The sequence below is a fragment of the Sorex araneus genome, chromosome 1 (assembly GCF_027595985.1).
Source record: "Sorex araneus isolate mSorAra2 chromosome 1, mSorAra2.pri, whole genome shotgun sequence".
NCBI classification, from domain to species: Eukaryota; Metazoa; Chordata; class Mammalia; order Eulipotyphla; family Soricidae; genus Sorex; species Sorex araneus.
Window position 1 is genome coordinate 386821857 of NC_073302.1, and position 72089 is coordinate 386893945.

General features: G+C 37.6%; 1 protein-coding gene and 1 pseudogene across 1 annotated transcript; one reads left to right on the forward strand and one right to left on the reverse strand.

Annotated features, from left to right (window-relative positions):
- Positions 1 to 21698: 21698 nt before the first annotated feature.
- On the reverse strand, positions 21699 to 22131 carry LOC129400837 (pre-mRNA-splicing regulator WTAP-like; annotated as a pseudogene).
- Positions 22132 to 27727: 5596 nt separating this feature from the next.
- On the forward strand, positions 27728 to 39355 carry BET1 (Bet1 golgi vesicular membrane trafficking protein). The gene is made up of 4 exons (XM_004602186.3): positions 27728 to 27891; positions 33694 to 33818; positions 37302 to 37358; positions 39012 to 39355. The coding sequence occupies exons 1-4, from the start codon at positions 27873 to 27875 to the stop codon at positions 39165 to 39167; spliced, it is 357 nt and encodes a 118-aa protein (XP_004602243.1). The 5' UTR covers positions 27728 to 27872; the 3' UTR covers positions 39168 to 39355.
- The last annotated feature ends 32734 nt before the right edge of the window (positions 39356 to 72089 follow it).

The window sequence follows — 72089 nt, forward strand, 5'->3', positions numbered from 1 at the left end:
GAAATACCCACTGACAGGGAAGGAATTAGGAAGCTGGCTGATCACACAGCCCAGCATCCCATCCTAACATTAATAGCCTTTCAAGTAGCAAATGTACATAGCCATTTTCCCTTTCCCATAGCTCCTTCTCAGTACTTTAAGAAATAAAATATATGTGAAGACTGTATCATGCCATTATGACATAGCTTGAGTGAAATAGATGTGTGATAAACTAAGCCCCAAGATTTAAAATTCAGTTTCTTGCCTTAGAAAGAAAACATACATAGCTTTTCTGTTTTGGCAGGTACTCTTTATTTATAGTAATAAGAAGATATTCCTACTTACATTCTTCAGGTACTTTATGTTTAAAATAAAAACACATAAAATACATGAACAACTAATTAATATCAGAAGAACAATCTTTAGGAGGTTGGAGGTATAGTACAGTGGGTAAGGTGTTTGCCTTGCACATAGCCTATCCAGGTTCAATCCACAGTTTTCCAGAACTCTACCAGGAATAATCCCTGAGCACCAAGCCAAGAGTAAGCCCTGAACACTATGGTGGTGGGGTGGGGGGAGTGCCCCCTTCTCCAACAAAATTTTTTTAAAAAAGAGAGAATCATGTTTCAAATAGTCTATCCAAAGTTGAAAGTAGAAAAGTGAAGATTATAAATGCAGGTATGTTAAGACAAAGTAAACACAGAACAGTGTACCTTAGTGCTCTGTAGGAGTCAATATTTTGAATCCCAGAAAGTTATTTGAATGATAAACATATTAATAGGAAGTTGCTTGTAACCTATCAGGTGTGATTAATACTTTACTTGAGATTTATTGTTGATCTATAAACACTCATTTCAAGTGTTTTGATTGCACATTGATGATTAGCTAAGGTTTCTTGCTAGTTTTCTTATAAAGGAAACACATTTAAACTTGACAACTTTCTGGCAGTAAGTATTCTAAAAAGGTCCGTGACATTTCCATGAAGCTGTCTATAATACATCACCTATCAACCTCTTTGACATCAGCCACAACCAAACATCCCAAATGCAGTCAAAGGTGAAGACTCTGGAGTCTAATTAGCCTAAAAGTGTCAATTTTTCAAATTCACTACAGCCTGAGGATTTTAGAAAATTTCATGTTCATTAACTCAACAGATATTTATTGATTTTATGAAAATGTTAAATATATAAAATTGAGTAAGAACAAATGCCTCCAAGCACTTCAAAATATAGCTGTCATAAGAATCCCAGTTTAATCTTAAGTGGGCTAAAAATCATTAACAAAAATTATTTAGTTTTTCTATATTAAATAAAATACAGCCTTGTACAGGGAGATCGAAGTTTGCCTGAAAGTTTAACTAAAGTCACTATTATAAAGCTGTTCTACCTGGTAATATGTCAATTAATTAGAACCCCAATATAATGGACACAATTGCAACTTTTAATTAATCTGATAAATTTAAAATGACAAGTATTAAATTTCACATCCATGTTCTAAAAAGTGGAATAGGAAATCCTTCTATGCTTCTAAGAGATACTTCACATAGCTCAAAAAAATTAGGTTTGTTTGTTACTTTGTGTTGTTTCTCATTAAAGAATTTCTAAATATCAAGTGGGTGTGGGATGGAGCAATAGTATAGTGATAGGACACTTGTTTAGTCGGGTTCAATCCCTGGCATCCCATATGGTCTCCTTAACATAGAGCCAGGAGTAAACCAGGAGCATTACCCAGAGTGAGGTCCCAAATCAAACAAATCAAACAAAACAAAACCCCAAACATAAGAAATTAAGTTAAGGTATTTGAAAAAAAACTGTTTAAGCCCCAAATTCTCCCAAATTTTAAGCAACCTACTAGATCAAGATAATTCTAGGAAACACTCCAAATTAAACCTCAAGTCTCAAGATTCCAGAAAACTTTATACAGATACACTCACTAGGGCCTATTTATAAACATCATACGTAATATGTTTTTAATGTGGGAATACGACTTTTTTTAATGTAGGAGTACTCCTATTTATTCAGCCATTGATTAATCTGATTGAATTGGGCATGAACTCCACATTACTTTTTTTATTGAATCACCATGAGATACAGTCACAAAGCTTCCATGTTAGAGACTCAGCCGTATAATGATCAAACACCCATCCCTCCACCAGTGCACATTTTCCACCACCAGTGTCCCAGCATATCCCCTCCCCACCCCAAGTACTCACTCTGCCTCCATGACAAGAAACCTCCCCAATACTCTGTCTACTTTTGGGTATCATGCTCAGCTAGAATTTTCCCACCACCACTCAAGCTTTCCTGCCAGGGGTTGATACTAGATCATTTATTGTCCATTGCTCATTTAGAATATCATGGGTGCTATGGCCACAATCTTCTGAAATCCTAGGTTGTAAATGGTTGGGTTCCAGAGACATTTCTGTAGGGCCTAATCCATTTTGGGATTTAATTAGACGTCTCTGGACCAGGGCTGTTGGTGCCCTAAAATGGTACCCAAGGCACATTGTGAGTGTGATAGCCAGGCCAACAAGCAGGTGAGGAGTAGGGAAGAACAGCCAGGTGCCTCTGCCACCATGCTGCATGGAGATTTAATCCTGGAACCCGAATACCTGGGCTTTACTTGTGGAAGCTCTTGATTGCTGGAATTCCATCTGGAGTAGGTGGGGTTGGTATACCTGCTCCTCTTGGGGTGCCCTGATGAAATTGGCTCGATATGAGAGCTGGAGAGATCTCCTGCTCTGTGGTGTCTTCCAGGACTTGCTGCTGTGACTCTGGCTTTTGATCTCTTTTGAGATTTATTTTTGGGCCTCTGAAGCAAGGCCAGTAATAGAGTTTACAGGGTGGCACTGGAGTTGGCTCCAGTGGGGGTCACTGCCAGTGCTTCCATGTATATTGGGAAGTGGGGGGAAGTAGCCCACCCCAGCTTGTGAAAGCCCGGAGATTTCAGTCACAAAACATGCATACCTGAATTTTCAGCAAATTATATCTTGGTTAGGCGATTTTGGATTGTGGAAACAAGCGGCTGCTGGGGTCTCTGCCTGGGCTAATCTGCTCCCCTCTGATTTATTCCAGTCTGTTCAGCCATGCATGGGTCCGAGATTAACTATGCTTTTTTTTTTATCTCTTTCGAGATTTATCTTTGGGTTTCAGAAATAAGGGCGATAAATGAGCTTGAATAGCTGAGCATGAGGTGGTTTGTGGGCATGGTTCCCACATACCTAACTTTTGGCCATTTAATTTCTTGGTAAACTTGCTCCCAAGTTGTTGGAATCTGGCCAAAGATACAGCGGCAATTTTAGGGTATCAGGAAGCCTGAAGGCACCATCTGGCTGCTGATGCACTCACCTTGCAGGTACAGGTTGATCTGTTGGTGGCACCATACACCCAATACAACATTTTTGAAACAGTTATCTCCAATATTGTCATAAGATTATTTCCTCTGTTTTCCACAGGTATCCTTTCATATTAATTTGTAAAAATCACTATTTTTAGAAACTGGAAAATATAGTTTCTAAACTTATAATTTTCTTATTTTCATGGATTGTAAAATTAAACTGAAATTATGGGACATATTATTTCAATCTAAGCACATAGTTGAAGGAAGCGGCTTTAAGTTACTTATTACCAATATTCATGGAATATTCATGGCACTGGGTTTTCTGCTTTATTTCTCTGAGTTTTTAGAAAGAGTCATATGAATAGTAACCTAATACATCATACAAAAGATAAATAATTTAAAACTATTTCACATTATTTGATAGCTTAGAATTTTGCCTAATATAATACTTAAAATTATATTTTGAAGGCATAAAAACAAGTATCTTACCTGAGGGCTGAAAATCTAGAATAAAGATCAAGTCACTTGCTTTACTCACAGCCAACCCAGGTTTGATTCCCAGCACCACATTTGGTCTCCTGAGCACCAGCAGAGCCAGGACTAAGAATGGAAAGAGTATTAAAAAGATGATTTGAAATTATAGATACCTAGATTACACTTGACCTTAGATTATAAAATGAGTACAAGGATGGAAAAAAGTTGAGAAGGAAAAGTAAGAAGAGGCAAACTGGAGATAAGGGCTTAGAGACCCAGGGCACATCAGTGGTGTAAAGGTGTGGTATCTGTATATATCTAGAGCACAGAGCCAACAACACTACAATAATCCAGTTTTAAAATATGCCTGTTAAGGAGTCAAAATGAGAGGTAGGAGGATACCTAGTGAAAATAGACAGGAAAGTTGACACTGAAACAACTTTGTAACTAACAGTACCTTAAAAAATTATGGATCCAGTTGTGCCTAGATGCATTATTCCTGGACTTTCTGGTTAACTGAACTAATAGTTTTTGTTGCTTTATGAGAGTCATGACTGCTACAAACTATGTTAAACAAGCATTATTTTCATTAATTGTCTTTCTTAAATACTTAAGATTGTTTTTTATATGGATATGTATTGTGTTAACTTTGGAGAGGTGTCACTTAGTGTCATGGGAGATAGAATACATGAACTCACCTTAGATAACAAAAAGGTAGTAACCAGATGTTCTACTGATAGTAAATCCATAATATACTAAGTAAAAGATATTATCAATAAGATGGTTAAGTCTGTAACTGGAATAGCTTTAATTGTAGGCATTAAGTCAAGGATGGTAAGACAGTATGGGGGGTAAGGTAATTGACTTGCATGGGGGAAATCCAATTTTACCACACACCTTATATGGTCCCCCAAGTACCACCAGGAATGATCCCTGTACACAAAGCCAGGAGTAAACTCTGAGTACCACTGGAATTACCTCCCCCACAAATAAACAAATAAATACATAAATAAAAATAAAAACAAGCTGTATAAGTCAATGGATACTAAATTTGGATCACTTACAGAAATGATATATAATCATTTCATCCAGTAAGATTATTTTGTATGAGAAGTCTAAAAGCAACATAGATCCTCTGCAAAATGTGATGACAGGAAAACCATACAAAAGATGATCCGGAACAAACCAATTCCAGTTCTCCTGAGTCCTGCCAGGAGTGATCCTTGAGAAGAGACAGGAGTCAGCTATGAGCACCTCTGGGTATGGCTCTAAAATAAAGAACAAATAAAATAAATGGCTATACAATTTAAGGTAAATGACATACTATACTGTCATATTTTATTTTTCTTTCTTTCTTTCTTTCTTTCTTTCTTTCTTTCTTTATTTATTTATTTATTTATTTTTTGCTTTTTTTGGGTCACACCCAGCGATGCTCAGGGGTTACTCCTGGCTTTGCACTCAGGAATTACTGTCATATTTTAAAAATAAAAATAAAAATAAAGTAGCAAGAAAAAATTTTAAAAGCATGAGAAGTCTTATCTTATGGAGAAACATGTCATTACTACAGAGTGAGTCCTTGTCAACTTATTCCAAGTCCCTTCAAAGTTTGAATATATTCCTATAAAGAAAGCCAAAGTGGATCTCATCCTCTAATTCTTATCAGTCTTTTATACCAATATCAAAAGATGTGAAACATTTTAAATTATTGTTAAAAATATTTCTTCTGTTACTCATATTGTCTTGAATCTTCTAGATCTTTTTGACTTCTATAGATGTTCAGAATAATTAACCATGCCACTAAGTCTTTTACCCATGTGTTCCAAACAATACTAAAAAAGTGAATAATTCTAATCACAAGCAAAGCCTGTAAGTATAATGCTTTGTCGTATAAGCAACTATGCACATATATAAGTGCAATGTTGAAAAACTGCTTTATGCCTGGAGCTCTTCAAACACAGTGCAAATGTATTGCACCCACCCATATTTTGGGTCCTCAGAGAAACCAAAAGTTTCTTCCAACCATGTAATTGCTAAGCTATGACTTCGAAGAAATGTTTCTTCAAGAATTCACTACTAGAAATTTTAGGAAAGTTTTCTTCTACAGAAAAAAAATGGTTTGTTTGGTATGTGGTGTGTGTGTGTGTGTGTGTGTGTGAGAGAGAGAGAGAGAGAGAGACAGAGACAGAGACAGAGACAGAGACAGAGAGACAGAGAGAGAAATGATTTATAAATATTTAGTGTCCTCAGTACTTACTCATGTTTTGTGAATTTTCTCCAACTCCCACACATATTTCCCACATCCTGCTTTCCTTGAAAATCATACTATTCTATGTCTAGTGTGAGGCACAATGGAGTAATTGTTCCATGGAACCCACAATCTCGGCATGTAACTAGATCCTCCACACCTAACCTGTTGATCACAGAGTCTTGCAGTGACTGTGACTCAACCAGATTCTTGTTCTCCTCTCACCACGCTCAGCAACCATCTCCCCACACATAGGGCTCCTCACCTTTTTCTTTTGCTTTTCAACTGTTCCTCCTGAATGCCCTGATCTCCTATATACCAGCTTTGTGAATGCCCTGATCACATATATACCAGCTCATCAGTGTTCAGCTGATGCAGGGTGAAACCTTTCAGGCTCTCCAGGGTGATAATAATAAACATGTTTTCTTTTATCACAGAATGTAAAAGATTTTTGCCTTGACATCAAATGTCTAAAATAAATAGCTATTTTGAAACCCTAAGAGATTGAGGTTAAAATCAAAGCCAAAGGGAACACGTTAAAAGTCTATTCAAACTTCTTTAAAAAACAAGAAAAAAAATTTTGTGTTTTTGTTTCTTTGTTTTGTTTGGGAGCCACACCCAGTGGTGCTCTGGGGTTACTCCTGGCTCTGCACTCAGGAATTATTCCAGGCAGTGTAGGATACTAGGGATTGAATCCAAGTTGGTTACATATAAGGCAAGTGCCTTATCCATTGTACTATCCTCTCCAGCCCCCTATTGAAACAACTCTTTTACTCACTTCCACAATATATGTGAGTCTAATTTGTTTTTCCCCAAAAGATGGAATTCCACATTTAGTGAAATTTATTTCTAAAATTGCCAAAAAAAAAAAAGTGCCCAGTAACGTCTCCATTCATCCTAGCTTTAAGATTTTAGCAGCCTCTCTTTACTTGTCCTTCCCAACAGTGCCACATTAGAGGCTCTTCCGGGTCAGGGGAATGGAACCCATCATCGTTACTGTTTTCAGCATATGAATATACCACGGGGAGCTTGCCAGGAGAAGTAAACTCTCAGTAGCTTGCAAGGTTCTCCAAGAGGAAGAACTATGCTATAAGATGTTGCACAGCTGCAAATGCGGCCTCACTTCCGGGAGCTTGGTTTTATAGTCTCTGGATGTTGGCCGTTGATGTAATAATTATGCAGTGCCGGGGGCAGTTTCTGGTCCCACACACCTGGGTTCTTCTGCAGATTCCTTCATGAGTGAAGCTTGTCCAGCATGTGGAGAGTGGCCTTGACACAGGCTATGGCTGGGTTCCAGAAGTCTTCGGCTGCTGAGGCTCTGCTCGGGGTGTGGAGGGAAACTCAACCTACCCTGTTTGAGGGCCCCCGGTGAAGACAGCCAGGTGTGGGGGCAGAAGACTCTGCATTGCTCTCATCTGGGAGCTTTGTTTTATAGTCTCTGGATCTTGGCCGTTGATGGGATTACATGGCGCCGGAGACAGTTTGTGGGTATGACTCTCAAGCTACTGGGAAAAGGTTGATCTGGGTGGAGGAGGCCCAGTCCCAATTAAAGCAGGCTTGGAGATCTCAGCCCTGGGCCCTGCACAACTGAGTTCCTCTGCTGCTTCCTTCATGTGTGAGGCTCGTCCAAGCATAAGAAAGAACAGAACAGAAAATTTAGGGAAAGTAGACTCGGGAAATTAGATTTAGTTTAGGACTGATGGTTTGAAGTATACACGAATAATTAAAATGAAATATCAGACAAGTAGTTAGACATACATGCCTGGAAGTCAGATAAATATGGTCTGTGCTTTAAATACAAACACAGGAATTGTAAATATTTGACTGTTAATGCCATAAAATAAATACTTGTGCTTCTCTGGTGTGAAGCTATAGAATGAGGAGTACCTAAGAAAATAAAGAGATCATATCAAAAGAGACTTAAAGGCATGATTGGAGTTACAAGGCATTGGAAAAATTTTAATTAATTATACAAAACAGATGGTATAAATATAAAATATTGAAGGTGTAAAAAATTATACAGAGAAGTCTCCTAAGAACTTTTTATGTTTATGGGCATGGACTAAGCTTTTTTTCTAAATAGTACCTAAGTATCAGAACATTAGATGGAACAGATAAAGAGCAGAGTTACTGAAGCAATAGTGTGACAGGTAGCCTCCCAAGACAAGCAGAACCTTATTATTAATCCCAACAGTAATTCTTACTGAGGGAACTAAAGTCAGAAAAGTAAGACAAGATACCTGGTCAAGCTTATGCAATTGTGTGAGACTACAGAAGTTAGACTTCAATACCCAATTTTCAAAACACTGGATTGAAATTCTGTGTTGAAGTTTTATTGATTTCTCTTAAAAATAAAATGCTCTAAGAAAGAAAATGAAGTAACTTTGAAAGTAACTTTTGAAACAGTTTTTTAAGGAGAAATCACCATAGTCATTTAAAAATATGTTAAAGGGGTCCCATACAGAGATGCTTGGGTAGCTGTGCAATTCGAAGGATTGAGTTTAGGGCTTCAAACATATTAGGGATACAATTCCACTCCGTAAACTATAACCTTGGCCCCATCATCTTTATTTTAAGATAATATCTATTTCATTTAATTTAAAATGTAGAACATATTTTAAAAGGCCTATTATAAAGACTTGTTTTGGGGTTTGAGGGCCATACTCCATGGTGCAGAGGGGTTAGTCCTGGATTTATGGTCAGGATTGAACCCTGGCAGTCACATATATGGTAGTAGGGTTTTAATCCTGGATTACGGAGATGCAAGACAAACACCTTAAAACTTTGTGGCACTATCTCACACTATATAAACTCTATAGGGTATACTCTGTAGAACATACCTTCTTTCTGACCCTTTCCACTAGTAGTTAGTTCGTGGCTACATGGTATTCATTTGTCCTATTTCTAATTAATAAGCCTACATCACATTTTTGTGCACTAACAGTAATATTCCTCACTAGTTTAATATATTCCAGTTATATCTGCCATGGGGCTGGAGCAATAGCACAGTGGGTAAGGCATTTGCCTTGCACACAGCTGGCCCGGGTTCGATTCTTCTGTCCCTCTCGGAGAGCCCGGCAAGCTATCAAGAGTATCTAGCCCACATGGCACAGCCTGGCAAGCTACCTGTGGCATAGTCAATATGCCAAAAATAGTAACAATAAGTCTCACAATGGAGACATTACTGGTGCCCACTTGAGCAAATTGATGAGCAATGGGATGACAGTGATACAGTGATACAGTGATATCTGCTATGCCTACTTCTTGCTATTTTCCTAGTCAATATAATCATATCATGATTTCAATTTTAGAAAACAACTTATAATTATAATTGTATAACTTTTTTAATTTACATTTATAAAAATATAAGAAGTTATACAATTTATATTTATACAGAAAAATTTTTATTTTTCTATAACTCTCATTATAACATGCACATTTTAATAAAACTATTATTAATTTAACTTCTGATAAATTCTTTAGAGTTACTAAAGGTCAATCAGTAGTTACTGAGAGAAGCAGCCAGGCGTTCTGTTGAGCAATGCGGCCGAAGAATGCTCTGGACCTGAAACGGGGCCATCAACACCGGGGATCCAGACGGAGGAGGTGCAGCCACCACACCTTCTCCAGATGGAGCCCTGGCGACACTGAGCAGCAACTAACACGGCTCCGGGATGTGGGATTGGGACACATCCAAACTTTTCTAAAAACTGAAAACACACAATCTTTTAATGGAAAACTAATTATCAAATGCTTCCTTAGTAGGGCTGTCTTTCTTGGGGGGAAACTCCAACAACAATAGTGAGTTTTGTGTTGAAATATGGAACGTAATCAAGGTAAAGAGAAAATGAAGTGAAATTCATCAGTTATACAGTTGGGGGTGGGGGCGGGGGCGGGGGGTATACTGGGGATTTGGGTGGTGGAATATGGGCACTGGTGAAGGGATGGTGTTTGAATATTGTATAACTGAGACATAAACCTGAGAACTTTGTAACTTTCCACATGGTGATAAAATAAAAATTTTTAAAAAAATCAGTAGTTACTAAAAAAATACTCAATTTGCCAATTTAGTCATCCCATTTCCCATAATTCCCATGCATATCTTGTCCTCCTCTAGTTGTTCTGTCTCATGACTTACCTTGAAGATTTCTCTCTTCATAGCCTCTTCTTTCTCAAGTGTTATTTATTGTGAGAATAGAAAGTAGTGTGACACCTGTCTCGGGATATAGACACTCGAAACACTAAGTTCACTGACCGAAATGTAAGGACATTTTCCCCCATGGAAGGTGAAAAAATTAGGGTTAAGAAAATATCATTTATTAGCCTAAACAGCCACCCACTGTCATTGTGTCTGGATTGCTATTTTTTTAGTCTCACACGCTCCATCGTGTAGATTAACTTTTCATAAGGACCCTTCTTTCTTCAGGTTATGCTATAGTCATTCTTAGTTACAGGAGCATTCAAATGAAGATTGGTCTCAAATAATCTGTACACTTTGCACATTATTAATTCTGCATTAAGCCAAATATTTTCTTGAAATGTAATTTATGTTCAGTAAGTTGTTTTTCCTTGTTATTAAGGTACATTATTAAATATTTTATAAGCAATTGCTGTCACTATGTCAAAAATATAATACTAGGAATTTTTATAGTCTTTCTTAGGAAAATAATTATGTGATAATTTATAGAGCAAAACTAGCTGGTTCAGAGTTCCTGCTTATCTATTTTTGCAAGAACTATTGTTTTAGAGAAAAAAAGGTATTCTAACCAATACATTTTAAAAGGGCTGGAGCAATAACATAGTGGTAGGGCATTCGCCTTGCATGAGGCCAACCCGGGTTTGATTCCTCTGCCCCTCTTGGAGAGCTCGGCATACTACAGAGAGTATCTCACCCACATGGTAGAGCCTGGCAAGCTACCCGTGGTATATTCAATATGCCAAAAACAGTAACAACAAATCTTAAAATGGAGACATTACTGGTGCCCGCTCAAGCAAATTGATGAGCAATAGGATGACAGTGATACATTTTAAAAACTCTTTCATATATATTAACTTCTTCAGACAAATTGCTACAGACAACAATATCAATCTTAACTGGATTTTATAGTGTTATGCTATCTCATTTTAAAAGCAGCGACAACCTATGACTAAGGATGGTCCACAGACCACAGAGGAGTGAGTCACAACCCATTAAGTAGTGAGACTTCTGCTGTCAAACTCACCATACACGTTCCCTTTTCTACCTATTGGCAAGGTCAGTTATTCTCAACGTGAGGTTCTAGCACCAGCAGCACAGGACAAATATTTAGGATTTGTTAAAAATGAAAACATACTAAATTAGAATTCTGTGAATGGGACCCAGAAGTGTGGCTTAAAGCAGCTTTTAAACCTCAGGGCACATCAGAATCATCTGGGCACCCAATGCTGAAATCCATCCTTAATTCAGTAGTTCCCAGGTATTACTGATATTACTAGTCAGAAGGGCTGGAGTGATAGCACAGCGGTTGGGTGTTCGCCTTTCACGCGGCCGACCCGAGTTCAATTCCTCCGCCCCTCTCTGAGAGCCCGGCAAGCTACCGAGAGTGTCCCGCCCGCATGGCAGACCCTGGCAAACTACCCGTGGCGTATTCGATATGCCAAAAACAGTAACAACAAGTCTCACAATGGAGACGTTACTGATGCCCAATCGAGCAAATCGATGAACAACAGGAAGACAGTGCTACAGTGCTACAATTGAGTAGAATTAAAATCCAGCAAGGAACGCTAAAATCCTAGCATAGAGAGGCTTTCCTCTCCCTTTCCAGCTTTGAAGGCTTCCCTCACACTTTGCTCTTGGTTTTCTTCTTCTGTCTTCAACACAGCTTATGCTCTTTTTGTATCCCTTTCCAGTTCCTCCATCATTTAACCTTTGACTGTTTCTTCAGCTTCCTTCTACTTTTCAGGACTTTCTGATTATATTAGGCCTGGGAGGATAATCTTGGTGATGTAAGGTAGGCTGCCTAGCCATAATAGTTCTATCGCAATTCAATGGCTTTTGCCAGATATTCACAGTTATGGAGATTAAGCACTGGCTTAATGAACAATGCTCTTCTTACTGTACATGGTACCAATTAAGCAGAGTTAAGGGAAAGAGAGAACATTTTAAACATGTGCTGTAACACTAAATACATGTTTGGAGTCCCAAGGAGTTATAGTATGACATTTAAAAAGGTCATTAATGCTGATTTGATCAAAACAAGTCCTGTGATCTACAATAGAATCAGTCTCCCCTCTTCCTCCTAATCTCGGCATAAGATTGTTTTACCTTTCTAAAAACACTATTTTGGGCCCAAATCACCTCCAGGAGGGGCCCTGGAGGCCCCCAGCACCTCCAGTTGGCCTGTTTTGTTGAGAATTGCATGGAAAGGTAGTTAGACTTCCTAAGCACTGCTTGAGGGGAGAAAGAGGAAAGGAAGGAAGGAAAGAAGGAAGGAAGGAAGGAAAGAAGGAAGGAAGGAAGGAAGGAAGGAAGGAAGGAAGGAAGGAAGGAAGGAAGGAAGGAAGGAAGGAAGGAAGGAAGGAAGGAAGGATGGATTATAGTGAGAAATTGAGGGAACCTAACATGTTGTAAAGCTATCATTTTCCACTAATGCAATGAAATTCTAGTCCAAATACCACTCTTAAAAGAATCTTTAATTTTCATTTTTAAAAAGTGAAGCTTGGGCCGGAGCGATAGCACAGCGGGTAGGGTGTTTGCCTTGCACGAAGCCGACCTGGGTTCGATCCCCGGCATCCCATATGGTCCCCCAAGCACTGCCAGGAGCAATTCCTGAGTGCAAAGCCAGGAGTAACCCCTGAGCATCGCTGGGTGTGACCCAAAAAGCAAAAAAAAAAAAGTGAAGCTTAAAATTGTTTTTAAAAGTTACATGAAAATGCAAATAGATATAGTTATGACTTTTTTTTTTTTGCTTTCTGGGTCACACCCGACAATGCACAGGGGTTACTCCTGGCTCTGCACTCAGGAATTACTCCTGGTGGTGCTGGGGTGGAGGGTGAAACCATATGGGATGCTGGGATTTGAACCCGGGTTGGCTGCATGCAAGGCAAAGGCCCTACCTGCTGTGCTATTGCTCCAGCCCTTAGTTATGACATTCTTGAAAAGGAGCATTGCTCTACCAAGTATTATAAAATTAGCTAATATAGAGTGTCACTGATACAAGATAGACCAGTAGAATAAGTAGGGAGTAAATAAATAGACCACAGGTATAACAGGGATATTTAGTTTGTGATAAAGAAAGGAAGAAAGAAAAAGTATTTTCAATAATAATGTGGATAATGAAAAACTGGGCATCCAAAGAGAAAAATATACTTTGCTTCCAGTTTTATACCTCATATAAGTTGGTAATAGTTAAAATATAGATATAGTTACAATTTAGAGTGCTAGAAAGATTCAGATATATACTTTATTATTTTCAAAGTATATCTTCTGAAAATCATCATTAGATACCACAAAGGTGATGACTGTATATGAGTTTCAGAAGACATATTTTGAAGAAAGAGTAGACATTTAAATTTTTCTAGCACTCTATAACTAAAGTATAGCTCTCAACCTATTCCTGGATGAATTATTCCTATAATTAATACAAATTTTATTAAATAGTAATTGCCACAAGGTCACAGTTCTGGAAATTTTAAGTTGGTGCATTTTTAAAAGAGTGTACATAAAAGTAAGCACATGAGAGATTAGAAACATATTAATCTTGTCAATTTTGAAATAGAAAAAAGAGACAAAAAAGAGACTTCTATAAGCATTCAGGTGGACTGAAGTTGTGGGCAAAGTGAAGGAAGTGTGGAAAGAATGACCCAGGGGTTTTAGGTTTTAATGAAATCATTAAAAGTGGTAGAAAATAAGGTAGGCAAGCAGGTTTAGGAGTGCTTAAATTTGAGACTATGGTGGAATATCCAAACCGAAGTGCCCCAAAGAAAGTAAAGGAAGTTAAGGATAGGGCCTGACCTTGAATGATGGACTCGATGCCAGTGATGTCGAGTCCATTATTCAATGACGCATTGCTACTCACTGTCTGTCCCAATCCTCCACACCCATTGGTTAAATTGCAATTGGGGTGTAATCTGCACAAGTAGATCACTGCACTGGTCTTGAGATTAAGGGAAATGACAAGGGCTGGTATTAATAGACTCCTGAAGTTTGCCTCTGATTAACTCTTAAGTCACATAGAATATTGAACAAAACATTTTTTTGTTTGTTTTTCGGGTCACACCCAGTGATGCACAGGAGTTACTTCTGGCTCATGCACTCAGGAATTTCTCCTGGCGGTGCTCAGGGGACCATATGCGATGCTGGGAATCAAACACGCAAGGCAAACGCCGTACCCTCTGTGCTATCACTCTAGCTCCTAAACAAAACATTGAACTAATCTTTTCTTACTTACTTTTTCTTACTACTCTAAAATGTAGCATTAGAAGCTGTAAGGTAATTCATTTTTTCAATAGTTAAATTAATCCTCACCTTATGAAACATTCGTGGGCTATGATGCCACAGTTGAAGATATAACTTTTACAACTGGGCAAAGAGGACAACAATATCAAAGAGCAACATCTTCAAAATTCCTCTTTTTTTTTTCTACTCTCATTAGGACTAGAATAAAACACTACATAAATATTGCTTGTCATTGGCCACCATTCCTCTAATAGATGGCACCTGGATGCAAAAAAAGAAAAAAAACTGACTGGTAGAATAAAGTTCTAAATAATACAGATATCAGAATTGCGCATAAGCATAAGAATTTATGTAAAACATTATGAATTCAAAACACCTTTTAAAAGGAATTCTAATTGACCTGTAAAAATTCATGTTGTCTATATTGACATTTTAATAATAAAGATTTGGGGGCTGGGCTATATTGGTAAATTATTTTTTCCCACCTATGAAATTTATTTTCTAATTCTCTTTACAATCATTGTAATTTATACACTATCACTGTTTAATAACAATTAAGTTATATATTTGTCCTGGAGCTATATTTACAAATATTTTCTTGGAGAAAATAATTGCTTTTGCAATAGAAAAAATCATATTCATTGTCTCTCCCATATAGCAATAATTAGCTTTCATAGGTGGGTAAAAACTAAGTAAACATGTTATTTATGTTATATCAGCAAAGAATATAAACGTTGACTATTTTATAATAGGAATAGCCTTTATACAAGAACAAAAAGCAAAATTTTTGCTTTTTTATTGAATCACCATGAGATAGTTACAAGCCTTCATGTTTGAGTTTCAATCATACAATGATCAAACACCCATCCTATACCAGTGCACATTCTCTACCACCAATGTCCCCAGTATATACCCCCTTTCCAAACTATCTCCTGCCTCCATGGCAGACAATTTTCCCCATGCTCTCTCTCTCTACTCCTGGGCATTATGGTTTGCAATACAGATACTGAGAGGTTATCACATTTGGGCCTTTATCTACTTTTAGTACATATCTCCCATCCTGAACGATTCCTCCAACCATCATTGTCTTAGTGATCCCTTCTCTATTTCAGCTGCCTTCTTCCCCAGCTCATGAGATACAGGCTTCCAGCTATGGGGTAATATTCCTGACCCTTGAGATAATATTCCTGATCTGTGGGTATCAGTCTCATATTATGTTATTTTGTATTCCACAAATGAGAGGAGTCCGTCTATGTCTGTCCCTCTCTTTTGGACTCATTTCACTTAGCATGACACTCTCCATGAACATTCACTTATAAGCAAATTTCATGACTTCGTCTCTTGTAACAGCTGCATAGTATTTCATTGTGCGGATGTATCAAAGTTTCTTTAACCAGTTGTTTATTCTAGGGCATTTGGGTTGTTTCCAGATTCTGGCTATTGTGAACAGCACTGCAATGAACATGCTGGTGCAGATGTCATTCTACTGAAAAAGCAAAATCTTAAAGAGGAAATTTTAAATTGGCCAAATTCTCACTTTCATTAAAATGTGAGGTTCTGATTTGAATTCAATTTCTTCATAAATAACGAATGAACTACTAAAGAGATAAATGTGAGGGAATGCTGTCTCTGTAGACTTAGACCTCAAAACTAGACATACCACCTCTATCATACCACCTCTACTATAGAGAGTGTCAGGGAAGTCTGTGCTTCAATAAAGGTCAGATCTTTATTCTTGCTCCCTGGATTCTCCAAGTGGTTTACTCAAAGCCCCATTAAAGACAATTAAATAAAATTAGTATAAATGATGGTCAGCTTCACTGGTATTAGGAGCTCTTACTGACAAACTATGACTTTAATGATTAATTTTCATAGTGGTGTATGATTATATTGTATGATTTAACATATGCATAGTGCTTTATTGCAAACCACAACACCTAATTAGAGAGAGAGAACAAAAGGGAATACCCTGTCACAGTGGCAGGGTGGGGTGGGGGGAGATGGGATTGGGGGGGTGGGAAGGATGCTGGGTTTATTTGTGGTGGAGAATGGGCACTGGTGAAGGGATGGGTTCCCGAACTTTGTATGAGGGAAACACGAGCACAAAAATGTATAAATCTGTAACTGTACCCTCACAGTGATTCACTAATTAAAAAATAAATAAATTTTAAAAAATAAATAAAATCAAGAACAAAAAAAATATGCATAGCGCTAACTTTTTAATTTAATTTAATTTAATTTAATTTTATTGAATCACCGTGAGATAGTTACAAGCTTTCATGTTTGGGTTACAATTTCACAATGATCAAAGACCCATCCCTCTACCAGTGCACATTCCTCACCACCAATATCTCTGGTATACCCTACCCCCACCCCCCCACCCCGTTCCTTTCTCACCTCCCCCTGCCTCCATGGCAAACAATATTCCCCATACTCTCTCTCTACTTTTGGGCATTATGGCTTGCAACACAGACACTAGAGGCCATCATGTTTGGTCCATTATCTACTTTTAGCACACATCTCCCATCTCAATTGATTCCTCCAGTCATCATTTTCTTAGTGATCCCTTCTCAATTCCCCTCTGCTCATGAAGCAGGATTCCAGCTATGGGGCAATCCTCCTGACCCTTGTATCTACTGTCCTTGGGTGTCAGCCTCATGTGATGTTATTCTATACCCCCACAAATGAGTGCAGTCCTTCTATGCCTGTCCCTCTCTTCCTGACTCATTTCACTTAGCATGATACTCTCCATGTCTATCCATTTATAAGCAAATTTCATGACTTCATCTCTCCTAACAGCTGCATAGTATTCCATTTTGTAGATGTAGCAAAGTTTCTTTAACCAGTCACCTGTTTTAGGGCACTTAGGTTGTTTCCAGATTTTTGGCTATTGTGAACAGTGCTGCAATGAACATATTGGTACAGATGTCATTTCTACTGTCCTTTTTCACATCCTTGGGATATATTGCCGGAAGTGGTATTGCGAGGTCATGTGGAAGCTCAATTTCTAGTTTTTGCTGGATTGTCCATACTGTTTTCCAGAAAGGCTGGACCAGTCGGCATTCCCACCAACAGTGAAAGAGAACCCTTTTCCCCCACATCCATGCCAAATGCTAACTTTTTAAAGTATTCCATGAAACTGGTTTATTGTGCAGAATAGACACTAAGAGCTTTTGTTCAAAGCTCAAACTAGACACAAATTGTTTTGTACTAAAGTATTTTTTTGCACTGATGGATCCACTTCTTACACTAACATTATAGAAATCCTGTCACTCCACAGGAACTGATTGAGATGAATAAGGGTAGATGTTTTTACACACATTTCATTAATCAGATTTATATTCCAGAAAACAGGGATTGGAAAATGTTCTGGGCCAGAATGCTGCAGGAATCATGATGGTGAGAGGTGAGGTTAGAGAGCCATGAGATTGACCTTAACTTTGTTACAGTTATGAGAATCTAGTCTACAGAGAGAATAGATAAGGCCGGAAGATAGCTCAATGGGTTGAAGAAAATACTTCATAGGTAGCATCACCAAATTTGATATTGGTACTTTTGAAGTACCACATGGGAGTGGCCCTAAAGTGCTGCGGAATGTAGTGCTCCCCACAAAAAATAAGTAAAAATAAAATAATCAAGAAACATAGAAAGTGTATACCACATGTGGCTAGAGAGACAGTACAGAGGTAGAGCCTTTGACTTAACACCTAGTTAACCCTGTTTTGATTCCCAGTACAAACACAGAGCCAGGAGTAAGCCCTGCACATTGCTGGTGTGGCTCAGAAAAACCAAAACTAAACAAAAAATGTGGATAATACAGAGTTTCAGAGGAACAAAATTAACTAGTACTTTTTTTTACATAAGGGTAAAGCTCTATTTTATTCTGTTGGGTTCTATGATACCAACCATGAAGTTCTCACACTCCCTCATTCCTGTCTCATTTGTATATTTGACTGTCTAAAATTAAAAATAAAATCTTTAAAAGTATTTCCTTGCTGAAAATTGCAGTGTTCATATTAAAAATTACCTTTAAAATAATGTGTAATATAGGTGTAGGTACCGTAACTACAGCTGCAGAGTCAGTCACCTTCTTAAGACTGCCCTTACTTCCCAAATCAACATATATTGAATTAATACTCAACTGGGGAACAATTTAATTTAATTTGGGGGAGGACCATATCCAGCATTGCTCAGAGCTTACTTCTGGATCTGCACTTAGGGGTTATTCCTGACCAACTAAGGTAATCACATGGGATGCTGAGAACCAAACCCTGCCATCGGCCATGTTCAAGGCATGCATCCATGCTGCACTATCCCTCCAGCCCCGAGGAGACAATTTTAAAGTGTCTTGTTAATTTCAGAGGTTATATAGGTTGTATTACCAGGAGGATTTTGTCAGCAGAGCCCAGCTTTCTCTCTGAGCTCAATTCTATTAGGTTTTCCCACAAGTTGATCCTGGGAGCACTCTCCACAGCACTTCTTGCATATTAATCCCCTCCTCAGAGGTGGCATCCCAGAGAACCTAACGAGGAGTGAGGTATAAGCTAAAACATCTTATGACATCCATTGTGGAGCACATTGACAAGAGCTGGAAAGATAATATGGTTTTAATCACAAGAGTGAAGGGGGCAGAATACAATCTTGCAATTTAGTGCTAAGCTTGCCATTTTAAAGTGAACCAACATCCAGAATTTCATCTGGTACAACCTGCTAAAATATCTTTAAGAGGGTCAAGGGAATATTTTTTCTCTCAGCTGATTTAATTGGTCTGGACTTAGGCCCCAGTTTTTCTGATTTTCTTCTTTATTCTTAAATCTGTGCATTGCTTATTGTCTACTTCTTATTGGATATAAAACTTAATTTTGCATTTCTTTTAAATAAAATTTGTATTATAGTAATAATAATAAGAAGAAGAATTTGTATTATAGGAGTGGAGCAATAGCACAAAGGGTAGGGTGTTTGCCTTGTATGCAGCCGACCTAAATTTGATTCCTCTGTCCCACTAGGAGACCCCTGCAAGCTACTGAGAGTATCCTGCCCGCACGGCAGAGTCTGGCAAGCTACCTGTGGTGTATTCGATATGCCAAAAACAGTAACAACGAGTCTCACAATGGAGACCAATGGTGATGTTACTGGTGCCTGCTGGAGCAAATTGATGAACAAGACAACAGTGCTATGACAGTGCCACAGACAGTGCATTATAGTAATACACATATACAAAAAGCATAAATTCAAATCATAAAGTCACAGCTTAGATTAGGTGCATTTATAAAGTTAATATCTATGTAACATCAAATAAACATTATTTTATAGCATCAGAGTTTGAGAACTTTCCTTTGTCACCTCTTAGTCATTCTTAGAAAACCTATGTACTGACTTTGGATATATAGATATATTTTTGCTTTGTTTCTTGTTTGTTGTTGGACACAGCCCACATTGCTCAGGGCTTATTCGTGGCTTTGTGTTCCGGGATCACTACTGGTGAGAATTCAGGGATCATATGGGATGACAGGGATGGAACCCAGATCCAGTGCATACAAGTCATTTTATCTCTGTTGTTTATCTTTATAAACTATCTCTCTGGAATTTAATCATTTTTGAAATATATCAACTAAATCATACATACTAAATGCATTCTTTTCCATCTTGTTTCTTTCACTGAATATTCATCAATGCTACTCTATGACTTTTTAAGTTTTATTGCATAAAATTCTGTTGCAAAGATTTATGGAGTTTACTAGCCTGTTTCTGCCTAATAAGCAATAGCACTGCTTGTGGTTTATCATTTTTATGCCCAATGCAACTATATCCATCTTTTATATACATGCAAGCCTTTCATTTATTTATTTATTTGTTGTGGTAATAGCCTAGGAACAGTAGTGGTGGGTCAGGAATGTATTTCAACTTTAGTATATTTTGTGAAACTATTACCCTAGTTTTTGATATCAACTTCTGCAACCACACGTAGTATTTGAGAGTTTTGAGTATTACATATTTTAATGTATACTTGGAGATGCATACTTTAGAGGAGGTGAAATGTTATTTCACTGTGGTATGTTATTCATATTTTTCTGATTCCTATATGGAGCAACACTTAAAATTGGTGTTGACTCTTTGAAAGTTTTCTTCTGTGGAAAGTTTTTCACATTTTTGTTCATTTTTGCTTTGTCTTTTCTTTTTTATTTTTATTATTTTTTTCAAGGCACATTTATTTAATATCAAGAGTGCGGTACAAAAGGCAAAATGCAATGAAGGAACACAATCCCCCATGAACACATGTGCCTGTTCTTTCCACATGTGCCTGTTGAACGGAACGGGGATTAATAAATTCCACTAATGAAAAATAACGCAGTGAGTCCCATCACAGCCAATATCCTTATACAATTTACTTGTGAAATGAATGCTTTTAATGCTTCAAACAGTTTAAACCTGATTTGATAACACACCTTCTTATTTGATTTGATTATCTACAGTTTTCACAACCATTCAAAGAACAAACCATTGGTTAAAAACCACATTGATTTAAGGCTCCATCAAGTAATAGAGAGCCCCAAAGGAGAGGTTAAATAAAAGAACTATTTGTACTGACATCTATTGCTTGATTCTCTCACGACTCTAAGTTAGTTCTTAGCAAATAAACATTTAGAGGCAAATTTCACCTCAATTCAGTTTTGACCCAGAAGTCCACCAACAATCACGAAGTCCACAGTCTTATCGGCAAAGCTGATAAGCAGTGCCTCTAAGTCACTATGCTCAACAGTAAGAGCGATTCATTTTTCATTTTTACATTTTACTGCAAGTTTACATGTTCAATTCAGAATTTTAAATCTCTAGGTTTTCATTCCTCCAAACTGTCTGAAGACACAGTGTGCCACAGACTTAAGACTTCTGTTTCTCCCTACATTTTCTTCAAACAGAAACTGTTCTTTCAAGTGCCTACATGTTCTAGAAGGGGAATTTTTAGGAGGAGGCCACTTCTTCAGAATAGTTGGAGGCCATCAGGCCTCTGAAACAAGGGGAGGGGGAGAGGAAAGAGCTAAAACACAAGGTTCATCTGGTAAGTGCACATGAACCATTACAAGCTGGACAGTAAGGAACGTGGCTGTTTGGGGGGGGGAGGGGCTCAAAAGGTCTGAGTCTTGGTGTGGAAACGAGTACTCGGCTGTCCCACACAATGTTCTCGCAGTGGGAATATCAGGGAAATCTTGACTGGGGATATGATTGTTATCTATCAGGCGTAAACTTCCGGGCACTCAGTTCACTTTGAGCCTGTTCTGGTTTGTCTTTAGTCTGTTCCAGTTCGCCTTTCATTTATAGGAAAAACAAGTTGATCGCCGGATCTACCATAGTCGATCTCAGTTGGGCAACATTGGGCTTCTGGACTTGCTTGAGGTACTGGATCTGAGTAGCACATCCTTGCATCGCTTGCTCCTTGGTTGCTAGTCGCATTACAAGGATGTTTTCTCTGCAAGCAGACTCTTGCTGGTGTTGCTTTAGTTTTTCTTCAGATTCCTTTGAGCCAGTTGCATCATTAGAATTAAGCTTGCACATTTGTTTCATATTGCTTCCACCTTAGAATTAATTCATCTCGTGCCATTACTTTGAAGTCCGTTTAAGTCAGTCGAACTTTTTTGGGAAGAGGTTCCTTGTTGGTCATTTTGAAACCTTTCCCAATTGGGGCCGTGCAGGCGCCTTTTTAATGAACCAAAGACTTATTTTTTAATGTGATGCAGCCAATCAAAATTTTTCTTTTTCACTTAATGTTTTAGGGTTCTGTTTAAGAATTTCTTTCTATATTAAAGATATACACACCTTTTTTCCTTCAAAATTAAGTTTTACTTTATTTTATATCTATATCCATTTAAAATCAATATGTATAATGAAGAAGTTTATTCAAGAGGTAGTATACTATTGGATTAGAGGTCATTTACTGGGTGGAAAATGACACTTCTTCCAATTATCATTCTCACAAACATCAAGTAACATATAAAATTGTTCAGTAAAGGTTGCATGCCTTTGACATAACTGACCTCAGAAGGCTAATCAAGAAGAGGAAGTCAGTACAAATTAGTTACAGGAAAAAGTTACTGAAATCACAAATAAGTTTTAATGGAAATTCCAGATTTGATTCTCTCAGAATGTAGATGTCAAATAAAAATGATTCTCTCTATAGCAATTCAATTATTTTCAATGCTGTTCAGTATTCTAAAACATTTCATTCTAATTTATAAGACTTTTTAGAAAACAGAAATTAAGTGCAAAATTTTTGCCATATCAACTGAATGTGGAATTTTTGTTAATCTTGCAGTGTATGAATTTAGCACCAGATATTGGGTCTTTTGAACTCTGGCCACAAAGTTTATGTCAGTAAACTGAGGTAAGATGACTTGAATTCATGTGACACTGGTAAATAAGTGATGTCACTGTGTTTGATAAACCAGAAAACAAGTGGATGTTTTCAGCAAAATAAACAAAATACAAGCAAAAAAAGAAATAAAAAAAACCTTGACAGCAATTGTCATCCATGAACAATTTATTGAAATGTTTTGTTTCACATTTATACATAACAAATCACACCATTGGGAAAAAACAAGCCTGTAAGTGAAACAAAAATATAATATGACTGTCACTGTGTCTTCTGTCAGTGCCGTAAAACTAAGTTGTGTACTTCATTTCCCCTTTTATACTTCAAATGCATCAATAGAATTCAATATGCTTCTTGAATAATTAATGCTATTGAAATAAAATGACTATCAACTTGACTAAATTAATCTTGAAAATTTAGTAACTTTTCAAAATATACCACATCAATGTTCTGTAGCCAATTGTAATTAAACATAACGTTTTTAATCAAAATGATGTCTAAGAAATATCAGAGTTGTCTCTAAAATTGTAGTATTAAATGGGCAGCCTTTGCACTTTGCCTATTTTAAAATTTTGCTCTCTTGTTGTGTGTCTACATATATTAGAAGATTGAGTTTCTGATGAACTCACATGAAGGAAGGAATTATTTTCCAGAAGTCAGAATTGCTGGAAAAGTGAAACATCTTGGCGGGAAACAGAAGAAATGCCTCCTATCTGCTATCCTAACCTCTCTGGGCTTTGCTAGTAACTAACCCATCCCCAAGGAAATTGTTTTTTCCAGAAAGTAAACTCCCACTCATAAGAATTTCACTACAGTGTGGCTCATTAACTACTTACTCAAGAGTGGAAGCCATTCAAACAGATTTTTTTTCTATAGATGGTTATTTTTAGTTTACATTTTCTGACAGCTTAAACAAGTTGCTTGATGCACTAAATCTGCCTCATGGCTGGAAAATTATCAATATTTATTGAGCCACTTTTGAGATCAAGTTGTCATTTCCTCTTGGATTGATCCTAAATTTGATCAGTAAATGGCAGGACAAATGTAAAGTAAGCAGATGGACAGGAAAAGTAAATGTTCAATATTTCGACCAAAATTCAGATACTTGCTCGAAATTTTACTTCGACTACAATATATTCTGTGGTATAATATTATTTGAAGTCATTTTTATTCCGTTCATGGAAACCACCAAAAATTAAATGTTTTCTATGAAATTATCTTAAAGATAAAAATGTTTAAACTGCTCTTTATCTATAATAATTGTATTGGTCTATAGTCATTAAGAAAAGTTAGAAATTTAAAAGAAAAACAGCAAGTGATAAAAAAGCAAAGCATTTCTTCTTGTCTTTATGTTAATTATGATCATATTTAACAATTATTTTAATATGACTAAATCTACTTTTTCATTTGTTTTTGGTTCACATCTTGTGATGCTCAGGACTTATTCTGGCTCTTTGCTCAGGGATGATTTATGTCTGGGATTGAGAGAGGAGCATTCTGCCTGGTCTATTTAAGATGTGCAAGACAAGAAGAGCCTTCATTCTTGGACTCTCTCTGGTGCTAAATTCATACACTGTTTGCATATAAATTTATTTTAAATGAAGAATCATATTAATCTAAGATTGTTAATGGGTAATAAAAAAGAACTATTTGGAATTTGGGGTTACAAGTACAATATAAAACAGTTTTTACCTGCCCTTGGGAATGCCGACTGGTTCAGCCCTTCTGGAAAACAATATGGACGACTCTCAAAAAATTAGAGGTTGAGCTCCCATTTGACCCAGCAATACCACTGCTGGGAATATATTCCAGAGAGGCAAAAATGTATAATCGAAACGACACTGCACATGTATGTTCATCGCAGCACTGTTTACAATAGCCAGAATCTGGAAAAAACCTGAATGCCCTAGAATGGATGACTGGTTGAGGAAACTTTGGTACACCTATACAATGGAATACTATGCAGCTGTTAGAAAAAAGGAGGTCATGAATTTTGTATTTAAGTGGATCGGCATGAAAAGTTTTATGCTGAGTGAAATGAGTCAGAAAGAGAGAGACAGACATAGAAAGATTGCACTCATCTATGGTATATAGAATAACAGAGTGGGAGGCTAACACCCAAGAATTGTAGAAATAAGTACCAGGAGGTTGACTCCATGGCTTGGAGGCTGGCCTCACATTCTCGGGAAAGGGCAACTCAGAGAAGGGATCACCAACTATAATGTAGTCGAAGGCCATATGGGGGAAGGGAGTTGCGGGCTGAATGAGGGCTAGAGACTGAGCACAGTGGCCACTCAACACCTTTATTGCAAACCACAACAGCGAATTAGAGAGAGAGAACAGAAGGGAATGCCCTGCCACAGTGGCAGGGTGGGGTGGGGGGAGATGGGATTGGGGAGGGTGGGAGGGATGCTGGGTTTACTGGTGGTGGAGAATGGGCACTGGTGAAGGGATGGGTTCCCGAACTTTGTATGAAGGAAGCATAAGCACAAAAGTGTATACATCTGTAACTGTACCCTCACGGTGATTCACTAATTAAAAATAAATAAATTTAATAAAAAAAACAGTTTTTACCTGCCTTGAATTATGGTGCTTGTATTCTTTATTGCTGATCCCCTGGTCATGACTACGTTTTATACTCATATTCCCGAACCTGCAAAGAGTAGTGTGTCAGAGGAAAAGCACTGTTTATAGCCTGCTTTGGTAAACTTTAGCTTCTAATTTTAAAAATTACATTTATGAGAAAGGCTTCCTTAAGATGATGTTTTGGCTATAAAGTTGATGTGCTTTTTATAAAAAAAAAAATCACTGTCACTGTCATCCCATTGCTCATCGATTTGTTCGAGCGGGCACCAGTAACGTCTCTCATTGTGAGACTTATTGTTACTGTTTTTGGCATATCGAATACACCACGGGTAGCTTGCCAGGCTCTGCTGTGCGGGCGGGATGCTTTCGGTAGCTTGCCCGGCTCTCTGAGAAGGCGGAGGAATCGAACACAGGTCGGCTGCGTGAGTGAAAGGCGAACGCCCTACTGCTGTGCTATTGCTCCAGCCCATAAAAAAAAGATACTGCCACCAATTAAATTAAAAAAGAATCAGCCTAGGTGTCCAATTATAAGTAGATTATGAGATGATAAATCCACGTGCGCACGCACACACACACACAAACACACACAAAAAAACTGTAAGGAACTATGAAGTCTGCAACTCTTTGCAGCATGAACAGAACTGGAAGATAAAATGTTAAATGAAGTAAGCCAGAACACAGGACAATCTCATATAAGGGATATGGAGTAACTAGACAATGGAATGCAATCTTTGAAAGGGGTGTTCTTAGACCATCCTTGGCCCCAGAGTATAGAGAGAAGGACAGAGAAGGAAAGAATAGTAAAGGGGTGGGAAAAGAGATAGACAGGGAACCAATGGGCAGCAGGGCCTAGGGGATCCAAGTACTTCTGTGGTGTAAGGAGTGACGTAGCTAAATATCCAAACCACAGAGTCAACAGCAGTGAGAACAAGAGATCCAAATTCCAACAACCAAACAAAAATGTACTTGTCAAGACCACAGACTAGGAATGGATGAGAAGGAACCTAAAAAACCTAGTGGAGGGAAGAAGATATTGATGGTTCTGAATGATTCTGGAACATAGTATGTCTAAAATTCACTATGAATAACTGTAAATCATGACTCCTTAGTAAAATAAAACGTTTTTTAAATGTAAATACTAGCTATCATTTCTCTTATAAGCCTCTTATGTTTATTTGTAATAACTGATGAAAATTCTTTAGTTCTACTGCTTTCAGTGAGATGGTATATTATTTATAAATAGAGTTTTTCTCTCAAAATGTTATTGGATTAACCTTATTTCCCCCATCTAAAATAGTTGTCATGTATATTTTACAAAGAGAGTAAGGCTACCAATACAGAAATAGATATAAAAACACCAACTGAGCAAATACTGCCTTTTCAGAAGTCTTTAGAAACGGTAGCAACAAAACCCTCTGGACTTTGCTTGAGCATTTGTCTATCAGTATTTGTTGTTTTAAAAAAAGTGATTTCATTCAATCTTCAGTACAGAATGAAATCCAGTGCATTCTATTTCGAATGAAATTCCTATTCCAGGACCATGCTACACAACCAGCATAGTTTTAAACCCATAGACTAGTGAAAATATTTCTGTATCTTCGTTTCAGTTTAAAAAGTCCACATCTGGCTGATGCAGTAATTCAGAATTGGTTCCAGATCAGTGCTGAGAATGATCCCCCTGTCCTGCAGGGTATGGTCCCCCCAAAGCGAGAGGAGCAAAGGCAGAAGTTTAGGGTTTTGTTTCAACTCTTTACCAGTTACATTTATGGTTGTCTGCCAAGAAGCAATCCCTCTATTAACGAGGAACTAAATCTAGTGTCTCAGAAGAGATCCTCTTCCCTTCCCAGCAGCTCTTATCTAATGCAGGGGTCCCATTCCAAGGAATCTGGTTTTCTCTACGGGGTGACGGTGACCCTGCACAAATAGGTTATCCCCTCTCGACTCTCAAATTAATTATGTGCTGGACAGAAACTTGAATAAAGTTTTCTTTAAACTAATCTAAAAGGTTTGGGAAAATAGAGGATGCGGATTTATAGATCAACAATCTTCCCGTGGGTCCGGGAAGGGCAGGGCTTAAACTCGGGTCAACAATTCGAAAGTACCGTCTCCTGGAAGAAACAGGAGCTCAGCGAAGACACCTAAAGTTGAGCGTCTTCGCCACTGAAGAGCCGCTTCTACTCCTGCAGCGGATTGCATGCCAGCCCTCCGCTCCGCGGCCCGGGCCGGCGCTGAACTACATTTCCCAGAATGCCACCGCGCAGGCGCCTACGCGCTCAATAAGCGCCGGCGTGACGCCATCAGCGTGCGCGATGTTTAGAGTTCTGATGTCGTGGCGCTTTAGGGGAAAGTCTTGGTGTCTCGCCGGGACCGGCTGCTGAAGACGCTGTCCGGGTGGACGGCCTTCCCACCTACCCTCCGCCCGCCTTCCTCCTCCCTCTTCTGGCAGGATGAGGCGCGCAGGCCTGGGTAAGAAGAGGTCTCAGGTTCGAAGTTCTGGGCCCTAGGCTCGCTCATGCCCGGAGCCGGGACGTGGGATGTTACCTGATGTCACTGAAAATGAGCCAGAAAGCACCACGGTTGGAGGGAACTTCCGAAGTGGTGCAAAGTTGGGAAACTCCGTCTGGCCCCTGCCCTTGAGGTTTTCTTAAGTTTTGTTCAGGCCCGAGTTTGGATCAGAGGTTTCGAGAGTCGTGGCAGGCTGGGGGTGGCTTGGGTACAGGTGCCAACTCCGAGGTTGAGGGGTTTGGTTTTTTTTTTTTTTTTTTTTTTTTTTTTGTATTATTACGTTGAATGGACTTTTTTTGGAAACTGCTGTTTCATTAGGGCCACTTTTTTCTTTCTTTCTTTCTTAACTGGCACCGTCTCTTGGTTTCTTCAAAAACGAAATCTCTGGTGTTGCGTATGAAATCTTATTAATTATAGAGTACGCAGTTACAAAGGTAGATGTACACATCATTACTCTTATATGCGTATGTATGACATCAGGGTCAAAGGCCATCTTCCACACAGCTTTTCTTATCTAAATTTTGTTCCATTGTTCAGATAGTCGAATGTCACAAGACTTGGTGACTTGATGTTTGTTCTTGATCTTGTGGCTTCAGAAGCTGTAGTAATTAGACACAAGAACTTTGGTCATTACAACCCATTTTCTAGTTGTGAAGCTACTAAGAAATTTTTCAGAGTAGAGCTCATTCTAAGTCAGTGTATAGTGTATTATAAAGTATTTTTAAAAAGTTCTGCCTTTCTGTTGTAAGATAAAAATATTTTTTACAAGTTTCAGGCCCTTAAAGTTAGTGATGGTCGCAGTTATCTCTATACTCCTACACTAACAAATTGTGAAATGAGAAGTAACTTTTGAAAATTGTTTGGGTGATAGATAGTTTGCTGGATAAGTGTAAGAAAAATGATAACTTTTTTGAGCAAGCAAGCTTAGTGACTGAAAACATACGACTTAATGTTTTCTGTTTCATCATTAGTGCTGTCTTGAGACATCCTGCACTTGAGAAAGCTAAGTATATGTTGAATTCTGACCCTGTTTGTTCTTCCCCAGAATTTTAATGTAGTTGGAGAATAGCAACATATGCAGAGATAAATTATAATACAGGGCGGTAGAAATGCATTTTAACCCCCAAATTCTGCAGATAATGGATGTCTTTAGGATTTTAGAGAAGCTTGGAATAGAAACTTTGTGGAACTTAAGAAATTGAACTAGAACTAGAACAACGGAAGCAGGAGAGAGGTAGATTTTAGTTGGAAGGATGCCCACCTTCTCACTCCCTTAATGGTCAACCTAGACTTGTAAGTGTGTGTTGAAAGGTTATGGTTAAAGTGGCTTGTTGGAATGGGGAACCTAGAACCATGTTATAGAGCAAGGCTTAAACTTTTTCCTCTCATGATTCTATTTTCAACAAAGAAATACAGCATGGGGTGAGCATTGCCGTAACATAATTATTTTGTGATTGCTTTTAAATAAATTTTTCATCCTTATGGATTCTGGAAACTTATACTGCTGCCAACCTTCATTAACCCTTCATTCAGTTTGTGACCTCAGTGTGACTCCACAGTTTAAGAAGCCAAGTGGTATCTTACAACTGAACCCTCTTTTTTCTTCTTTTTTTTTGCTTTTTGGGTCACACCCAACAATGCTCAGGGATTATTCCTGGCTCTGCACTCAGGAACTACTCCTTGTGGTGTTTGGGGGATCATATTGGGTGCCGGGGATCGAATCCAGTCGGCCGCATAGAAGGCAAATGCCCTATCCCCTGTACTATCACTCCAGCCCTACTGTCTTTGAACTTTCTATTCAAGCAGTGTGTCATGATGGCAGGAAAAGGAATATAAGAAGGGTTGTTTCTCAGCCCTAGATGTACAGTAGATTGATTTGAAGAGCTTTTTAACCATTGTAACCTTGACCTCAAACCAGTGAAAGTAGAATCTCTGTGATAGAGCATTTTCAATTCTTGTTTTTTTCTTTTTAGGATACTAATATGTATTGGTCTAGAATTTGAAACTTGTGAAAAATAGTGATAGATAAGCTTCCACACTTTACATGACTCTTGGTAACTATTTGACAGAGTTCTTGAAAGAAACTCACTCAAAAAAAGTAACCTAAATGGACGCAAGCTAAGGATGATCTTTGGCACTCATTTTTCTACAGCTTTTCATAGTAGTTCACACGAAAGATATGATTAAGTTCGGAGTAGTAATTTCTAGCATTTTGCTTTTCTTTCTCTAATCTGAGTAGGCGGTGCATGAGGGACAGTAGACTCTTTAATAGTGGACATTTGTATTGAAAGATTTCTGAACAACAAATAGGGTGAGAGTTTTTAATTAACAGGAACAGGAGCAGCAAAGGAGCAAAACAAACGAAACAGAAATGACCACTAATTTGGGAATTCTTTGGTGAAAGTGATAAGTAATTTCATCCAATCAATTACTTATAAATACACATAAGTGTGCACATATTTTATATTTAGAAATAGTTATGGGCTGAAGAGATAGTACAGGGGGTAGGGCTCTTGCCTTGCATGCAGTTGACTCAGGTTTGATCTCCAGCACCCCATATAGTCCCCAGAGCACCACCAGAAGTGGTTCCTGAGCACAGACCCAGAAATACCTCTGAGCATTGCCAGGTGTGCCTCTCCCAGCCCACCAAAGAAAGGAAAAAAAGGAAAACAGTTGTCCAATAAGATATTTTCTTTTTATTTCAAGACCATGTCTGTATTAGCATTTGTAAAGAGTATCACTGATTAATGAAGGAAGGATGCATTGTTTTTTTTTTTTAATGTTATTTTAATTTCTGGGTGGAGAGAATGTCACTTTTATAATAGCCCCTTCTAGGAAAACTTTGTGGATAATGTGTCAGCAATAGAAGGAAATTTGGAATAATGCAATTTACCCTCTGGAGCAGACTGTTAAACGTTTTGTTGTGGGTTTTTTGTGATTATTGTGACGATTGCTGTAAGGTACTAAGCAGGAGTAGGTACAGCATAGAAGGAGTATGAGACACTGTCTCTACTGTCAAAGAAGCTTATTCTATTCTTAAAGGTATGCATGTTCATTAATAACATTGAATTCAGTTGATTCACTTATAAACATTGAAAGACCTTTTTGTGTGTGTGTATTTCTGAAGCATAAGCACCTATGAATTAAACAGTTTCTGCTCTTGGAGTTGAGTCTAAAATGCAACATTAATACTGTATGCAGTCAGCTGTGTTATCAATTATAGGAGTTTTGCTTTTTAGAGAAAGTGAGATTTGTATTGCTCCTTACAAGAGCTTTCTTGAGGACTGGAAGAGAGTTCAAGTGGTAAAGCACACAGCTAGCATGTGCTTGGCCTGAGTTTCATCATCAGTTCCCCATTACCTCCCTCATCCTGCCCAGCACAGGGTGTCGCTTTGGCCGACCCCACATACTGCATGATCAGGACATTGCTAAGGAAAGCCCCTATTTTTTTGTTTGTTTTGTTTTATTTTGCTTTTTGGGCCACACCTGGTGTTACTCAGAGCTTACTCCTTGCTCTACACTCAAGGATCACTCCTGGTGGGTTTCAGAGATGCCAAGAATTAAACCCAGTTGGCTGTGGGGCAAGACAAGCACATTACCTGCTGCTCTGGCCTCAGGAAAGCACCTGTTTTATTAAAATAAAAGCTTCCTTTTCACATCTCCACCATCCTTAAACTTCCTCTATCACTGTCACTATCTCTTCTCTTTGAGCTTAAAGAAATAGTTTCTCTATCCTCACCCTTTGTCCCCATAATCTCACATTACTGTTGAATCTGCTTTAATTAATCCCTGTCCAGTGGAGTCCTTTTGAGCTATATATTTGTTGGTGAGCAGTATCAGTCTCTCGGGACTGGGTTTGTCCACAGCTGCAGCACTGGAGATTTTCACTCCAAGTCTTGACCAGTCCAACTATTTAGTGTTTTGTGGTCCCATAAGCTCTTGCAGAGAAAAAAAAAAAATCCCACATACAGAGGACTTTAAATGACTGTGATATAACTTCACCAGGATTATTTTATTTCCCTAATAGTCCTTCGTCAGTCTTTTTACTATTTTTTTCAGATAATTATTCAAATAGACTAGACTAGATAATTATTATTATTTGAATAATAGATAATTATTCAAATAACAAGTAGACTTTTCTATTTACTAAGCAAATTAGTGATTTAAGTTACTTTCAACAATGTTAGGCTCAAAGGGCTGGAGCACATGCCTTGCATTGAGGCCCCAGATTGATCACGGCACTGCATGGCCCCAAGTTGATACTTGGCACTACATGGCCTTTTCACCACTTGTGACCTTTGTGGGTCCCGGGCACTGCTGAAGCCCTGAGTATTACAAGATGTGACCCCAAAACAAATTTAGCCATTTGAGAATAGTTGATAAATATGGACTGGAACAATAGCACAGCGGGTAGGGCGTTTGCCTAGCACGCAGCCAACCTGGGTTCAATTACTCTGCCCCTCTCGGAGAGCCCAGCAAGCTACCGAGACTATCCCCCCACCCCCCACCCACCCCCGCATGGCAGAGCTTGGCAAGCTACCTGTGGTGTATTCAGTATGCCAAAAACAGTAACAACAAGTCTCAGAACAGAGACAGTACTGGTGCCCACTCAAGCAAATCAATGAACAACTGGATGACAGTGCTACAGTGCTATGGTTAATTAACATAGACAAGTTGATTAAAGAAATTCTCAATCATGCTATTCTTTCACAATGCCTAACACACACACACACACACACACAGAGCACTGTAGTACTGTCGTCCCATTGTTCATCAATTTGTTCGAGTGGACACCAGTAACGTCTCCATTGTGAGACTTGTTACTATTTTTGGCATATCAAATATGCCACAGGTAGCTTGCCAGGTTCTGCCATGTGTGGGGGAATACTCTCGGTAGCTTACCGGGCTCTCCGAGAGGGGCGGAGGAATCAAACCTGGGTCGGCCACGTACAAGGCAAATGCCCTACATGCTCTGCTATCACTCCAGCCCCCCTCCTGCCCCCCACGCACACACATATATACATACACTATTCAGACATCACTCCAGCTGATGACTTATTAGTGCTTGTATTAGGAAAGTGGAAACTATTTCTTTGTTCTCAGTGCTGTTCCCTAGAAGCTATGGTACATACAACATACTAGTAGCACTTGGGAATGAGTCTGGCACATGGTAATTGCTGAAGTATTTGTTGAAGAATGAACTAATCACCCTTGTAGAGTGTTTCTTTTCTAGTTAAGAGAAAGAGACACCACTAAGGATCCTCCCTCTGTCCTGGGTTCCTGCCTGCTGTATTATCTTTCCTCTCTCACCTCATAATCAAGCTTCACTCTGTCACTTCACTGTGTACTATTTTAAAAAAATATATTTTTTACCTGTTTGGAACTAGAAGATATCAATGTTGAGTGAAGGAAGTAAGAAGGAGGACAAACGCAGGGTGCTAATACTTTTTGATCTTTTTTAGAAGGGCAAAGTGTATTGAGCAGGAAGTGCCCTGAACATTGTGTATCAGGGCCTATTTCAGTGTCTTGTGGGTAGCCAATAAGCAGTTAATCAGTGTATATTGAAATAAGTCGGGTCTTCTTTGCTTACGAGAATGTATGAGAATTGATCCGATCTCTGATTATTAATTTTAAAAAAATTATTTGAATATGGATATCAGAGATATACATGGTCTGCAACGCCCTCCAGGGGTCTTTTTCGGTTCTTTCCTATCAAGGTTTCGAAAAGTCTTCTAACCGTGCTTGTGATTCTGATTCTGGCAGGTGAAGGTATGCCTCCTGGCAACTATGGAAACTATGGCTATGCCAATAGTGGGTATAGTGCCTGTGAAGAAGAAAATGACAGACTCACTGAAAGTCTGAGAAACAAAGTCACTGCAATAAAATCCGTAAGTACATAACTTGATGCTAGATTCTTTTAAACACATGTATGCATTTATGTATGTATAAAATACCTTCGCTAATTATTTTCATGGGCATCAGAAAATCAATTACCAAAATAGTATATATAGTTCTGTGAGGTCAAGGGGCATTCACGGTTTTAGAACAAGATTTAAATAGATGCCTAGAAAATATGACCAATCAAAAGGTATGATTCATTTGATTATTTTCTGAAACTTCAGGTATTTTTGGTTCTTAAATCTAAATGACTGACTATTGTCTATAGTAATATCACACTCCCAAGAAGCCCTTCTTATTTTTTTCTTGTTCTCATATCTTAAGCTGCAGATCTTGCAGATTTCAATTTTTATGTTTCTATCTTTGTACTTCAGGTTAGTCACCAACTTTGTTTCTTTTTTCCTAGTATCTCTTTCTGTGCTTTTTTTAAATTTTAATTTTCAGTACTGACCCTTATTTTTCTTAAATGAAATATTATAAAATCCTCTTGACCTTTTCTACCTCTGCTCCTAATTGTTACCTGACACAGTCTGAGCTATGTGCCACCATAATCAGCTCTTGATATAATTTTATAAAATTTCGTCTTGAACCTCCCAGAAGTCTTTTGTGTCCCCTCTGGATATAATCATGTTTACTCTTTACACTCTGATCAAAGAAGTACTTGAGAGTTTGGCCACAGCTTTTCAGATCAAATTTGTCACATTTCCAGAATTTCTTATACTTTCTGCCAGACAATCAGTTTTCTGTACTATGTACACTGCCCATTTCCTAGTGCCCGTCTATTTGAACATGATTCTTTACCTTCAGATTCATCTCCCTTCTTGTATTGGCTGACATCTTGCCCATACTGAATGGCCTACCTCATCACACATTCCTCCAAGCTTTGTCTGGGTAGAATATTAAAAGTTATTTATTCCCTTATGAACATAAAGCTATTTGTACTGTTTCTGTAGTGCTTACTATGTAATATCTGCATTAGAATTATGTGTGTGAAAGACATTTACCAGCTGGATGGTTTTCTCCTATACTGACTTTCATAGTCTATATAGTACCTAGCATAATTTTTTATTCATAGTATTGAGTAAATATGTACTGAATGATGCATATTATATGAAGGGAAATTATAAAAAGATGATGTTAATGATTTTGCATTATAATAATCCTGCTATACTCTTAAAGAGCATTCAATAAAAACTCATGTTGCCAGAACCTAATTGGTATTTCATTTACCTTTGTAAAATTGAATTGTGTTCAGCCCGGAAACTGTTTCATTCTAAAAAACTTATTGTTTTCAATGTCACATTAAATCAAAAGGAGTGAATTAACAGTGAAAGAGGAAAGCTGCGATACTCTGGAAAATTCTTTCCTTAATATGAATGGCAGTTATAGAAAATAGTTAGGAAGTTTTATCTATCTAAGATTTATAGTTGTTTTATTCTTTCTAAATTGTTAAATTTGCAACAAAAGCTCACTTCTATATAGTATTCTAGTATGTTTTTTTAATTGATATTTTTCATATACTTTTCAGACAGAGTAACTTGAAAACAGTGTGTGTAATGGTTTGTCAAATTTTTCTGTAGCTGATTTTGTCTGTTTAAATATTTTGAAAATGAAGTCTTTGATGAATTTGTAACATGACTGAGTAAATAGGTTTTAGCTTAAATAAGAGCCATATTTACTCATATAATATTGTTTTTTTCTAGAGTTGGCCTCTTTGCTCTATTGTTTCAGAATACAGATAATACTAACTTGTAATTTTTAATATATTAAAATATATTTTAAATCGAAAGAAATTATTGATGTGGGTATATATTCAGAATTCACCATATTTTATTTGTGAAACACTACATATATCAAGATTTGAATTGGCAGTATAGATATTTTAAACGTAAAATATAATATTTACTGTATCACTGTCATTCCCTTGTTCATCATTTACTGGAACGGGCACCAGTAATGTCTCTATTCCTCCCAGTCCTGAGATTTTAGCAACCTCTCCTTAATCCCAATGATTGGAGGCTCTTTCAGGGTCAGGGGAATGAGACCTATCGTTACTGTTTTTGGCATATCGAATATACCATGGGTAGCTTGCTGGGCTCTGCTTGTGTGGGCGGATACTCTTGGTAGCTTGCTGGGCTCTTTGAGAAATATATATATATATAGATATAGATATAGATATATGCAATAAATATTACTAGACTATTAAAAAAGAAATTAAAAAGCAAATAAAAAAGTAAATAAAAGCAAACCCTTAGATTTTGAGAAAAGAAAAGGGAGGTTAAAAATGGTGAAAGGGATAAAGTGTACGGTGGTAGATGGACATATACACAAAAGGTATACAAACCAGTGTTGAAATACAAATCCAGACGCTGGAATTTTTTAATTCATTAAAATTAAATGGACATCAGAAACTTTTTTTATATTATTATATCTTACTACAATCTTGGACTGGAGCGATAGTACAGTCGGTAGGGCATTGCATGCGGCCGATCCAGGTTTGATTCCTCCATTCCTCTCAGAGAGCTCAGCAAGCTGTCAAGAATATCCCACCTGTACGGCAGAGCCTGGCAAGCTACCCTTGGTGTATTCATTGTGCCAAAAACAGTAACAAGTCTCACAATGGAGACATTACTGTTGCCTGCTTGAGCAAATCGATGAACAATGGGAGGACAGTGCTTACAGTGTGTGTATATATTATATATATTTTATAATAATTGTATATATTATATATATTACTCTGATTTGTTGCCTACTTTCTGAACACCATCAAATATGGTGTGGTAATTATGAAAAATGGGTAAGGAGTGTCTTATAATGGGTCCAGAAAGTGGCCTGGAGTATGGTGGGGGTTGGGTAGTGGAGGTCGGGTGCAGGGGCTGGGTCCCTTGGGGTGGGGAAGATTCTCACCTGTCCCCCTCTGGGGCACCCCAAGTGAAAACAGCCTGGCGAGGAGTCCAAAATATAACATTATGAGAAATAAAGCAAAAATATTCATAGATAAGGGAACCATCAGGGGTGCAGCGATAGCACAGTGAGTAGAGCATTTGCCTTGTACACAGCTGACCTGGGTTTGATTCCCAGCATCCTATATGGTTCCTCAAGCACCGCCAGGTGTAATTCCTGAGTGCAGAGCCAGGAGTAACCCCTGTGCATTGCTGGGTGGGACCCAGAAAAAGAAAAAAAAAAAAGGGAACCATCAACCAAAAACCATAAACCAAAATTTAAAAGATAGAATTGAATGGTAAAATATAATCATAGTGAAAAGCAAGGAGGCAGAGTTAGAATTGGGAAAGAGTCGAAATTGTAAATATATTTTCCATCATTTTCAATGTTTTGAGAAGGGATCTGTAGAATAAAATAGATTTATAAAATGCAGTTTTTGAGAAAAAGTATGTTTTTAGTGGTATTCTTCTTTTATATTTTCTAATACTTAAATGTATCATGTGAGTAATAGTATGTTTTCTTTGTTATAGCTTTCCATTGAAATAGGCCATGAAGTTAAAAGTCAAAATAAATTACTAGCTGATATGGTAAGTGGTAATGGTTTATCTATTTTCAAATTGATCTAGAGATCACTAGTCTTGGATTTCTATCCATTTATATCGAGCTGGCTTGAAGTAACTATGGAGTTTATTTTGGCTATAGTTTAACATTTTTAGCTTGTTTTAACACTTCATTTATACCTAATAATGAGCAAGTAGAAGCCATGCATCTTTAATGCTTTACTTGAAGCACTGTTAGAGACTTAGGACAAATAATTATTTTGAATATTCTTAGAGTACTTAGTGGATAAGACTATGAATAATCAAGAAGCATCTAATATCCAGGCAACTAAAGGTCTTTCACTCTTACTATAAAGCCAGTTTTTGTTTGTTTGTTTTTTTGTCACTCCTGGAAAAACCCAGGGGGTATTCCTGGCTCTGCACTCAGGAAGCATTCCTGGCGGTGCTAAGGGTACCATGTGGAATGCTGGGAATTGAACCCGGGTCGACTTCATGCAGGGCGAACGCCCTACCACTGAACTGTTGCTCCAGCCCCTACAGCCTATTTCTTTTACATGATCTCATATGGATCACTTCTGAACAAATCAGTAAGATACGAACACAGTAATATCTGAGAGCCTTTTATCTGCTCAGTAGCATACCTTTTTTTGTTAGTCTTCCTTTCATTCTTTACAGTGTATTTTGGATGCCAGACTTCTTTGAATTTTTCCTACTTGCCCTACATACTTGTAAATTTGTGTGATTTTTATAATTCAAAAATGACTGTGTTATTGAGAGCAGCATTTCCTCTAAGGCTTTGCATTAGGATTACCAGGACGACTTCCTGAGGATACCTAAGCCTGAATCCAGAAATACTGATTTTAAATTTCTGGAGAGATTACTAGGTACATGTATTTTTAAAAAACAATCTATATGATTCCAATGGACAAACATGGTAAAGAACTACAGATCTTTGAACTACACAGAACCCAAAAACATAAAGGCTATCATTATGCCAGGGACCTTTACATTTGGGAATATTGTAATTCTATGGAAGTACATTTTAATTCATATTAGAACATACTAGAACATAGAGGACGTATCTAGTTCTCTCAATTTCAAGACATTTTCAGCTGTGTTTTAATACGATAATTTTCACATCTGTAATTTTGTCCTTGGTACGTGTATTACTTGCATATGATACTCTCTCTGTCTCTCTTTTTTATCATGATATTTTTTAACTTTTAATAAACTTTGCTTCCAAGCCAGCTGTCTTTAAAAGAAAACAAAACAAAAAAAGGTCTTAGACATGCAGGTACACTTAACTGCAATCATATTAAATTTAGGCTGAAGTGTTGTACTAGGTGCAGTCAACCTTTTAATTTTATAAAGCAACGCCTCAACAAAAGGTGGGGAGAAATCTGTGTGATAGATACAGCTTACCTTTTTTGTTGATTAACAAAAATGAGACTTAAAATAACTTGAGGTTTTGAATTACGCTGGGGCTGAAGGAAATGCTTTGGGGATAATAATGGAGTTTTCCATCATTGAAAGAATTACTCTGTTTTGCTTGGAACAGTATGATCACTCCACTTAGAAACAGGCTCCTGAATTGACTCAACAACTAATGTCAATGAAAAATCTAAGTGTCCATATGTAAAATATTAGAATAACTATTGTATTTTTCTTTCCTCCATATAGGATTCACAATTTGATTCTACAACTGGATTTCTAGGTAAAACTATGGGAAAACTGAAAATTTTATCCAGAGGAAGTCAAACAAGACTGCTATGCTATATGATGCTGTTTTCATTATTTGTCTTTTTTGTCATTTACTGGATTATTAAACTAAGGTGATGCAAGTAAGTGCAAGTTTGGAATTTGTTCCATCTTAAAGGATTTGAGTACCACTTTAGTTATTAAATAAAAAAGCATTAAAACATTCCTAATTTTCAAATACTCTGGCATTTTTCCATTGAAGATTATTGTATTTTACTGTTTCAATAGATAATATTGCTCTTTCAATACTATACTCTTTCAATACAGTTTCTGAATGATTCAATTTTTTTTTTCTTGCCTCTATTTTCAGGGGTATTAAGATGGCCTGAAGATAGTCTGGCCATAACAATTTTCTATTATTTTGTAACTGTCCAAACAATAAAAGAGCAGTAAATATTCTGTTCTTAGATACAGTAAAGATTGTGTATGTTTCATGTAAAGACAGTTGGGAGAGGATCAGCCTGCCTGCAGACCCTAATGCTGAACTGGTGTTTTACACAAATTTTGATGGAATTTGGTAAATGTATTCTGAATTGTTGTCAGCTGTAGCTGGTTAAAATCATAGGACAATTTCTTTTACCTTAAGATTTTCTTACCATATTTTGATATGACTCTTCTCTCTCCCCAATGATGTGATTCTTTAATAAAGCTTGCTTTTTTGACTTATTTCTAGTAAAGCCCAATATAAATGTGTACTGGAATAGTTGTTAATTTTATATTAACTTTACACATGTTACTTACCTGACTTATGATGGTTTCATAATTGCAATGGCATAGATGGCCATTTGGCTATCATTTGTGACAGAATAATGTGAAGCTAGAGTAATTGCTGAGCTTTGGGGGTAAAATAAAGTGTTTAAGAATATTAATTGCCGCTGCTCTATGATATGCTTAAAAACCATTGAAAATACTCAGGCATTGAACTTGGAGTTGAGTACTCTTGCTTTGATTTAGAATGTTTATAGAAAGCAAACACAAAGATGGACAGTTGAGTAGAAATAAATAGTAAAATGTGGCTAAACCCTCTGTATTGCTTCCTTTGGAGAATGTACCCACTTATCGGTGCCAAAAATAAAAATTTTTAATGAAATACTATCTTAATTGACTTTTTTCTTTTGTGTTCAAGTTTCTTATTTTCCAACATAGATCCTAGGACATATTTCTGAAAATATTCCAGATACCAAAAAAAAAATCATAAAAAATAATGTATACTTTTGTTATTTCAGAACTTCCTTCAGACAAATGATATAAACCAGGAATTCATTTCAAAATTCTTAATTCTTTATGCTTTTGAATTAAAAATCAATTATCTTTGATTTTGCTGTTTTTGCAGTCTTTTTTGTTTATCCCAAATTATCTCACAATATAGGTTCTATCTTTCTTGACTGCATTTATTGTTATTTAGGCTTCTACTTTCTACTCAAAGGTAAGACTGCCAGAGTGGGAACAATTAAGAGAGTTAAACTGCAGGAAAGAAATAGACCTGAGATGTGATAGGAGGAACAATAGTTTGAGTCAGTGACCTGAGTGCTTATCTCCCCTCCTTCACATGCTCAGTGTTGGAAACCTTAATCTCACCTATTCCATTAATGTTCTGTAAAGTAAGCATGATGGAAAATGCCTTATTTGTAATAATCACTCACTGTTCTCTCTTTGATGAACAAAACAACACATTGTGTAGCACTGTGTAGCACTGTCCTCCCGTTGTTCATCAATTTGCTCTAGCGGGCACCAGTAATGTCTCCATCGTGAGACTTGTTACTCTTTTTGACATATCGAATACGCCATGGGGAGCTTGCCAGGCTCTACCGTGTGGGCTAAATACTCTCAATAGCTTGCCAGGCTCTTGAGAGGGACAGAGGAATCGAACTGTTCCAGTCTGTCACATGCAAAACAAACGCCTTACCCACTGTGGAAAAGAAATATTTTTTAAGGGTTTTAGGCTTTGAGATGACACTAAATTCTAAGTGAGAAGTTTTTGTAATGGTTATGTATTTTTATTTTAGATAATACCTATAGATAATTTTATAATATTAGAGAATGACTTTTTTTCTGAATTATCTAATTATGTACTCTTTGCCAGTGATATGGCATCAGAGTTTTGGAATGACTCATAGATCATAATCCATAAAGCTAAGAAGGGAAGAACTAAAAGACAAAGATGAAGACTTTAAAGATGTCAACAAAAGAGAATGGGCAAAATTTTAGGAATACCAGAGAAGTCTAGGTTGACTTATAGGAAAGTATAAAAACACATTTAATCTCAATTATATTTTCTCATTAAAGTAGTGGGGAATTTCAAAAAAGAGGTTTGGGGTAATGAATCTTATTGTCCAGGATTTCTTATGTTACAATTTCTTATGTTACCATCCTCTGTGATCACTGCCTTTGTCAATATTCTTGGCAGAAGTTCTCTAGACAGGACTGTCTCTGTTCAGTCAGGAATCTTTTTGCTATCATCCTTTACTTCTACTTGGGAATCCCTAGGAAGAAGTATTTTATAGGATAAAATGTAGGGGTAGCATCAATATAATGTAAAAATCTAAATCTTTATAAACTCTTGTTAAGTATGGAAAAGACGTAAAGATTTCTAGAAGACTCATAACATTTATCTTATAATCCTTATGTAGCAGTGTTAGTGCAGATTTTGTGGCTGTGGTAGGTGAGACATGATAACCAATATTTTAAGTAGTAAAGGAGATTCATAAGAGAATCCGTAAAAATCCCCATTCTCCAAATTTGTCTCCAAAGTTATTGCATTACTAGAAGTTGGTTCTTGGAAGTGTGCTAATCCATTTGCGTAACAAAGTGTATCTGGCATCAGTCATCACACTTAGGAAAGGGAGAATTATATATACTATTGATCAAATTTAAATTAGCTTACAAATTAATTCTTAGATATTATTTGAGAAGAAAATAGAGGATAAATCTAAAATAAATATGCCATATTTCAAGCATCAAAATTTTGGAGCACAAAACCCTAGCACCTGCACCCATAAAAAGCTTTTGGTCCTGTAAAATAAACCACTTATTCAATTTTTTCAATGCTCTTAAATTTCAAATTAAAATGTATTGAATTTGTTTTTTCGCAGAGGAGGTAGAAAAGCAGTTGATAATTTGGGTTCATTCAACCAGTAAATAACTTAATCAGTCCATACTGATGAATAAACTTGAACTAAATATTTACTAAGAAGCAGAAAAGTATAGCTGTTACTAAAAGCTATGAAATCACAATGCCAAACAAGTGCAGGCTGTCATACACATTGTGACTTTGAACTTATAACCTCTTCACATAAGTTACAGGAATAAAAATTGTAAGTGGGTTACAGTGACATCGTCTTGGGATTATTTTGTTAAATAGAGCATTACCTGTAAAGTTAGAGAAGATTCCTAGTTAGTATTCATTGGAAGTTGTTGCCTTTGTAGCTTTGTGGTCAGGTCCTTGGGATTTCTGGACTATCACAATAACCAACTTGCTGCTGTGAATATTTTAACTGTTTTCCTTCCACTTGTCTGCTGGAGAGAAAACTGGTGTTTCTAATTTTTAGGATTGTTCATATTCTCTGGAATTGAGTTCACTGCTTTTTTTTTTCATCCACAGCTATTTGATAGAATGTAAGGAAAAAACACTTATCTTTTGGGGAGGTATCTGCTTTGTTTAAGTTAGAAAGTGAAAACAACAGAGCTTATAAAATTCTGGAAGCAAAATTTTGAAGGGATCGAAGTTTAGAAAGTTCTTTACCTACAGAAATTTGATACAAATTTTCTTTATATCCTTTTCTGTTCTCTAAAACTGTATTTTTAACTTTACTCTGTTTTGAAATGTATTGACTCATGGGGTGAAGGGGCACAAAGATTTCAATTTACAAAATCCCAACTGAGTTATTCTAATAATAAATATTAATAATATATTTTCTTTCTCCTGCTCTTTCATTCTTTTTTTGAAGCTCTTCTTGAATAATGTTAAAATATATAATAGGGTCCTTTTCTTGCATAAATATTTTGTACTGTCCTTACATCACCCTCCAAATTCAGGGGATTGAACACAGGACAAGTGCTCTACTACTTAATAACAGTCCCAACCCCATCCAATATTTCATCCTTCCAGAAGTGCCACACAATATTTTAGTTATTTTAACAGAAAATACTTTCTTTTTTCTTTTAAATATCAGCAAACTACAATATTTTAATAAGACAGATATTGATAAGAATAGTAATTTTAATCTTTGATAAAAGAAAACATAGCTCAAACCTCAAAAATCTTTCCACAGATTGTGTTGGATTTGGGTTTTGGGGGGGCCAAGAGGGGGCGAGGGTGCTGGGACGGTAGACCATACCCAGCAGTGCTCAGGACTCACTCCTGGCTCTGCACTCAGCCTTCACTCTTGGTGGGGCTTGAGGGGACAAAAGGGGCACCAAGGATCAAGCATAGACGCGTTACTAGTAAGGCCAGAGCCGTATCTGCTGTACTATCACTCTGGAATGTTGGATTTTTTTACTACAACATTTTCATATCCTTTCATTAAGTTTAGTTTTACAGTAGAGTGAGTGATAAACCAGCTCTCTGGGGACAAATGTGGCAAGTGCCTTGTACTTGTTAACTTTTTCCTACCGTATTTGATCTCGATTTATTAACATGAAAAATCTCCAAAATCCTGGTCAAAAACATGTATGGACAAAAGCCATCAGAGAGATAGTAAAGATGTTAAGGTCTTGCATGTTGCCAACCCCAGTTTAATCTTAACACTCCATTATGATCCTCGTAGTGCAACTAGAATGATTCATTCCTAAGCACAGAAACAAGAGAAATCTCTGAATACCGATGGGAGTGGTTCAAATCCTGCCACACACCCCAAAAATATATGGACAACTGGCTTTAATAAGCTAAAAAAAAGATGTAGAAGTTATCTGCTTCCTAAATGCAAATCTCTCACATGTATTTTAATGGAAATAAGTCATAGTATATGATTTTTTTAAATTTCCTTGAGAATAATATTTTCAGTGCTGATGGACACAGAAGGCCATTTTCGTGTCAGCTTTTTTCCCGTCTGGGTAGTTGATGCTACATTTTTTATCTTTCATCTTTTGGTTCAAATATTATATGCAAATTGTACTAAAAATAAATGTTATTGTCATTCTCCAAGATTTTCCCTCCAGTTAAATGCTTACACTGCAGGAATCATTCCGAATATTTTATGTGAAGCCTTTCCGTCTTCAAAGACTTTCTAGCTTTTAAAGTTTGTCTTTGCCTAAGAGTTCAATTTGCTAGGTTTCATCAGTTTGCCCCTTTAGAAGAGTTTTTTTTCACAAGCCTTTAAGTGACTCTTTTTTTTTTTTTTTTTTTTTTGCTTTTTGGGTCACACCCAGCAATGCACAGGGGTCACTCCTGGCTCATGCACTCAGGAATCACCCCTGGCGGTGCTCAGGGGACCATATGGGATGCTGGGATTTGAACCCGGGTCGGCCGCGTGCAAGGCAAACGCCCTACCCGCTGTGCTATCACTCCAGCCCCTAAGTGACTCTTGAATAAGCAGATTTTCTAAGTGTCCAGTTCAGTTCTTAAATAATCTTTCCTAATCTTCAAAATAAACAAATATTGAAATAACATAACAATTTAAATTGACTTTGCTGACTTCAATGAGAGTCTGTATACATAGTATGCATAATAGTATAAAATATTCCTTTTCTTTTTAACCAAGATTCACAGATATAGTATATAACTCACAGAAACAGAATCTGAATCTGACTTTATCAGAATATATGATTTCTTTTTTTTTCTTTTTGCTTTTCAGCTCACACCTGGCAATGCATGGGGGTCACTCCTGGCTCTGCTCAGGAATTTCTCCTGGCAGTGCTCAGGGGACCGTATGGGATGCTGGGAATTAAACCGGGGTTGGCCGCATACAAGGCAAATGCCCTACCCTCTGTGCTGTCACTCCAGCCCCAGAATATATGATTTCTTACTTGGCTACAAGTTTGGAAAGAAGTGGGAAAAATTCTAGAATAACTGAAAAAATGTCCAGGTGAAATAAATATTAATATAATGACATTTTGTTCGATTATCAGTTTATACTTTTAAATAAGATAATTATTCCTCAACTTTCTCATTAATGAATTTGTAGTTCTGTAGATTGCTAATTCATTACTTACTAATCCATTGTCTTTGAAACATACAAAATAAACGATTTTCCTTTTAAAGACATGGGACTGTAAATTATGTCTTAAAAGCTATATATCAGAGTAGTTACTGAAGTGCAATCAGCTTATAGACAAATTTAGTACTTAGTATCTTTAAGAAGTCTTTAAAAATATTTTATTTTATTTTTTATTATTTTTGTTTGGTTTGGGATCACACCCGGCAGTATGCAGGACTCTGTGCTCTGCATTCAGGGATCATGCCTGACAGGCTCGTGGGACCATATGGGATATGGGATATTGAGCCCAAGCCCGCTACATGCAAGACAAATGCCTTACTCACGTACTGTACCCATTTACTGTGTGGTGTGTGTGTGCGTGTGTCTGTTTGTGTGTCTGTACCAAGTAATTTAGATATTTAAAGTTTCACATAGAAATTTTTTAATCAATTTACATACTGTGATTTTTTTGTTAGAGAAATTTATGCCATTCAATTAAAATTGTTTCAATGATTATGATTATCTTCTAAGTTATCGCTTGAAAGAATCAAATTTTTAACTAGCGCTTATATAATTTAAAATTAACAGAATTTTAAAGTGAGAATATAAAATTTTTTTATGGATTATACACTGATTTTTCTTCAAACTCTACAAAATAACCTGTTTTGGAAATTGATACCAAGAACAGATATATTTATGACTCTAGCAGATAACTGGAAGTTTTCTTTGCACACACAACCAGAACCTCACAGGACATGTGACAATGCCACATTCTTACTGTTAACAAATTAAAGAAAAGCGTAGTGCTTAAATCTAAGTTTAATTTGCCTACTCTTTTACACATAGAATATCATGTGTAAAAGTCACATGTCATCCTGTAAAGCATGGTTAGTGATCTAAAAGTTTTCAAACTTTTCACATTTTCATTTTTTTTTTTTTTTTAGTGTGAACTAGTGCGACCAAGCAATAGTATAGTAGATAAGGAACTTGCTTGCCTTGCATATGGCTGATCCTGGTTCAATCCCCAGAACCTCTCCATCCCCACCAGGAGTGATTCCTGAGCACAAAACCAGAAGTAAGCTTTGATGTCAACGCCCCCCCCCCCAAAGTTAAATAAAATTGTAAATTACAAAACTCTGTATAAAACAATGGTATTCTAATATTTAAATTTAAAGGTTACCAAAATTTTATTTTATTTTTTTGCTTTTTTGGGTCACACCCAGCTATGCGTAGGGGTTACTCCTGGCTCTGCACTCAGGAATTACCCCTCCCGGTGCTTGGGGGAACCATATGGGTGCCGGGAATTGAACACAGGTTGTCCGTGTGAAAGGCAAATGCCCTACCTGCTCTACTGTCGCCCCAGCCCCGGTTACCAAAATTTTAACGTGTTTTGTTAAGTTCTTCACCTTCCCATGTTCCCATAATAAAAGTACTTAAGACTTAGTTCCCATGAATCTCACTGCCTCAATTTAAAAAAAAATTGCAAATAAAGGGAACATACTGGGAAAAAAAACCTCATGGATAAGGTTTAATATGAGTTAAATACATGTGAGAGAAAGTGAAAAGAAAGTGCCAATATGATATATGTGTCATACTTAATATATATGGAGATATGTGTCACATAAAATCTTGGGAGGAAACAAACACAAAACGGGAAGAAGTCTTGATATAATCATTTAAGACTAATTGTTTGAGATATTTTCAAAGGAAGGAAAAGTCTTGGTATTTGCACTACAGCCAGTTGTGCTCAGGGTTTTCTCCTAGCTCTGTGCTCAGGACTCACTTCACTCCTGATAGGGTTTGTGTGATCCAGGGATCCAACCAGGGCAGTCATGTGCAAAGCAAGTTGCCCTGCCACTTTATTATGTTTCCAGCCCCGGAATGTGTATTCTCATAATAAGTAATCAATTCTAAAATACTCAAATGACAATGAATTTTATATGTGCCTTTTTGTGAATTAATAGACTAAATGTCTATCTTAATATCTCATTAGAATATAAATGTTACAATAAATTCCTTTTAGTTAAAACATTCCCCTCGATACTTTATCTCAAAGAGTAGTAACCAAGTTGTCAAATTATCCAGCTAGAGATGAACAAAAGCCATGCTTATAAAAGTTTTCAGTTTGATACCTTGAGATGATTCTACATTTTACACATCTTATTTACTGGCAAATTGATTTGGGGAAAACAGGTGATCATAGTCCATTCAAACCAAGTCATCTTTAAATGATACAAAAGCCAAGCACCTTAGTTAAATTCCATATAATTTTTGTATCAAGTTCTCCTGTCAAAATTCTCCCTAGCAATTATGCATGAAATTGAAACGTAGAAAGACAAAAATATATCAAAGATAAAAAACAACACATATATAAGCTTAGTTTACTAGTCAAAGTGGATACTAAGTTATAAGAATTCCCCCATCACCTTTCATGCTGAAAACTCTGAGCTTTGAACAAACCTTTCTCCCGTGCTGATCCCTTAACAAAGGAGATCTACAAGAGAACTAGAGTGTCCAAGAGTCCCTCACTGACTGATGACACTTTACTAGCCTCAAAGGATGAGATAAGATTAAGAAAAACAATGAAAATAAACACAGTAATATTACCCAACAAAAAAATTTTTAATTAAAATTTTAATAAGAATTGAATTTTTTCTTATGGTCACCTATAAAATTATAGTTTAGTGATCTTACTTATGTTGTCAAAATATTATGCTCATATCATCATCAAATTGCTTACTGTGATGATTATATATTTATACACCTGTAGTACACACATACACACACATATGTACCAAACGTGCATCCTTTCAAACATCCTATTTAATAAAGTGCTCAAGTCTTGTCACAGCTTCTTTGTTTCACTTTTCAATTTTTTAGGGTCCCTCAAGGGGTCCACCGAGGCCCAATCTTGGTCAGGGTCTGAGGTTACAATAGTGTTTCTGTCCTGCACTGCTGAGGATTAACTAGGCCACACAATAGTACTTAATGGTAGGGTGGGGGATCCAGGACTGTATCCATTGATACTCAAGGGACATGTGACGCGAGATACCAAACTAGGTTGAGCAGGTGCAAGGCCTGTACCTTAACCCCTGTACTGTATCTTCAAACTTTGGCTTTTCCACTTTTGAAAGTTTACATTTAACACTCTTCCTTCAAAACTGTAAATGGTTCTGGATATCTAAAGGATGGAGAAAAACAAAGATAAAAAAAAGATCTGGTTTTATAGACTTGCCATTAATTTACTAATTCACAGTCAGATTTTCTTCAGTTCTCTCCACATTGTATTTATTTCCACTTAAAACACACTTTTAAATTAATTAGAAACCAAGATATAGGTTTTATCATCATAAATCCATAGATTCCAAGTAAAGCTAACAATGAAAGCCTGCTACTGCTAATTTAAGCAATTTCTTGACATTTGTCCAAAACCTGAAAGAAAACAGGCTTTATTTCAGTTCCATCTATCACAGCCACAGAATTATATAATAACATGTCAAAATAATGGCTCAGAGGCACTGTGAAATCCTGCAGTGCCTTCCAAATCTTCCAAGAAAGATGTTTGATTTTTAGCAAGTGAATTTTGTAGACTTGTATCACTGTATCCCTTCATCCCATGATCGTTGATTTGTTTGAGCAGGCCCAGTAACGTCTCCATTTGTCCTAGCCCTGAGATTTTAGCAGCCTCTCTTTACTTGTCCTTCCCAACAGTGCCACATTAGAGGCTCTTCAGGGTCAGGGGAATGAGACCCATCATTGTTACTGTATTTGGCATATGCATATGTCACAGGAAGCTTGCCAGGCTCTCCCATGCGGGCAGGAAAGCTCTTGGTAGCTTGCCAGATTCTCTGAGAAGGAGAACTAGGCTATAAGATGTTGTGCAGCTGCAAATGCGGATGTGTCCTTCCGGGAGTTTGGTTTTATAGTCTCTGGAATTGGCCATTGATGGAATTACACGGCACAGGGGGGCAGTTTATGGACGTAACTGCCTAGCTACTGGAAAATGGGGTATCTGGGCGAAAGAGGCCCAGTCCCAATCCGAGCAGGCTTGGAAGTCTCAGCCCCGGTCCCACACACCTGGGTTCCTCTGCCAATTCCTTCATGTGTGAGGCTCGTTCAAGCATGTGGAGAGTGGCCTTTAGCATGGCTGTGGCTGGGTTCCAGAGCTCTTCTGCTGCCAGGGCTCTGCTCATGGTGGGGAGGGAAATTCAACCCACCCCCTCCGAGTGAAGACAGCCACTCGAGAGGGCAAGAGACTGTGCATGGCTCTCTTCTGGGAGCTTGGTTTTATAGTCTCTGGATGTTGGCCATTGATGGGATTACACGGTGCTTGGGGTAGTAGACTTGTAACACTTTGAAAATTGAAAATCGAAATGTGGAGTTATGTCTGAGAATAATGTTAAAAGATAATATGACATTCTTCAAGTACTCAAGAGAAGGCAATACATCCCACATATAGAATAAACATCTGAGATGAGTTCTACTTTCAAAAATGGTAAGCAGTCTTGTATCACTTGTATCACTTGTCATCCCATTGATCTTCGATTTGCTCGAGTGGGTGCCAGTAACGTCTCCATTTGTCCCTGTCACGTGCTAGTGCAGCCCAATGATATCTGTTTGCTCTAGGCACACGAAGAGCCTCAAATCGTTCATTCAAGGATTTGACGAAGAAATCTGACCATCTAGTTGGTGGGCAGCCACGAGGTCTTCTGACGTCCCATGGAATCCAGTCGGTAACAGCTCTAGTCCAGTGGTCATCTCTGAATCGCATTACATGACCAGCCCATCTGATTTTTGATGACTTGGCAAACGAGACAGCGTCCCTGATTCTTAACCATCGATGGAGGTCAGAACTCCGGATTCCTTCTCTCACTTGAGTGAGACGTGATACTCCTAGCATAGCTCTTTCGGTTCCTCTTTTGGATACCCTGATAGCGTTCTCATCCTGTTTGCTTATCCGCAAAACCAGGTAAGCAGAACTTTGCAACCTTGAACTCTAGGTTCAATGAGACCTGGAAACAAGATCCTCTGTCTGCCTCCTCCAATCTCTGGCATCTGAGGGAGGGGGCAAACCCAGACGCCCCACCCTACCCAAGCCAGATAAATACCTCACTGGTCCAGTGACACACCATAAGACACTTAATACCCATTATTCCCTCGCCATATTTGATAGTTTTAAATTTAGCGTGAACCATGGTAACAACTCTAAGGGCAATTGGAGGCCTCCCTAAAAGCCTTCATCCCTCTCGGAAAGCCCGGCAAGCTACCGAGAGTATCCCGCCCACATGGCAGAGCCTATCAAGCTACCCGTGGCATATTCGATATGCCAACAACAGTAACAACAATTGGCCTCATTCACCTGTCACTGAAAGAGCCCCCAATACAGCAGCGTTAAGAAAGATGAGCAAGAAGAGGCTGAAAAAAATCTCGGGGATGAACTAGACTGCCAAAACGAAGAAAGACTAAAATGATTGTCTGTACTTTCAACGCATGTATGCTGGCATCAGAGGCATCCATTGAGGATCTGATGGTGCAAGCGCAAAAGATCAAGTACGACATCATTGGTCTGACTGAAATAAGGAGACATCAATCACATCACTCCATTTTTGACACTGGAGAAGAATTGTTCCTTGGAACATGTGACAACAGAGGCATTGGTGTCATCGGTGTCTTTGTCAACACAAACTTAGCCATGAGCATCAATTCATTCGAATGCCTAACAACCCAAATTGGATGATTACACTTGAATAGATGTGGCTCACTGCCTGCAGTTTCTCTCTTTGTCGTCTATGTGCCAGCTTCCAACTCCGATGAAGAAGAAATTGAGAGGTTCTACATGGAACTGGAGACCTTCTATAAAGAAAACCACACCTTGTACAAGATCATTGTTGGTGATTTTAATGCCAAGATAGGTCCGAGAAGGTCGCCCGAAGAACTCCACATTGGGACACATAAGCAGTCTATTTGTAATTAATAATGCTTAACTTGACAATAATATATCTGTATAAAACTCCATTAACTGGCAAGGTATTCATTCTATAAAAAGCTAAATATTCTTTTATGTTGAGGTTCTCTAGGTACTTTTTAACATGATAAAAGAAGTTTCATTCTCTTTTATAAAATAAAAAAAAATTCCAATCTTGGGACCAGAGAGATAGTGCAGTGGGCAGGGTACTTGCCTTGCATGCGACTGACCAAGGTTTGATACCAGTATCACTTACAATCCCTAAAACACAGGCATGATCTCTTGAGTGCAGAACCTTGAGCAATGTCATATGTGATGCAAAAACCAAAAAGAAAAAAAACTTGTAAATTTTTTCATGAACCAACACATACATGCATAAGAAGCTTCACGAATAACAGAAAAATAATACTTTTTAAATGAATATATATACTCACTGATTAGATTTTAGAACATAGCAAAAGACAAAAGATAAAATTAAAGCCTTTTACCTCTAAAGAAAATGCTCTTAACAATCCAGTATGTGTCGTTCCGATTTTAGAGAACAGTTTATTTGTATCACTTGTCAGCCCGTTGATCTTTGATTTGCTTGAGTGGGCACCGGTAACATATCCATTCGTCCCTGTCGTGTGCTAGTATAGCCCAATGGTATCTGCTCACTCCAGGAACAAACAGGAAGAGCCTCAAACCGTCATTCAGAGTTTTGATGAAAAAGTCTGAACATCTCGTAAGTGGGTGGCCATGCGGTCTTTGATGTCCCATGGAATCCAGTCGGTAACAGCTCTAGTCCACCGGTCATCTCTGAATCTCATTATTTGTCCAGCCCACCTGAGTTTCGACGCCTTGGCAAATGAGACAGCATCCCAGATTCTTGATCATCGACGGAGGTCAGAACTCCAGATTCCTTCTCTCACTTGAGTGAAACATTATACTCCAAGCATAACTCTTTCAGTTCCTCTTTCGGATATCTAAATTGTGTTCCCATCCTGTTTTTCATAGGGCCCAGGTCTCTGAGGCATATGTTAGTGTAGGAAGAATGGTGGAGTCGAAAAGATGTGCCCGGAGCCAGAGATTCTTTGCCCTCTTAACCACTTTTTCGATGCTCTTGAAGGCGTTCCACACTGCTCTCTTCCTTCTGTGCAGTTCTGGCACCAAGTCATTCATCATGTTGAGTTCTCAACCCAGGTACAATTGGCTGCTGCATTCGGAGAAGTTTGTTCCATTGAGAGCAAATGGAACATCAGGGACTAGTTCATTTTTCATGGACATTGTCTTGGTCAGATTCAGCTGTAGACCGACCTTTCCACACTTAAGATCCAAGTTGGCCAGCATTTGTGCTGCTTGGTGAATGTTTGGCGTTATGAGAACAATGTCATCAGCGAAGCAGAGGTGGTGTAGTTGCCAACCATCTGTCTTCACTCCCATTCCTTCCCATTCCAGTCATCACATGACATTCTCGAGGGTGGCACTAAAGAGTTTCTGTGAAATGGTATTACCCTGCCGAACCCCTCCCTTTACGTTAATGATGACTTCTTTGTAGAATGGTGAGATCCTGGTGGTGAATCTATAATACAGCTGGAGGAGGACTTTGATATACTTAGTTTGAAGGCCCTGTTTGTCTAGGGCCACTTCAGTCTCAACAGAATCAAGGCCTTCTTTAAATTGATGAATTTTAGGCAGAGCGGTAATTTGAACTCTCGAGAAAATTCAATGATCTTGGTCACAGTGTGGATATGATCGATTGTTCTGAATAATTTTCGAACCCAGCTTGCTTGCATGGTTGTCCTTCATGTAGTGTTCTGCCTATTCTACTCAGGATGACTTGAGTGAACAACTTGTAGATGACGGACAACAGACAGATTTGACGATAGTTGCCGATGTCGTGGATGTTTCCCTTCTTGTGCAACAGAATGGTCTTGTTGGTTTTCCATTGGGACAGAACCTTGCATTCAGACAGGTAGTGTGTGAAGAGCCAAGCCAGTCTATCAACAAGTACTGGCGGCAGATTCTTCAGGTGTTCGGGTCTGACCTTGTCTGGACCAGGTGCTGTATGTGTCTTTATCAATGAAATGTCCAGTCGGATTTCAGAAGGGAGGAAGTTGGGAATGACATATCCATCCTGCGGAATTTGGTATATGGGCAAGTGGACATGGCTGTGGAAGAGATCCAAGTAGAAGTCGTGAATAATCCTCTCCATTGCCCTTCTGGAAGATGTGATAGATCCATCAGGATGTTGGACGGTAGTCACCTTTATAAATTTTATTTGTAAAGAATTTTATAGTTATAGAAAAGTGGCAAAAATAGCACAGAGGGTTGTCTTGTAAAATGTGTACAGTCTCTCTTAATGTTAACAACTCTGCATAACCAAAATACAATTATCTAGACTATGAAATCAGCACAGCCATTTGCAGTAGAGTGAATTTAGCTACAGACTAAATTCTCATTTCTCTGGCTTTTCTATTAATGTCATTTTTTGTCTTTTGTTCCATTATCCTCTTCTGGATTTCATGATGCATTTAGCTGTCATGTGTCTTGTCCCCTCTAACCTGTGACCTGACACTTTTGAAGTATGTCACTGTCATCCATTTGAAGTATTCTGGTGAGATATATTTAGGATGTTTATCTGTTTAATGTTTTCTCATGTTGTGAAGTTATGTGATTTTTGGCAAGAATACTAGAGATATGATGGGTCCTCCTTGCTTATCCCTTTAGGAAGTATATGATGTCAATATGCCTTATTATGAATTATATTAACTTTGATTATTTTTAAAAATGGTATCTGTGAGGGATCTCAAACCTAAAATTGTTATTGTTCCCTTCTTGATGCATAAGCCATTTGTAAGAGATTATTATTATATATATTATTATATTCATGTGCAAACATTCTATTTCTGCTCAGACTTGAACCCATTAATTTTAGCATTCATCAATGGGTAATGTCTACAATCATTTAACATTCATATAATCATATTATAATTTATATAATAGTGATTTCCTATTTCCTTCATTATTTCTTCTTTTACTACTTGGAATCCTCTGTGAAAGAACTGTCTTGTCTTTATTTACTCAAATACTTATTTATATCAGTGTGATCTTATGGATGTTTACTTGCTGTCATATTCTAATTATGTTTTTTCTTTTACAAATTAAAATAGTGTTTACATTGAGGTCTTTTTAGTTTTGGTATTATTCCATTTGATATGCACCTGCTCTTGTTCAAATATTGCCTTATCTTTGTCCAGTGAAAAAGACAAAGTATCTCATTTTGTTTATTTTCTGTCCTGATCCCACAACCAAACTTATACTCAAAGTCTGGCTGGTAGTTATGCCTATTGCTGCCAGGGTGTCACTTCTAATCCTTCTCAATGGACAGACCTTAAGAATGTCTGTGTAACAATAAATGACTATGCAGCTTTAAGAAAAGATGAAATCTTGGGGCTAGAGCGAACAGCGGGTAGGGTGTTTGCCTTGCATGCAGCCAACCTGGGTTCAATTCCCAGCATCCCATATGGTCCCCTGAGCACCTCCAGGGGTGATTCTTGAGTGCAGAGCCAGAAGTAACCCCAGTGCATTGCCGGGTGTGACCCAAAAAGCAAAAAAAAAAAAAAAAGATGAAAACTTGCAGTTTGCTGCAACATGGATGGAATTGGAAGATAGCATGTTAGAAGAAAATAATCAGAAAGAGAAGACAAATACCACATTATCTCAATTATCTGTATTATATACAGAGACAGAACAAGGGAATCGGCAATAATGAATGATGACAATGATGACAAACTCTTGAACCTGGATTAAAAAATTGAGGGTAACAAACTGTGGGGGAAAGGTCAACGAGGGATAAAGAAGTGTATAGAAAGTGTCATGAGGACAATGATGGAGATTCTTGGGCACTTTGGCGATGCTGAGGTGTGATAACAATGTCTATCACAACTAGAAATGATAAACACTTTTATGCTATCTGAACTATAATAAAAATGAATTAAAATTATAAGGATTATCTATATGTAAAAATCCATGCATGTAAACATATATAAACTTATGGGTATATCTATTTGTATGTATAATAAAAATATAAAGTACATACGAGTGCCTACAATTCCAATTCAAATCTGCAGCATTCATTATAACTTCCTTTTCTTTATATTTCATTGCTTTCTAGTATAGATTGTGATGAAATTAGTTTACATTGTCCAGAGTATATGAATTTACTTATCCAAACTCAGTTTACATAGAGAATAATTTCTGAATTATGAATCTGAAGAATTACTAAGAATTCTGAAGCTGAGGATAGATTTATGGTAATACTGGCAGGTGGGATCAGGGTTTGGGGATGGGGCCTGACAATACAGGAAGAGATTGTTACACCTGCCAGAAAACCTGCTTTAGACATAACTGTTTAGCTTGGTTAGCTTGACACCCCCCAGAAAATTCTTCTACTCTTTGGGATAAAAGAGGCAAAGTTGCAAAAAGCTTTGGCAGTACTTTATTTGTATGCAGTTACTTTCATGCTTAGCCTTATATCATGCAATCAAAGCATTCTTTTGGAAGTAATTTATCTTTCTTTTTCTCCTACTTCCAATAGCTTTCTAACTAATTTATATTACAATCAGATACATTTGTTAACTTTTGTTTCATGGAATTCTTCCCATATCCTGGTTGATTAAAACACTATTTTAGGTTAAATTTATTCTTGGGTTTTTTTTTCAAATGTACTCTCATATTCACTGCATGGTCGTGGTATAGAACACACGTGTATCATCAAATCCCAGTCTCCAGAAAAATGTTGACATTGGGGCATTCCAGAATCATTCTGCTTTAAAATTTTTCTCTTGTAGCGTCAACAGGTCTTGAAGCCAAGTTTTTAGGGTTCAATGGAAAGTCTATAGACATATTCTCCTCTCTCTGTGTGCTAGAAATTGAACACCCCATGATCAAGTCACCAGTTGTTCACAATAGAGGGTTTAGATGCATATAAAATCATTTTTCCCACTCCACCCCCCATTCCCTGATAGGACAGTTCTGGCAATCAACACTGGAAGTGTATTTTGTTAAACTGCATAACACAGAATTTGCTTCCACAAATGTGACTGATGTAATGGAATTACTTGGTCATTCATTAATCAAACAGGAAACTGAAGCTTCCCTAAAATTCCCAGAGGCAATCATATGTAGATGTTATCCAAGAATGACTAATCTAGCCTATTGGCCATTTGGGAGATCTTCTGAAATACCAAACTTTCAGATAGCAACAATATTTTAATTAAACACTTCATATATTACTTATTTATTGTTTTTGGGTCAAACCTAGTGCTGTTCAGGAGTTACTGCTGGGCTTTGCTCTCATGAATTTCTCCTGGCAGGTTCCTGGGGCCATGATGGAGAGCTGGGGATTGAAACAGTCAACTTTGGGCAAGACAGGCTCCCTACCCAGTGTACTATCTCTCCAGGCCCCAACTTAAAGACTTGAAAAGCTGTGAAGACTTTGAAGGGCTCTGGACTCCCCAGTTCCATAGTAAGAATAATTTTTCATTCCAAATATAAAGAAATTGACAACTATGACTACATCTAGCTGTGTACTTCTTTGATATCTACACTTCAAATATCTCTAGGGCTGCAGCAATAGTACAGAGGGTAGGGCATTTGCCTTGCACATGGAGACACAGATTCGATTCCCAGCATCCCATATGGTCCCCTGAGCACCACTAGTAATGATTCCTGAGTGCATGAGCCAGGAGTAACCCCTGTGTATCGCCGAGTGTGACCCACCCCCCCAAAAAAAATCCAACAAATATCTCTATGACCAAATGATATTTTGATACTTAAAAAGCTAAAGGAAAAGAACCTCAGGTTTCCCAATTCTATTTTGGATTCCCAATACTTTAATTTTGAGCAAAAATTTCAGTTTGAAAAATTAAAAAAATAAAAAAATTAGTGAGCTTACAGTGTCAAAACAAAAACAAAAAGTGAATGAATGTCCAGAGAGTACAGTGGATAGGACACTTACCCTGGAACCTCATATAATTCCCCAAGTCCTGACAGGAATGATCTCTGAGCAAAGAGCCCATAGTAAAGCCTGAGCATCACAATATGTGACCCCAAAATTCAAAGACAAAATACAAATGAGATGGCAATGATAAACATGTCAAATAATTTTCCCGCTAAAAGCTACAATTACTTTCAAAAATTGGGAAGCACAGATGGGAGAATAAAAAATAAAATAAGGATGATATTGTCTGCCCATTTGTTTTCTAAAGTGTTGGACATCTTAAGTAAGATGAGAATATTTAATTTTTTTAATTGAGTCACAGTGACAACAGTTACAAAGCTTTCCAGTCTAATTCTCATTCATACAATGATTAAACACCCATCCCTTCACCAGTGCACACCCTCCACCACCAAGAACCCCAGTATAACTCCCATCTCACCCTTCCTTCTGCCTATGTGACAGATGATTTCCACCTTATTCTCTCTCTGGTTTGATCACATTCAATATTTTGACAAAAGATTCACCATTATTATTTGGAATTTTCCCCAACATTCAGACCTGTCAAAAAGGCATCGTTAGATAATTTGTTTTCTATTGCTGATATGAAGAGCATTTTGGATTTCTGATACTTTAGTAATAGGTCTGGAGGAATTTCTGCTAAAAGCCGCTGGGTTCCAAGATTATTTTGTGTGTCTCTGGGATCTTGGCCCTTCAGGAGCCAGGAGCCATTTGTGGGTGGCAACTCGGGACCTCGTTGGGGCAAGGAGAGGAGCTGGTTCCACCACCATCTTGTGAGGCTCCGCGTGTCACATCACTGCAGTCTCATACCTGACTGTCCTATAATAGGCTCTGAAAAGGTGTCAGCCACCACACCACTGGGGAGAATAGGCTGAAGGGACAAACACCTTTCCCCACCATCGCCTCCAGATCTCCGATGGGGCAGTGGCAGGGTGGCACGGCCGTAAGTTCAATGCTCAGTCCAGATGCACTTCTGCCAGAAGCTTCTGGGTTCCAGGTTGGTCTGTGTGCCTCTGGGATCAAGGCCATTCAGGAGCCAGGAGCCATTCGTGGATGGAACTCAGGGACTCGTGTGGGTGGGGAGAGAGGCCAGTACCACCCCACATCCCGCAAGGCCCCACATGTCCCAGCTCTCTCTAGTTTGGGGCAGGGGCAGACACTAGATCATTTAGTTTCCATTGCTTACTTTGTATATCGGTTCGGAGGAATAGTCCTGTAGCCATATACCAGAGTCATGCTTGTAGAAGCCATGGTTGCCAGGATTCCATCTGGAGAAGATGGAGAGACTGCATCTGCTCTATCTGGGGGTCCCAGAGATATTGGTTTGGTATGGAGCCCGGAGAATTCTCCGGTGTTGTGGTGTCCACCGGCTCTCTTCACTGCTGAGTGCCAGAATATTTAAATTTATCTTCCCACAATGGTGTCTAGTAGAAGTATTTTTCTACTCAGTTGAACACCCTCATCTTAAACAATAAAGATCAAAGACATATACCAATAGCTTTGATCTTTATTGCCTAAAGACCAGTAGCATTTATCTTTAGACAATAAAGATCAAAGATACAGGTATAAGCAAAGAAGGAGCAGATAGAGTACACCTCTGAATCAGATTTAAATTAGACAATTATCATCTAGAAATTAAGTGACTTTAAGGAAGTCCCTTCATCTCTCTGAATCTGTATTCTTCCAACTGTAAGGTTTCACATACCTCACAGGTGGTTACTAGAATTTTAAAAATATTCCAAAATGCTAGTAACCAACCACCTATGAGGTATGTGAAACCTCAGGGTCAGGGGAATGAAACTTTTATTGTTACTATATTTGGCATATTGAATACGCCACGGGGAGCTTGCCAGGCTCTTCCATGCCAGCAGGATACTCTTGGTAGTTTACAAAGTAAATAATTGGCAAACCCCAGTCACCTACGGATCCACTGCTCCAGATGGCCCCATCCCACCAGAGCAGCCAATGTAAAATCCGAACAGAAACAGGGTCTCTTGCCAGTGAGGGAGCTGAGATTCTGCCCCTCAAAATGAATCTGGAGATTCTACAGCAGCGAGACTGAGGCCAAAGTCCTGACAAGGGTCAACTGAAAAGGTCGTGTGGCCAAGACCCCCGGACTCGGCAGGTCCCTCAACCCCAAGGCCCCCAGCCCCCCTGCCCTCAGCCCTGCACCCACCTGCCACTGCCCCATCGGAGATCTGGAGGCGATGGTGGCTGCAGGAGTCCCCCAGGATCACGCACTCACACCCCCGACCCCTGCACCCTGGAACAGCCCAACTACAGCCCTCAAAGCTCCACCGCACCTCAGGAACCACCTGGATATCTAGGAACAAGTGAAAAACAAGCACGAAAGTGCCAGCCAAGCTAATGGGGACCGTAGTTCAGAATGGAGATGGGGAGGTGCTGGGCACTCACAGGAAAATTCTTATTTGAAATCAAAGATAACTGAAAAATCAGTTAATATTTTATTTTACAAGTATTTATTAAATGGCTATCATCTGCCCTTCACATAACAAACTACAGATACAATAGTAGCATTCTTGTTATTTTTGGGCAAAAGCTTGATGTTTAATAGAATAATAAATAATAGATAAAACAACATATAAGTAAGTATATATAGGTAAGTACTATGAAAGAAAAAATATGACTAATAGTTTTAGTATGTATTTATCCTAGCTTTCTTTTTAGTGTTCAAGAATTTTGAAATGGAGCTGGAGAGGTAGTACAAGAATTATGAAAATTGCCTTGCATGTGTCCCATCTCAATTTGATCCCTGTCACCTTATATAGTACCTTGAGCACTTCCAGGAATAATTCCTGAGCACAGAGTCAGGAGTAATCCAGGAACAATCCTGGGTATGCCACACCCACACCCCTCAAAAAAAGAACTTTTGAGGTGACATTAGTAGAGAATAAAACCAACTCTGGGAGACTTCTAAATATAGGAATCGACTTGAAATAATGAAAATAGCCATTTTGTTTCACATTGTGTCAGAGATGATCTATGTGATTATTAAAATTTAACAGAAGTTATGCCATGCTATTTATTTCCAAGATTAGGTTATAAAAGATACTGTGGTTTCTTTCCCTCTTCTCCCTCCAACACCTCCTCTTTTCTTCTCCACCACTTCATTCTGATCTTTTCGCTCATCTCTTGCTCCAACAGAAGCCAGCTTTCATATCTTAGAACAATGCTCCATACAAAAAAGTCTATTTGGTGAAAGCTGGAGCGATAGCACAGAGGGTAGGGCTTTTGCCTTGCATGCAGCCAACCTGGGTTCTATTCCTCCGCCCCTCTCGGAGATCCCAGAAAGCTACTGAGAGTATCTCATCCGCACGGCAGTCCCTGGCAAGATACCCGTGGTGTATTCGATATGCCAAAAACAGTTAAAACAAGTCTCATAATAGAGATGTTACTGGTGCCCACTCGAGCAAATCGATGAACAACTGAATGATAATGACAGTGATTTGGTGAAAAAATGTTTCCAGTCAATAATCAATTAGGAACTAAGATCTCTGGAATTTTTCTAGGGTTACGTGAATTCTAACTCTACTTATGAAATAGATAATTTATATTGTCTTCAAATTATACAAATTTCCACATTAAACAACCAAAGTGGTGTTAGCATAAATTCAGATTAATCCCTAAGTGTTTTAGAAAATCTTTGGGTAATTAACATCAGTCACCAAAGTTTCAGATTTCATTACTGTGTCAACAAATTTTTGGTAATTTATATGTACCCTTTCAGTTTAAATGAGTGCTCACTTGGCAACTGTGTTGGTATTAAAGAACTGGATATTGTGGTTTGCAATAAAGGTGTTGAGTGGCCATTGTGTTCAGTCTCTAGTCTGTATTCGGCCCGCATCACCCTTCCCCCACATGACCTCCAACCACATTTTACTTGGTGGTCCCTTCCCTGAGTTACCCAGAATGAGAGACCAGCCTCCAAGCCATGGCAGGGTGGGGTGGGGGGAGACGGGACTGGGGAGGGGGGGAGGGATGTTGGGTTTACTGGTGGTGGAGAATGGGCACTGGTGAAGGGATGGGTTATCGAACTTTGTATGGGGGAAATATGAGCACAAAGATATATGAATCTGTAACTGTACCCTCACGATGACTCTCTAATTAAAAATAAACTAATAAAAAAATTAATAAAAAAAAGATTAAAGACTTAAAAAAAAAAGAACTGGATATTTGTCTGGAATTGATATATCCAAGCCTTACCCGCTGTGCTATCATTCCAATAAATAAATAAATAAATGAATAAGAAAGAAAGAAGCCCTACCAACCAGAGATGGTGGTGTTGGTCAGAAATATAGGAAAATAGAAAGGGGAATAAAACACGGTTAGAGTGTCAATAATGCATGAGACCATCTGTTGGACACATATTAAATTGCATTTTCAGGGCCAAAAAGATATGCAGGAAGTTAAGCACTTTTCTTGCATGCAGCAGACCCTCTTTTTATCTCTGACAATGCAAATTTCCTGGTTCCAGTCCCCTAAGCAGCATGACGGGTTGCTCCTGAGAACAGGGCCAGGAGTAGCCCCTGAACAGTACTCAGTGTAGCCCAACCTCACCCAGTTTCATCCCTCCTACCCCCAATAAAGTCTGTTTTAATTGTCCTTCTCTATGACAATTCCACTTTCTGCTAATTTTTCAGTTAGATGATGTTAATCCTTAATGTCTCTAACCTTAGCAGATGTTTAGATAGTCTCTATTCCTCTGAATAACATCACTTCAGTCTTTTTATCCAGTTCATGTTTCTCAACTATGCTTGAGCACTGCAATAATTTAGAAAATATTTTCACATGTTAATACTGGGTTCTCCATCAGATCACAATATGTGTAACTCTCTACATGTGACCCAGTATAGATATTTTGAAAAGTTGCCCAGCTTGTTGGAAGACAGCTTACTTCCTACTTCTTGTAATCAGATCAATGTGACTGAACCATATCAGTGTTATTCTTGGGACTCAGAGGCTTTCAGTTACTATTATATATATATTTTTCCTTGTGATCTTAGAAGAAAATATTTTTATGTGTACTCCTAATTCCACTGTCTACTTCTCACTGTGTTAATTTGCTTCACATGCTACTTCTCCTTTTCATATAAATTTCTCCTTTTCCAAATGCCCTCAGAATCCCCCAAAAACATCTTCCCCAAATTTCTTAACCCAAATTTGTCTGTCAGTATCACTTCTTCATTAACTATATAACCACATTATTTCCTTTACCATTCCTCCAAATTTTTTTAATGTTTCAATTTAGATTTCACATTCAAATCCATTGTCACTCAAAGATGATTGATAACCTCTTGGTACCCTGGTGCCCTGATTTCATGGCTTGCTTTGGTTTAAATTCAACCCAGTCTTGACTGTATTTGATCATCCTATTTCCTTTAGTCTTCTATACTAGTGTTCCTCAGTCTTTTTATGATTATGGGCCCCTTCTAATCTTGTTTCCTTTGTACACTCCCATGTCTTACAATCCAGCCCTCCCAAGTCCATGATTTGACCTCCCATTTGTGCAATTTACCTATGCACCCCTGCCACCATACCCCAGTGCCCTACAGGAGACAATATGGTTCCCCAGAATGTCCTGGGTGCCCACAAGAAACTATATATTGCTCTTGATGGTGAGTTCTATTTCTCTTTCCTTTGGCAAGTATGTTCCAGCTGCCTCCAACCTCTTACATCTCACCCACATTTAAAATATCACTCTGTAACTTCCCTCATCCAGAAAGATTTATATTATAGAACTTGCTTCAAACACTATTAATACTAATCCTTACTTTTATATTAAATCACTTAGGTATATTATATTCTGCCTTAAGAGAACCTACATCCTTTTTTTGTTATAAGATATTAAAAATATTATAAAGTCAGCCCATTGAGTTTGTGGTGACTCTGGATGTAAGGAGTCTGCAAGATGTCAGTCAAGTTTGTTCCAATGTGCCTAGCTTAAACAATTGTCCTTAACAAGGAACATATAAAAATATGAGATAAAAATATACTTCAATTTAGAGCATGCCCCATGTAAAATGTTTATATGGACTCATAAGTGAGACAAGAAAAAAATTTATGTTGGAACTAGGGAAGTAGAAGTTTCTCTACTGAAAACTTTAAAAGTGAAAGGAAGTCAATGATAGAGCCTGAAGATTCGAAGATTTGAGAATCAGACAATGGAAGAGATTCCAGTTTCCTAAATGGATAAAACACATCTAAAGGACAAAATTAACTAATCTTAAATAGTTGGTGGTATCATGTTGGCAGATTACAATTTTTGTTATACTTATCTTGTAGATAAAATAAGTCATTGTATCATCATAAACGGTAATTAAATCAATCTATCAGGATATTAATTCTTTAGGAATTCACTTGAGATTTTAATCTCCTCTAGGCCTTTTTCTTTGCCTCTGCCAATACATTTGAAAATTTTTGTCTTCAAATGGAAGCCAGTATTTCAAGAATATCTTGTTCTTTTCTTTTGAACCATTTCAATCCTGTGGAAACTTCAACATGGTAAATGCATAAAACTGGAAATTCTTGTAGAAAGTATGATTACATGTTTGCTAGAAAATTTTTGCTAACTAATACGACTATTGCTACAACCACATTCCCTGTCCCACCCATCCCCACAAACTATAAAAAAATTACATATATAAGCAAATATCTGGGGAATAAGTTAAATTCTCTGCTTAAGAATGATTTCATCATCCAATTTTTGAATCCTTCAAAAATTATGACTTCAAAAATTGTCAGGGAAAATAACGACTATTTAATAATCATCAGTTTCCTCTAATGTTGATTTTGAGAACAAAGTATGTGCCAGGTTTTGTGCTAAGTGCTTTACCCTTTGTAAGTACTCAGATATTAAAAAGCAGAAATTGGACTAGGGATGTGGCTTAGTGGTTGAGCACGTGCTTGTGTGATATTCTGGGTTTATCCAAGCCTGAAGTGGGGAGATGGGGGGATGGGAAAGGAGATGAGAGAGAGAGACAGAGTGAGTACAGAGAGAACATGGAAAGAAAAAAGAGAGAAAGAAAGAAAGAAAGAAAGAAAGAAAGAAAGAAAGAAAGAAAGAAAGAAAGAAAGAAAGAAAGAAAGAAAGAAAGAAAGAAAGAAAGAAAGAAAGAAAGAAAGAAAGAAAGAAAGAAAGAAAGAAAGAAGAAGAGAGGGGGAGTGAAGAAAGGAAGGAAAGAAGGAAGGAAGGAAGGAAGGAAGGAAGGAAGGAAGGAAGGAAGGAAGGAAGGAAGGAAGGAAGGAAGGAAGGAAGGAAGGAAGGAAGGAAGGAAGGAAGGAAGGAAGGAAGGAAGGAAGGGAGAAAGGAAATGAAAGAAAATTGAAGGAGGAAAGGAGAGAAGGAAGGAAGGACAGAGAGAAGGAATGGAAAGAAGTAGTGAGGGAGGGAGACTGGGAGGAGGAGGAAAAAGATGGGTTCAGAACAAGTTTGAGATTTTATGGTCACTAAATGCCAATAGTAGTCAACACACACAGGTTCAAGAAAGTTGCTAACCATCACAACTAGAAGAGCATCCTCTCTTTTATGCTACAAATCAGATTGAAGTTTACTAAAAATTCTCTTGACCAAATTTCACTGAACAAGGGAACTGATACTTTACATTTTCTCAACAGTACAAGCTAGTCTCAGAGACACACTGTATAACAGTTAGCATTGCCCTGCATTTCCACTCCCAAGAGTTAAAGCTATAGATGTATTAAGTCAATTTGCATTTGTTTTTAAACCTATTAATGGTATATGTGCAAATTCTGGTAATGACATGAGGTAATTAAACAATATGAAAATGAATGACAGAGAAGAGTTAAACAAAGTTGTTGTCTTTGGTGAAAGAAACATTGACTAACTTTGTGAAAATAATCCCCCCATTCTGCCATTGACTTAGAAATGTTCAAGATATTGACACAATTTGTGCTAAAATTGGCTTTCAAGTTGCTATATTCTAGTTTCACTTTTTAAAAAATTATTTACTTTTTGTTTTTTGGATCACACCCCATGGTGCTTAGTGCTTACACCTGGCTCTGTGCTCAGGGATCACCATTGGCTAGTCTCAGGGGATAATATGGGGTGCCAGGAATTGAATTTGGGCCAGTCACATACAAGGGAAATATCCTACTTTCTGTACAGTTGCTCTGGTCTCATGTTTTACTTTTTAAAATACTAGAATAGGACACTAGAATCTACATTATGGTTCCTTATGATGAAAGAAGTAAATACAAAATCTAGCATATTCATACTCAAGGCACTACCCAAATGAATTTTTCCATACATTTTAAATGAAATATTTAATTATTTGTAGTATATGAATAATTTTATTACTTACATCTCTAATTACTATTTTATTATCTGATACAACTGATCCCACTTATATCTGATAAGAGTTTCTTGCTGCCAAACACCTTGCAATGCATTTTTCACTGTTTACTAGCACATTTATCATCTGACTAACTTGTGAACATCTTAATATAGATGTAATAAGAGCATCAATAATATTCTATCCATTATGTTACTCTGAAATAAAACAGTATTTAATATTTTATAAAAATATGTCTTATAATCTGACCATTTACAATAGATCAAAAAGAAAAATCCTATCTGATACAATCTTGATAGCAGGGAAACATACATACTCAATGCACCATTCTCTACCTCCATGTCAATACTCTTTTAAATATTACCTAAAATAGCTGCCTTCCACTTGTTAGATAATGTTTTCTATATATATTTAAAATGAACATTTGTTTTAATGTAAAACACCCCCATCAATAATTTTTATTGGATGTATAGGGAAGGACTTTTGTATTTATTATGTAACTATTACATGGTAGAAATTAGTTAGGGACCTAGTATAGCGTTAAATTGTTATAACAGGAATGCATGTAGATAATAGATGAGAAAAAACTCTAAAGAGGGAAATGATTATGCAGTGTTACACAGAACATAAGAATTTTAATAAATATTTGTCTAAATCCAGATTCCACAAGTGTTTTCATGCACAAAAGAAAATAGCTTGTTTTGATTATCAGCCCATCATTTTATATCTTTTCACTTCTCTTATCTTTCTGTGACTCTGTTAATTGTGCATAGAGCTAACAGCACTATCCTGATTCCATGTCTGAATGTGTGTAAGAGAGAGAATATTCAAGTATAGAAGATATTGTCCCTTTCATGTTTTTGAAATACCAATAGGCATGGTTCACTAAACTTCATTTATTCTTAAACAATGAGTGTGGCAGGAGGGATTTCTTCTTTCCCATTATGAAAGTTTTAATCAGAGGAGGACTCCACCGAGAATGCAGTTAAATATTCAGAATACCTGTTTTTGCCTGTTTTAATATGCATATTCTATTAATAACTGTAAAACAAAAACATGTTTTAGAAGGGTACAGTTACAAACCCTTGGGGAGGAAATGACCTGTACAATGAAAATGCTACAGGACACTTAACTAAAGCAGCGCTGGCTGAGTCAATTATAATATAATTTATCACTAAAAAACACACTGTTTCAGAATATATAATCATCTTATCAGGAAGCTGAGAGCAATGGCAAGATGTATTTGAACTGAGAAACTAAATATATAAGTCTCAAGGAAATTATCAGGTGTCAAGAAATCATTTAAATTGCTAAAAATTTTTCAAAGTATATATTTAATTTTTGACTGATAACTATAGTTTATAAAGGGTTAAAAAGGTACTACAAGAATAAGAAAAACTAAAAAGGATGTACATTTTAATTTCATATTATATTTTTCCTTTAGAGAACTAATGTTTAGATATTATAACTAAAAATGAAATTGTCTAAATTTGCTGAGACCCTAAAACAACTTATCCAGGGTCTGGACAGTGTTTATGTTTCTTCTGCAAGAGTTAATATATTATTTGATTTTTAATTTTTTTCTTTATATTAAAGAAATAATTTTAGGCACAAAGTTTTACAATAATGTTAATGATAGAGTTTCATGATGAAAAATTCAGCACCACACCCTCCATCAGTGTCTGCTTCTCTCCTGTGTTCTCTCCATCTTATTTCCCTCACAACTTCCTGTGCCCCCAACACTACCCAAGGCTCCTATTAAAGACCATTAGGGATGGGAAACTTTCTTTTGTTAATTCAAAAAGTATAAGTCCATTCATTCACAATCCTGCCAGTGGTCTCTCATGTCTGAATGCTATTTTGTGTCTAAAACCAGGGCAATGCACTAAAATAAAAACAAGAGGCCAGAGATACACTTCCGGGGTTAAGGTTCCTGCCTTGCATGAACATGGTCAGTGCCCTCCCCCAACACATGGTATTCTGAGCATAGGGAGGGGGACTGGAGAGGGGACTTCAGAGTGGCCCTGGTGTTCCCCCAGCCATCACCACCACAGTAGCTAGGGAGTAGCCCCACATCCTCGGACCTTCACATTGAACTACCAGCCCCATGCCCGGAGGGCCTGCTCACCCGAGGATCACTTTGGAGCCCCCACTCTCAACCATCCACAATAAAAGCAAAAAACAACCCTGAAGCATCCCTGAGTGAGCAGTCTTGTGCCTTTGAAAAGTCAATTTCCCCCAAGACTTCATCCCTTATAATTTCTTCTAATTTTCATTTTCTCCCCTAAAGAAAAGACATTAGTATATTAGTATTTACTTCATATATTAGTAACTATTTCATTTGGATTGTGCTGATGTCAATTTCACCTGTAACTCACTAAAGTATTTCTCCTTGGTTTAAATTTCTCAGTTCTATAGTGGGGAGATAACTCAATAGTCTGGAACGTAAGAATTCATCTGAGACCGCTGCCCCCAGTATCTTAAAATAACTTTCTCAATACAATACATGATGAAAAACTTTATTTTTCATCCCCTAGTCTTTCTATAAAAGACATGTTTTTATCAAATAAGTGTAGTTTCTTATAGTTCATTTAATACTCATTACAGTCTTATGATTTGATGTTAAAATTGACCCCATTTTTATAAGAGGAGAAGACTGAGTCAGAGTAAGATTAGGCAATTAAAAATGTTGTAGTTAATATATGGCAGAGCTAAGTATTGAACCTAGGTAGTCTTACACCAGAATTCCATTTCTTAATCATTAAGTAAAATGCATTATGAATAAAATTTAAGTCTTTGCTTATATCTTCATTAAACTGTAGATTTCACAAAATCAGAATTATTCACCTTGTTCACATGTAATTCAGAAAGTATTCTGAACTAATGACATGTGCTGGGAAACCAGTCATATGCCTGATTTAAAAACAAAATGAGGAAACTGAGATGAAATAAACCAAAATAACATTACTCAAATTCAATAGAGTATGTCCAAGATTTGAACCTGAACCACCCTGACTTTTATTTTCTTATTCTTTTTTATAGCACAGTTTACTACCATTTTATTAGGAACATGGAAATCCAACCAGGTGAAGTTTTAAGGGCAGAACTGTAAAAATGTATTGTTTTGTACACTTTGGTGATGATGAAATTCAGTAATTGTGTGCATCAATGCCATAAATGTTAGCATAATTGTAAATATGTGAGCTAAGTGATAAAAATTACATTTAGCAAATTAAAATTATCTAAAGAAACTAGGAATCTTTCCAGGAACTTTATGCAAGTAAAAAGTAACAAGAAGAATATATATATATATTTTTTATTTTTTAATTTTATTGAATCACCATGTGGAGGGTTACATAGTTCTCAGGATTATGTCAGTTATACAATACTCAAACACCCTTCCCTTCACCAGTGCCCCTATTCCATCACCAACCACCCCAGTATACCTCCCGCCTTCTCCCGCCCCCCCGTCCCCGCCCTTGTAAGTGATAAGTTTCACTTCATTTATGCTTTATCTTGGTTACATTCTATGTTTCAACACATAACTCGCAATTGTTGCTGGGGTTTCCCCCCAAAAAGAAAAAGACAGTCCTATTGTCAAGGAATCATTTGAGAGTTCTCCATTGCTGAGAATGTAGAGATATTAAGTCCCGCTGTTTGTTACATAACTTTTCGATTTTTTTCCCCCTCGTCCTGCGACACCGGGTTCCGCCTGTTTAGTAATCACCACGCTACCTGACAAAGGGAAAAAAAACCGAAAAAGATGGTTATTTCCTGTCATCAGCCGGCGTGGGGCTCTGGCTTAGTTGATAGTCTGGTAGAAAGTCTGCAGTTTCTGGAACCAAAAGTAGTGAGCTGGTATTGGCCCCGGCTCGAGATTCCACCAGCATCCTGCTGTTCCATGTACATAATACTTTATTCCCTTGTATCCCATTCCCATGCCACCAGGTCCGTGTCAACTTAATGGACATCATACTATGGTTAACGCCACGCCGCGTTTCTTCCCGAGAAAGGATATTTCTTCTCAGCTGGCGTGGGGATAAGGCTTAGTTCAATCTAGAGAGATGGCTACCACTTTGGTTGCCTTCAATATTTCAACAAAAACTTACTATTCTTGTTAGGGTTTCCCACCAAAGTCCGACCCGTTAAAAATGGTTATTGCTGTTGATTAGATGACATTAGGTTGCACGGCCGCTGCTGTGGCCGCGCGGTTTTGGGTTTCTGTATAAAGTCCAGGGAAAATTCTGCCTGAAATTCTATCGCTACAATCTTTTACCCCTTTAAGGTGCTCATAAGATGGGAAAACCTAGAGAAATACCGGGCCCCCACAGGGGTGGCCTGGCGGAAACGCTCAGTTCATATACTGCAAGTTGTTCAGTGGGCTGCTGGTGTCCAAAGCAGCTCCCTTGTCCTCCTCGGTCATACTGGAGCGGCGGGCGCGGCGAAGTGGGACAAGAATATATTTTTTTTGAGGAACTAGATATTAAATCCTTATAAAGGGAGTTATTCCACATCATCTACCGGACAAAATTTTCCTAATAATAATGATAGTGATGATTATTATTCCTATGATAGAGATTAATATTAGCGTCAGGAATAAAAGGCAATTGAAGCTTTACTCATAGGATATAATATTGTCCAGCTTATTAGGCACTAAATATGTAAATTTTAATGCATTCTGTAATATAAATCTGCTATTTTTTAAACGTAGGAATTGATTTGCAAAGTTGTTAGTAATAGAGTTAAGAGATAAGGCAATGGTTAAGAAAGAAAATCTGGGCAAGTAAGAAATTTTCCTCAATGCATCATAAAGCATTTGATACTGGTTTACTGCTGCCAATGAAACAACAATTCACAGTTTAGTTCACATCCATTTATTTTTGAGTGTTTAATAATTTTTTACTTTATAACTGTATCTTTGACATAGTTTGAAATTTTCTTAAATAATAAAAGAGTAAATAAATTTCTATTAATGGAGTTTGGATTGAAAGATACCTGTAAGATCATAATAAAAATGACTCATAAGTAAATTAGATTTACTTGTACTCTTCATATATTTGGAGGAAAGCAGGGGAAATGTTTTATCTTAGCAGATAGGTAATTATTGGGCTAATGGGAACACCTTTGATGTCACTAGCCACAAAGTCAGAAAGCCATTATCTTAAATGTGATGGTCAGTGTCCTTTCTATTCTATTAAATTCAATTGTTTTCTTCTTAAAGAATAGAACTGAAAAAGAATTGGAAAATCAGTCATTTACTTCCATTCAGAAATCAGATACAAACATAGCCACAGGGATTAGCCACTAAATAATGGTGTGTTGCTGTCCAGACATGCTGGTGACTCACTCCCAGGACGCCCATCCAGACAGAATTGTAATTATTGGAAAATTTCACAACTTTCTACCTCGAGTGAAAAGTTAGAAACAAGGACAATAATAAGGATAAATGTAAGCTTAATGAACAAGGGAAACATTTACTTGGCTTATTTGAGTGACCTAATCTAATGGTTCAATCTTTTGATCAATAAAATGCCCGTTGCTAGCTCTTAGAGTAGCAAGAAAAAAAATAGATTCAGTAAGACATGTCGACAACAACTTGTGAATAAAGGCAAAAAAAGTAGTATATCATCCTTATATTTATCCCTTGTTCCTTTCTTCTCTTATTCATTAGAAAAATATTTTGATGTCATTGGTCTTGCAAAATAGCAGCCCTGGATAAACCTGCCTACTTTTTCTTTTCTTCTTTGTATTCTTTTCTGTAATGACATGAGTAGTTTTATTTTTCACAATGCTACGCAGTGATTCAAAGAATTCAGCAATGACTGAATTCATACACCTTTCATATTCTCCTGAAACTTTTTTTTTGTTTTTGTTTTTGTTTTTGCTTTTTGGGTCACATCTGGCGATGCTCAGTGGTTACTCCTGGCTCTGCACTCAGGAATCACTCCTGGTGGTGCTCATGGGACCAGAACATACGGGATACTGGGAATCGAACCCGGATCAGCCGAATACAGGGCAAATGCTCTACCCGCTGTGCTATTGCTCCAGTCCCCTTCTCCCGAAACTTTTATTTATTTATTTATTTATTTATTTATTTATTTATTTATTTTTCAATTGAATCACTATGAGATAGTTACAAGCTTTCATTCTGGAAACAACCCAAGAGCCCTAGAACAGATGACTGGTTAAAGAAACTTTGGTACATCTCCGAAAAATTTTATTTTGTTACTTTCCACTTATTCCTTGGTGTTGGTAGTTGGCATAACCCTCTATTCCAGAAGGAAAATAGATGCCATCAATTGGGTGTTTCCTCAGTCTCTAAATCTCCAAACTTATGTATTCTTTCTCTCTTCATGGAACTCCATTCACCTTCATTTTGCAAGGAGACTGGTTTCCTCCTTGAATTTAAAAATCTCCCTACTGTAGTTTGAAGCCTTTTATATTCCACCCATTCCAAGCTTTATATGATCACACTTCTTTCTCTAAAATATTTATAGTTTTTCTTTAAAATACAAACACTTTCTTTCTCTCTTAAATCTACCCAAAGGTAAGGGGGAATAAACCCTG

Bases quoted from the DNA above. Each gene is read 5' to 3' on its own strand.
- BET1 (XM_004602186.3), top strand. The intron at 33,819-37,301 runs GTAAGTACATAA...TCTTTGTTATAG, and splicing joins AAGTCACTGCAATAAAATCC to CTTTCCATTGAAATAGGCCA. The intron at 37,359-39,011 runs GTAAGTGGTAAT...TCCTCCATATAG, and splicing joins ATAAATTACTAGCTGATATG to GATTCACAATTTGATTCTAC.